The sequence below is a fragment of the Idiotropiscis lumnitzeri genome, chromosome 1, assembly GCF_059441095.1.
Source record: "Idiotropiscis lumnitzeri isolate Australia: NSW breed Sydney's pygmy pipehorse chromosome 1, RoL_Ilum_1.0, whole genome shotgun sequence".
Taxonomy (NCBI): domain Eukaryota; kingdom Metazoa; phylum Chordata; class Actinopteri; order Syngnathiformes; family Syngnathidae; genus Idiotropiscis; species Idiotropiscis lumnitzeri.
This window is the reverse complement of record NC_142391.1, coordinates 40,428,414-40,500,502: the sequence shown is the minus strand read 5'-3', so window position 1 is coordinate 40,500,502 and position 72,089 is coordinate 40,428,414. Positions and strand designations below refer to the sequence as shown.

Here is a 72,089-nt window from a genome sequence, read left to right as displayed (position 1 = left end):
TACACCTACGTTGCTTCGAGCGGACTACGTTGACAATCATTTCTCTCTTTCCTAGAGTTTGAAGCGAATATTTTATGTGTGTCTATTTTCATATAAAACTTCATGGTAATGCTTTTCAGGTGATTTCAGGTTTCAAGGTCATTTTCTCTTGCAGTACATTAGGCTACATAAAGCAAGGTCCATAAAACATTATTGCCATAGTCTGCTGTCGAAAAACTTGAAATCCCTGACCTCAACACCATCAAACTCTTCATGTGCTGAACTTAAATGAAGATCTTCACTATGACTTCAGGTCAGAGGCGGGGTACACCCTGAACTGCCAGACAACCGCAGAGCACAAATAGACAAACAACCATTCACACACACACTCACACATATGGGATATTTTAAAGTTTTCAATGAAAGTGGCATGCAAGTTTTTAGAATGGGAGAGGAAACAGTCACAGGGAGTATTTTGAAACTCCACACATTTAAGTCGGAGCTTGGAGTTGAACCTACAACCTTCAAACTGTGAGGTGGATGTCCCAATAATTTTTCTACAATTTGTGTGTGAGAACTACGTTTATGGTGCTGTCATCTGTATCAGTAAGGGGGAAGATCATATTGAATCACCCAACTAAATGTTGCCTGTTTCACACTGTCATGAAGATGGCATCTTTCCACCTTTTTTCTGGGTTACTGTGTCACGCCGAAAAAGGGGACAAAGTCTTCCCACCAATATTCTGCCTCCAGAAACATTGTCTGTGTCATAACAGTGGGAAAGGGGAGTGAAACTGACCCCACACATCAAATTGGGAAAAAGAGTGGGCACTTGCGACATTCTGTGTAAACTGGAATGGTCTATTTTAATGACACTGATGCAGCTATTTTCCAATTATCTTTGATGTATGCAAAAATTTTTATAAATAAATAAATAAAAGAAAGACACCATAACAGACAAAGAGGACTGAGATGCAAAAGCATATTTTGGAAGCTACTTCATCTTTGATCTCACCTACAGCTTTGCAAAATTTCCATGACTCAAAAGTGAATGTGGATGTGTCACGTAAAGTGAATATTTCCAACACTGAAGGGATTTAACTCGGATTTGAAATGGACTAAAAGCCCATACATTCATGAATCCCTGTCAGACCCACCCTCGTGAGATCACCTCACCTTGATGAATAGCCTTAGTTGCAGGTGGACACACACTACCAGACGGGGATACACACATGCAACAAATAAAAGTAAATATGGGCTTGGATGTGCCTTTACAAATATCAGTCTGTTGCAGTATTAGCACTTTGTTTGACTTAAATGGGAACTCGACCCCAGATGTGCAGATTTTCTTTTTCTGATGCCGCTTCCCTAAACGCTACAAAGTAGTCATGTAGTCATTCTAAGAATATGTTTAAAACACTGCATCTACTCGTCCATGCGGGGACTGCCCTAATTCGGATAGTGATGTCTATCCGCCCATTTCTTTTACATATATAATATATTATAGACCAGGAGTGGGCAAACTTTTTGATTGGCGGGGGCCACAATGGCTTCTAAAATTTGACAGAGGGGCCGGACCAGGAGCAGATGGATGGAGTGTTTTGGTAGCCTCACCTCATCAGAGAAAAAAAAACATTTTATTGAAATGAAAATGAACAAAAGCATTACAACAAAATATCTGTCTTTGACACGCCACAATATTATGAAAATAAAACATTAACCAGGTTTATTCATTTAATTCTTTTCAAGTTTGGCGGGCCGGATTAAAACGTTAAACGGGCCGTATGTGGCCCCCGGGCCGTAGTTTGCCCACACCTTCCATAGACCGATGATTTTTCTCACAATAGTAAACATTTGATTGTTCACCTGCAATGACTACAAACACACCCGTTGGCTGATCATTGCAAGTTTCTCCTCACATCTAATGTGGGCGTGTCAATGGGTGGTGCATCCTTGTTTGTGATCCACTTTTTGCCTTTCTATATGCTTTGAGTGTCACTGAAGAAGTAGCCCTGGATTTTCTAAACATGGGGATATTTTGCCTTCTGCAGCCACATCTGTTCTTGCTGCCCTGAGTACTGATGCGTTGTGTGCCCTGAAGGCAGCATTCATAGCTTCCATTAGTGCTCTCACCTGTGCATTCAGGCAGGGCTTCAAGTTTATCGACAGTGATGGTCATCAACACATTTTGAGATGAAACATATTCCGCCAAACCCACTCCTGCTTCCTGAGTAGCTTCTTCACAGAACGTTTGATGCAACTCCTGACTGTGGGCTTGGATTGTTTCCAGATTTTGCTGTATTAGTCTGACAATGTGGTCAGGGGATCTTCCCACATTGATATGGCGACATGCCGGTGAAAACTTAAGAGAGTGTCTGTCAATTTTACTTTATTAAAATCGATTGACCATGTAAAATGCCTCTGGGTGCTTGGATTGAAAAGACCTAATGGTGTTGTGAAGCTCCTGTAGTACATCTGTAGCGTTAGTCGTCAATTTTGATGTACCCAGCCTGGTTGGCATCTAATATTAAAATGCTTTATTCCCTCGGAGCCATGGCTCACTATCATGCCATGTTCAGACCGAACATGGAATAGCTAGCGAGAAATGCTCAATTTGCATTCAGCGCATCGATCTCGAAAGCTGAGGCTGGTATGGTGTCATTTAGGAACATTTCCATAAAACAAAGCACGGAGCAATTCCTCTTCCCGTTGAAACCACCCAGACTCCAATGAAGTCCATGTTATTGTCCAATATGTTTACATTGGCAAGGAAGGTGGAAGATGGTATCAGAGTCTTGTTCGCCGTCAGCTGAGTTACCCAACCAACCCCACTTTTGGATTCAAAATGATGTTTTATATCTCTTAGACTTTTTATTATTTTATATTATCACTATGTAGTGGTTCATTATCATTACTGCTATTATTTTTATGATATTTTATGTTATTCTTACCATGGACAAAGACAAGTTATATAAATGAAGACACTGTCAAGTAGGGGTGGGATTTAATAATTCTGGACATCTTCCTACTTCAATTTGAGCAAGGAAAACTGGTGTTAGGTGTTCATTTTTTTTCCTTTTACCAGCATCTTCCCATGCTGTGTATGCAACCTGCCGATATAGTTTCTCTCTAAAGTGATTTAGATCACGCGTAATTGGCATTGAAATGGCATCAAAATTGTCTTTGAAGTTAATGTTAAGCGGTCTAATACTGGGATCTTGAAAAGTTGATGTACCACTGGGCGACGCCATCTTTTAGACTTTCATCTTTAATGAATAAATCTATTTAATTCTTATTCCACTAAAGTAATATTAATCAGTCATGTTTTTAGACAAGTTGGGGCATGTACAACATATTACTACAAAGAAAATGGTTGATACTTTTTCCACTTTAATGCTATTGTGGCTCTGTCAGAGGCAGCTAACGTTGCCATAAATGTCAAACCAAAAGTGTTGCTGACATGAAGCACATACTAATCCCTCCGAAAAACACATTATTTGAGCTTCCCCACTAGGTTCTTCTGTCCAGAAAATCTTTGAGACTCAGTGAATGGAACCCTGATTTTATGACCAGTTCACTCTCTTGAGCAATGCAAAAAAATGTTTTTCTTTCATTGCACGTGAAAGTAAGAACAACACCACCACTCTATCAAATCCAGTTTGGGCTTCCATGCATGAGCAATTGGGGCCAGTCCAGCCTTGTCATGTTTGTGTGTGTCATATCTGTGTGTGTGTGTGCGTGTGTGCGTGCGTGTTTTTGCATCCTGCCCCTGCCCACTGTCTTGTGTTCACCTACTCCTGCCTTTGTCTTCCCTCACCTGTCTCATTATCCCCGATTACCTCATAGAGTTAACCTTCTTGTCACTGTTTCTTGTACCTCACGTTCCAGCACTTTTCTTCATACCACGGAGCGTCCACAATCCATTCACAAATTGTGGTGTAACTCACTGATGTCCAATGGTGGGAGTTTCTTCTTCAAGCTTCCTGAAATGATGGCAAGCTCCGAGTGCATTTGGTGCACTAGAGTTCCTAATGGGCCGGGCCTTTAGCGTCCTCTTTCACGTTTGCATGCAGTCTTACGTCACGTTTGCCTTTGCTCTATATAAGCAGTGTGTGACGATCCCAATCAGTCAAGCGTAGTGCTCAAGAAAGTCACAACAACTTTTACAGATTTTTGAACTCGGTGCATGCATTATTAGACGGCCCGTCCACTCGGAGAAAATTGAAGACTTTTCAGAGTGCCTTATGGTCATGAAAATACGGTCATTGCTATGTTCTCGTGTTTATTTTTCAGACGCAATGACGCAATCGCTATTATCTATTATTATTTGTGCATCAATGTATGTTCACTTGCATGACGTCAGCCCAGTAAAGAATATTAAATCACACGTTGGAGTCCTTTCTCTTCCTGCCTGACCGACAGAGCATCTTGTCTACAGTTTGGGGGAGTAATATCTTATTGTACAGTGAGACATTAACCAAATGAAATTGTTTTGCATGAAGTGTCCTAAATGTTTATTCAAGTCTGTAAAGTCCTGTTGAGTTTTTTTTTATTTTTTTTATCATATTTATAGTGTTTGTTGGTGACTTTTCCGTTTCTGTAGTAAATCTGCATTGTAGATCATGTTCCCTAGAAATTCATCGAGTCCATTAATAATGATTTTCCATCCAGTATGACATAGAAACATAAAGGACTTCAACAAGAGCAGATGAACACAGCATACAAAGTAAAGACAAGTAATTTTTAGACTTGTATTAGGGGAAAAAAATCCACTAATGGCTTCTGAAAATCCCATAGGATGAGGTTGCGAATGAGCTGATGTACGTGTGTGGGATGGTAAAGTGGCACATAATGCCTGGGAATAAGCCTGTAATCTAAGGTATCAAATTCAGTGTGCTGGTTAAAGGCCATCCACGCAGTGAATGAGCTCTTTGTTGAGGTTGTGGTGTACAGCCTCATTTGCATGAAGTGATAAACGTTGTTTACCCTGGACATACAGCTCTGTGAAGTGGTAGGTAAACGCAGTTTGAATGATCGATTTACTGCCTCACTGGCAAGCAGGCAATTCTGTAGTGAGGGTAGACACAAATAGACCAATTCATGCTTCAGGTATGCGAACACAAGCTTCATAGTTACATATATGCAAGCACACATGTTCAGATGGACTATTTCATGCAACGGGACTGTGACATAACACACAGAAACAAGATCCAGTCTCCTAGTTACTAATGTCTGATTATATAAGCATTATGTCCAATGCTCATTGTCACTGTTAACAGAACACGCTAACATTGTTCGGGCAAGTTACTTCCAAAATGTCATATATTACATATTGCATTACTTGCATGTGAAAATTCCTTACAATACTACCGTCTTTGTAGTGTAACTCGGTTACTCAAGTTTAAGTTAAGTTTGAGTTAATTTTAAACATTTTTAAATCAATATTCATTTATTTAAAACTGATGTTGACACTGTGAAAGGAAAATTACTACCATACTGTAGCTGCTAAAGTTAACTTGTCTTGAAGCTATTGAACTATATAGTGTGGGTTAAAATATTAAATGTTTCAACTCAATGGTGGGAGATCCTTACTTTGGATCAAGAATTCATAACAATGACATTTCTTTTTTTAATAAATGGATGGAAATAATAAATGAGCGTATTGGACTCTAATTTTAATGGGGCGTATTGTAGTTTGTCCAATGGGAGGTGCCGTAGCGTGACATCATCGTCCACCAGCACCTTCGGCCTAAATGCAAACGATTTGCATTTTGATTGCCAAAGGCAATCAGAATGACCACTATTTTACATGCTGCAATTGGTGACACAAAATTCATTCAAATCACATCTAAAAAGCAAAATGACAAAGGGGTTTATTCCTGCTTGTATTTTGAGTATATGTTTTGCATTTTATGAAACCATGACTCTGATTGGCGTCACACACTATAATATCTCAGCCATGTCGGAGGTTGATCATTGTGCAAATACAAAATGCTTCAAAAGAGAGTTCAAACGCACAACCCGCTCGACTTTGTTGCATTACGTTTGCATGCAGTCAAGGAACTCTTGATTGTGACATTTCCTTCACTTTGTAGCTTACTGGGTAAGTGAGGAGGTAAACTGCATTTCCTTCCTAAATATTTGAATACATTTGTCTTAAAATATCGAATATATATTTATATATAAATATCCGGATCCGGACCGCGGGATGGTTCGGACCGGACCCATGACCGCTCTACGGTGAATTTTTTTCAGGGCGCATTCGCAAACGTTGGCGCTGCAATTCTAGTAAATCCGGAAAAGGCGTCACTGATTTGAGCCAATCAAATCTTTTGTTTACGATCCACTGCGAATTGCACAGCAGACCGGAAGAGACTGCTGCTGACAGTACGCCTTGCTAAAAAGTTAGCAAGGTCAATACGTGTTGTTTTAAATGAATGGACGGAGAAATTTAGTTTCGTTCTGGCTGCAGCCAATTCAAAACCAGTGTGCATCATATGCTCCGAAACCGTTGCAACATTGCGAAGCGCCACTACGAAACAAAGCCCCGCCCTTTTGTGCACAGTTATTCGCTGACGTTTGAGGTGAGCGCACGCAAAAACATCGAACTTCGAGTGCAGTACAACAGATTTTTACATTTTCGTTTACAGCCCAGCGGCCTGCAAACGAATGTTCACTAAAAGTATCATGGATTTTGGGGAAACATAAAAAAACTTTCAAGTGATGGGAAGTTGTGAAGGAGTGCTTAAATGTGGTTGCACAAACATTATTTAAAGGAAAACACAAAGCCCAGATGTGTGAAATAATCTACAAAATCCCAATGGCCCTGACTCCGTTCCAACCCAGAATTAAGTCACTGGCAGGGCAGTCACAAACTCATTTTTCTCATTAAGAGAAGTTAAAAAAATATTCAAAAGAAAAAGTGGTGTCAAAGCTCATTTTGAATTAGTTTTTCATGAGGACAGCCATTTTTATTGATTGTGTACTGAACATGTTGACCTGGTTTACTTGGATAATTAGGCTTTCCGTTTTTTTTAGGCTGACAACTCTTTGATTAAAAAAAAAATAAATAAATAAAAGATGTTAACTCAATGCTTAGCACTTGATATATTTCTGCAGGAGATATTTTACTGTTTTTTTCTGGAAGTGGCACCCTTAAATTCCTGGAGCCACATTTTCTTGAATGTGAAATAAATGCCTTATATTTGTTTGACTAGCAAAGATGTTTAATGTGAACATTGCTAAATATTTAGTATATAAGTGCGCTCTGTTGAAAATGATTAAATATTGAAACTAAAAATGTAAACATAGGCTGGACATTAAGGGAAATTGGACTTTGGTTCGGACCTTTTAATTGCAAGAAATTTTCGTCGTGGACCTCCGTGACTTTTAATTGAATACCTCTGTTCTAAAAGAATTAGAGCAACTCGTCATATTACTTGGTTACTGCCAAAATGTAATATATTACTGTATCGTGTTACTTTTGTACCATGTTACCGCCAACTCTGTTCGCCATGCAGATTTGATAATCATTGATATAAGACACGGCTCTCGTGATTTGAGGGGGTTAGGGCAATAGTGGATGTTAACAGATGATATTGAGTAGGTCCACTGCATCATTCCCAAAATGAGAAATCCCTTCTCTAAACTGGTGGGACAGGCTAAGGGGAGGGGACCTTGGCCACCAGGGAACTTGGGCCCCCATCACAGAACAGCAGGTAATTTGTCATCCGTTTAACCGGGAACCAACAGGAGTTTTGGCGATGTGGTGAGATAAAGGCGTGGAGGTAAAACATGGCAAATGGAGTCAACGATTTAAGGCAGTAAATTTACTTCGGGTCACTGGTATCACACACTGGTCCAGTCACTCGGCTCTGAAAATGGATGGGTTAGAGGGAATGGGATTAAGAAAGCGGGGGGAGTGAATTTTTTTCCTGCTTTACAAAGTCATAACATTGCTTCGGAACCTCTGTGTCTGTGGGAATTCCATCTTGTTCCTTTTTTAAACAATACCTATTTGAATCCAGTGTGTGTGTGTGTGTTTGTGTTTTGGGGGCTGCTCTATTCCCAACAGTCTTACATTTGCTGGCGCTCAGGGGCCAACAATAGTCAAGTGCCCCCTCTTGTTGTGGTACCCTTGTGCGCACAACAACTATCTACCTTTTTTTTAATCAGTGCAATACTATTAAAATATATTTTTTAAGGAAAAAAAATATATATACATATATATACATATATATATATATATATATATATATATAAATGCACTGTTGGTTTATAAAAATAATCTTTACATATAGAGAATATTATATTAATTTTTATTTTATGTACTCTATGGTAATGTATGGAAGTTACTCTGTGTGTGAATAAAATGTTCACAATGTCCTTGGCAGTATGAACGCAGTGTATGACGTCAAACTTTGGAGGCAGTTCATACTGTAAATCCTGCTTAAAAAAAAAAAAAAAAAAACATAGACCAGCATGTTTTCTTTTGCCAAGTCTTATGTAAGAGCAAAACAGCAGCAGAAACAAAAACAAAAGAGGCAAGTTCCGAAAAGTGGAACCTGGGAAACCTTCTCTAATTGAGCCACAGCCACCCAACAAGACTAACATGCTGTTATTGCCGTGCTGGTAGCTGCTGGCACCAGCATAACCAGCTGGTCACCAGCTATCACCAGCTCCTGGCAATACCCCAGCAACATGCTGGTCCTGCTGGATTATTTACTGTATATTTGTTTTGACTCATGGGTAAACCATTTTGGGAGAGATGTGAGCTTTTGCAGGAACCATCCAGGTTATTTTTGACACAAGCACTAAGTGAATGCAAATAAACCAAAGCAATTGAGAAGGAGCTTTGTAATTTTGGTGCTACTGACTCCTTAACCACCAGTAGTAATTATATGGGTGACTTCATCGCAACCTAATTGAAGGATTAGTACATGCTTTGAAGTGATGACATGTAACACTTTATCTTTTTAATCCATTACCCCCTCCACCTATTGGTATAGTGCATTTAACACATACTTTGTTTTCAATCCCATTTAGAGTCATATCGAGTAAAATGTTCGCACAATTCCTCACTGCCTACTTGTGATGGCAGAATCACAAATTGCGCCATTTAACTGCTGCCATATTGGAAACAAAAAACACTTTTGCACAGTAACTAACATCACATGCGCTTCGCTGCCTAAAACTGCTCTTTCACAATCACACAAAGTGATATAGACGTGCATGCAACACATTAGACATGATTTAGCTGATTCTGACAGAGGTCTGATTGGTGTCTCAGCCTCTGGGTGGGCTGACCTAAAGTGTCCCCAAGGTCTCGTTCCAGGTAGAGAGACAGACAGCAGCCTGGAATCCAACTCCTCTGCATCCTCCTCCTTGACAACTCCCGACACCCTTCACACGGACACACGTGTACGCAACCTTGTTCTTCCACTCAGGAGCCGCACGTTCTCATAATAGCCGCAGTTCTCATCTTAAGGTTTGTGTGGATTTGCCCATATGATGATTTAACACACATTCCTGCCTGCTGGCTTATTATTGGAGTGAATGTGCAGAGCCTTTTTTAGCGGGATCTGTATGACATCAGCTCTGGGTGACTGCAACTAGGGCAAACTGCCGAGCCGAGTGGGCCAGGGAAAACAGAACATGGGATAAATCAACTAAGTGGGGGCGAAGGAGAAAGTAATGCCAAGGAACCAAAGAGTGAGAATTCTTTTTGAAAATAAAATTAAATTATGAGTTGCCTGACTATTGAAACAGCAGCCCCTCATCTATCTATAGTTGCATCAAAAATGTTTTAAAATGCGACTAAAGGTTAAAAGTTGTAAATTTAATGATTATTGTCTAACGTGCAGTGCATAATATGTATCATGCTGAGTCTGAATTGCAAATTGATTATTATAGTTATCTATTTTTTGGGGGGCGAGGGTTCATTTTGCTTTCAACTTAAAGCAATAATTTGAGATAGCCATCGTTGTACATTGCAAATATTTATGAAACATACGTATAAAAATAGCTATTCAACCCCAATGAAGCTCATGGAATACAAAATGACAAATTATTTGGTTTGGATAATCTAGAAACATCTGAATCTACCCTACTTATTTTTTTTTTTGCAGGCTAAAAAAAAATCATGTGGGGTCCGTTTCAAGCACACACAACTATTTAAGACACTTAGCAAATTCTCCATGGCTCCTTACCTCCTTAAATGCTTATGGAGCATTCTGAGCATTATCATATAACGAAATATGAGCTGATCCCTCACTGTACATGAACACTAACGATTCTTTTGCTGCCAAGTATTTGTCATCCAAATGACATTTTTCCACTTTTCAATTGAAATGAATATCATGGATAAGCCTTCAGAGGTAACCTGAATCCTGTTTACTTGCTCTAATGCAAACAGTCACAAATGTGAGCTCACACGCACGCACACACACACCCCCACACACACGCACACACACACTCTTTTCTAAGTGAGTGACACTCACGGCTGTTAGAAGGAAATGGGGGTGTACTGTGTCCAGTGAGGCTGGGTAACTTTGGTGCGGTAATCACAAATAATCCATGTCCACAGTAATGAGCTGCTTTCAAAACTTAAAAGTAAACTCTACCATTTGGCCACACATATTTCAACTTTAAACATTTCAGTTGGCTCTAGGGAAGCACAACACATTTTAACTCTACCAAGGAATTTATAATTTCATACCCTCCTTGGTACTGGGAAGGATTTCTACAGACCTCCCCAATAGAAATAAAAAATGTAAACAAACACAAGGACGGTCCACAATCACCCGCGGGGATTGCGTAATAGTTTTACAGCGATTGGCCTAAAATATAAAAACATTAAATCTTCACTTGTCAACACAAACATGGTGAGAAACAACAAACAACAAAGGAAAAAGAGGCAAAGTTGGAAGAAAAAAAAACAACAACAACCAACCAATCAACCTCCCCAAGGATGAACGTTTTTCTTCCTTCATGTTTTTGTTTACAGTCTGGTCATAGAAACTGAGATCTTACAAACGTTTTGCTAGAATTAAAAAAAAATTATATAAAATATCTGATTTTTTATTTCATGTCCCATAAATTGTTTTGGCAATTTCCACACAAATTAAGGAAATACCCGTTCAACTTATTTGTGTATCCAGATAAAGGGAATTATTATTGGTGATGTCATTTTCCAATTTGTCGTCCACATCGCAGCCAACTGCTTACCACAATGAACAATGCTTTTGTTGGAGAGAAACGCCACTCCACAATGTTGTGCAGATGTGCTTGCGAACCACAGCAGCTTGCTACCACATAGCAAACATGCACTGAACCCTGAGATGCTCCCGACAAGCTCCAACCACCTTGCGTGGCAGCTACGACACAGGCATTGAGCTGTCTCACATAACTGAATGTGGCTGGCCATTTTATGTGTGTCACGAAGAGGGAAATTCGGATGTGGGAGCCTCACTCACGGGCATTTCCTTTAAACGTAAAGGGCTCGCCCTCCAGTCCTTTTGGAAAAGATCATCAAATAATAGCTTTGCTAGCTCGTTTCAGACTAGCTGTCAGTGGAGATTTGAATGTGACTTTTAAATACTGGATAAAGAAGCTCCTCCCTTGGTCATTACCTTAACCTGGTGGCAGGGTTTGTGTGTCCCAATGATCTTAGGACCTAAATTGTCTGGGATTTTATGCCCCTACTAGGGTCGCCAAGTGCAAATGGATCTCGGGTGAGAGACCAGACGAAGCATGGCATGAGATTGTACCCCTAGTGGAGGAGTTCAAGTAACTTGTCGTCTTGTTCACGAGTGAGGCAAGAATGGAGCAAGAGCAGTGTCTGTATCAGTCTCTTGTGGTAACAAAGGAGCTGAGCTGAAATGGAAAGCTCTCAATTTTCGATCTCTGTTGGCTGAAATGAGTATACTCAGCAGAGTGTCTGGGCTCTCCCCCGTTGTGATAGGATGAGAAACTCAACCAGAAGGGACTCAGAGTAAGGCTGCTGCTCCTCCACCAGATGAGATGGCTCGGGTATCTGGTTGGGATGCCCCATGGTGCCTCCTGGATGATGTAAGAGGAGACGCTGGGGACGACTCAGGACAAGCTGGAGAAACAATAATTACCCAGTTGGCCATGAAAGACCTCAGGATCCCCCTGGATGAAGCTGGCTGAGGAGATGAAGATTTGGTATCTCCTCATTAAGATGCTGCCCAACCAACACAATAAGAAAGAAGGAAATAAAAAAAAAAGACGTTGACCAAAATGCCCCAAACACAACATTGTGCACATGTAACCTTGAAATATGTTAGTTTAGCAATGTTATGATGATGATCGTGGCGCCCATAACTCATAATTTCTTCTGGACTATATTGACCTTCCCCATTGCCAAACTGTTAAAAGGAGTTGAAGAAAAGGGCCAGCAATTAGTTTGTTAATTTGTCCATCAGTTTCTTAGTTAGGAGGTGACGTTTTCATGAAGCAGTTGAACGCTTTGTTTTCCATTGCGTTGTGTTAAATTATTTTTTCAAGACCCTCAGCAAAATGGAACAGATTCTTCTCTTCCCCATAAGCAACCAAAGTTTAGAGGAAATTGGTTGTATATTTGGGATTATCTGTCCTGTTCTTGACACTATGTACTAATTTCAGTCAAAAGAGGTTATTTAAAAAAAAAAAAATAATAATTGAGGTTTTTTTTCATTATTCATGACTGAAAACCTTGCTAAAAAAAAAACTAAATAATACCATTGTGAGTTGTAGGATTTTTATTGAGGATGGTTGATTGGTTGGTTGGATGGTTGGTTGGTTGGTTCAAGTGCTGCAGCAGGGAAAACTATATAACCTTTGAACACAAAATTTGTGAGATGAAGAAGACATGGACAAGGAAGGGTTACATATTCTGCCGATCCTACCTACTGCAAATGGCAAAAGTTATGGATTCACCTGTCTCACAGAAATTCTTGCAGGAAAGCACATCACAGACAGGACACAAAACTTAAGTTATTTTTCATTTATTTACATGACAATGACCTTATGTGTCTTTGTTCAAGGAATGATTTCTGTCTTTGCACTATGACTCAATATATGAAAAATGATCTCATCATCCCCAAACATCCTTTCAATTGAAGGGATAAGCAAAGCGCCCAAAATGTCAAGGCCAACTTGACTTTCATCCAGTCTTCCACAGTCCTCGACTGCTTTTCCTTAGCCTATTGGAACCTTGTTTTTTACTATTTAGGTGTAAATAATGGCTTTTGTTTTGCTTTTCTCTATTAAAAAAAAAATCCCATTTCCTTTCAGCAGTCTCTTACAATTGCTTCACAGATGTTGACTCGGGTTTTCTCCCAGTTGTTGTGCTCTGCATTTTTTGTTTTTTTTTAAGACATATTGCTTTGAGCTTTTGTTCTTGGCGCTTTGACATCCTCCTTGCTCTTCTAGTATGCGTGACTTCAACAAGCATCCCATGTTGTTTGTACTTTGTCCCGACTAACATGTTTTTCAATACTGTGTGATGATTTACCTTCTTTAAAAAGTTTAATAACCCTCTCCTTTTTTTTAAATTGTCATCTTTCTTATTGGAGCCATGACTCATGTCAGTCCATTTGGTGCAACAGCTCTCCAAGGTGTGATAACTTTGGTTTAACTGCTGAATAACTATCAGATTTTATCTAATGCGGTGGAAATTTACAAAGTGATACTGTCATTTCTCCTCCAAATAGAAGAAATCCAGCTTTTTAGTGTTTCTTAAAGCAAGAAAGATGCCATTCGAAATGGCTTTAGTTTCATGTCGTGTCTGTGATATGCTTGTTTGCTGCAAAATGTAATGACTGAATGACCATCCTCTGAGTTTGGTGATTCCTTAGTTTTTGCTGGGGATTGTAGAATGACAACATTCCAATTTGACATTTCACTAAATATTGGCCGAATTCTGGCATCATGCATTGCGGTTTTTCAGCTGATTCACACACAGACTACTAATAACTCCCCAAATTGTGTCTGTCACATATTAATTGTCGCCTTAATTTGCTTAATGGTTAAATAAAATCAAACATGCATAGGTTAATTCAACACCGATGCAAACTGACGCTGTAATAAAAAGATACTCTTACACGAACCCCACTCCGATGACAACACTGACTGAGCATTATTTTCTTTCATCATTTCGGGTAGACCTCTGATACATCAATTGCGGTGAATCTCATTTGGGAAAGTGTGCCCAATACTGTGGCCAGTATAGAAATCCATCAATGTGATTGCGTGTGTTCATGTTTCTTTAAATGCTCTACCACCCACAGAGAAATGTCAGTTAAATATTTCAAGAGAGAGGGCCGATGAAGTGTCCAGAGGGGGGCTCATGCCATCCGAAGCTCTCCATGCACTCCAAGCAAGCATTTGTTACGGACGCAGACACCTGATCCTGCGTTCGGCTGACTCTGAAGAGACGCACCATCACACTTCACCCAAAACACGAGCTTGCACTAAAGAGCCTACAGCCAAATGTTTCACTATTTAGGTGAGTCACATGTTCTCCTCTCTCTTTGTGATGTACATAATGTACATAAGTGAGGGAAGCCTGTATGCAGTTCAAGTATTTTGTAATTCTGCCGATTATAGCAGTTTGAAAAGTTAGTCCTTCCTATTAATGGGCCAGCGGGTGTGTTTTTGTGCCCTTGTGCCCCCCTCTCCCTGCTGCTTTTACACCAGCAGACCACACAGTGGAGCTACAGCTTTTTGCAAGGCTTGCAGTAGACAGGCACACACATACACACTCTTTTCAGACGCAGATTGCCACCCTAAATGTTTTGCATTTATTGAAATGCCATCCGATAATGCATATTTAGTGTCCCGTCTCTCCATTTTATCTAAATTGTCTCGCCCTATGGGTTGATTCAGATTTTTTTTAAATTATTATACATTTTTACCAGGCTGGTAATCATATAGCATTAATACATCCATGTTGAAACAATAATGAATGCAATTGAAAACCCTGTTCCTGTCTTTATACACAAATAATGTGTTGAAAATTCAGTAATTCAGGCCATAGAGTGCAATATTCTCGTAAAAAATAACACTTGCCTTCAAATTTTTCTTCCTTAATCTTGAAGCGAATTAGAGATGCGATTAAACTTTTCTATTTTTATTCACGCTGATTCCAAATGTGCCTCATTTTTCTGTAGAACATCAGGTTTTCACAATAATAATAATAATAATATAAATAATAATAATAATAAAAATAATGAGTAATGATTAATGATAATGATATGATGATATTAATAATAATAAAAATGATGATGATGATGATTATATTATTGTTATTATTATTATGATATAATATATAATATTGTAATATATGTGATTGTTAATATTTATAAATTAAGGCTTAAGTTCAACAAGGTAAGCAACAGGTGAATTGTTTTTTCAGAAATGTCATAAATTACATCGTATGGTAAAATCTGTATTGCACAAGCCTTTATAGGTCAAACAAAAACTGAAAATATCTAAATAACCTGAATGTCAATATGTTTTCACACTAAAATTGTTTAGAATTAGAATTTGCCTCCTCTCTTTGTAAGCCACACACGAGGTTGCTGTGAGTGTGAGAGTTCTGCTTGTCTGCATTGCTTGCTTCATTTCCCAGAGAATCTCCAGAAATGTTGGCGCCAGTGGAATACTTTTATGAAAAATGACTGGGGAGAAAAATAACATTTGAAGAAATACTGCATCGCAATTCTTTGCTTGTGATTGTACGTCAACAAGATCAAGTGGTTCAAAAAATATTAATAAAAGTGTTAAACATGAGCAAGAAATATAAAACATTGTGTGTGTTTTGGAAGAGAAACAGTACTGTAGCATTCAGTTTATTTCGTTAATTTCATTTTCCATTGCAAAGTTTGGTTTTGCAATAAATGCTCTGTCTGTGTAAATACGTGTTTCAGCAATAATGGATAAAAAAGATCATTCAAAATTGTTGAAATATCTGACCTTGGATTCCTTCAAATGTATATTGCAAATGCATTTTTCATCCATCACATATCACAATTATTCCAGGCCATTTTAGTTAATTCATGTGTGTAAAAGAAAAATAGGTACAACTATATATATATATATATATATATATATATATATATATATATATATATATATATATATATATATATATATTATGGCAAATGACAAAAAAACATGTAATTCAAGTATTGTAATCTTTTTTCCTGATAATTTACAATATTATTCTTAACATGAACATTCACTATACCCAAATGGATTCCTTGAATATTTTATGGAGTCAAGAGCGTGATAGGCAAGGGAATGTTTTCATTATGCAAAGGCCACATAATCTCCGGAGCCTTTGTTTTCCTTGGTTTTTCTCAAATGTTCCTCGCCACCTCGAGAGCAGGCTAATGGATGCCGGTGGAGGAAGTGTTTGACATTGCGGACACAGCAGTGCTTGTTTTAGAGTAGCTGGTCATGTGGTCTGGCCCCCGAATGTGACCCAGACCCCCCAGCCAACTCCAGAAGGTTTCAGGCACTGTCCGCTCAGGGGGAACTGAATGTCAGTTTAGTCCCCGAGTGAACACAAGTCAACATGCCTTAATCCCCGCATCACCTAGAGTTACACTTTTGGGTCTGCAATTAGCTAAGCCAAGTCTCCCCCAGCTCGCTCTCTCTCAGCCCTGACATAGAGCCGTGAGCCGGGCCGGAACCATTGTGCTTACATCCATGCTGCGACTAGCAAAGGCTCCTCGGAGTGTGTGTCTCCATGGCAGTGTGCCTTCTCGGCCACATGCTCCCTCATCTTTCACTGTCACCGAGCTGGACAGGAAGAGATCAAAACAAACATATGGTGGCAGGGAGTGACTAACATGATGAATCGCAGTAATCAGCATCAGGCAGCCCAGAAGGCACTCCGATTGGCTGAGGCTACAAAACTTACGTAGACAAATGCTGACCATAGAACGACTCTTTTGTGAACTAAAGCAGTCAAACAAGCCAATCTTAAAAAAAAATGTAAAAAAATCTTTAGCGTTTTACTAACTAAAAGGAATTAAAAGCACATTAAAGTAGGCAACCTATTGTTAAACGCATCAGACTAACAAGACCAGTCTGCACGCAGCACATTCCTACAACTCTAAATACACACTTGGAAAACTTCGACAGTGTGTGCGAATGTAGATTTGCATGTCATTTTCTTTAAACCTTTGTATATTCAGTTAAGGGAATTAAGAGCAGATTTTCTTTTTCTGATGGCACCTAAATAAAAGAAAATACAAACATGTGCAACATTACAATTGAATAGATTTGCATAATCCATTACATCATGTGTGACATCACTCTTACATAGATGCATGAGATACAAATTTGATAACAAGCTACAAACAAGTGCAGTGATCATCACAGTATACTTCACAAACTTTATATATGATGATATTGAAATTAATTACGAGTCTCATTATTTGTTACATAGTGCTCCAGTTGTGTGGGGCAAAAAAATGAAAAGAAAGAACCTCCAAAAGTAATGTGGACTAATGTGGACTTTGGACACAAAGGGCTTAATAACACTGCTGAAACGTTGCAGATGGTGGTATGCATGGTGAGTAGAGAGCAATATTATATTTTACATATATATATTTTATTCCATAAAGACACAGACAGAGGTGTGTGTGTGTGTGCGTACTTGTATGCGTACTTGTGCTGGTTTCTTTCCCCACTCTACTCTTACCAGTTCCCTTTTATTTCACATTATATTCCCTTATATTTCACTCAAAAAGTCAAAGAAACTGCAAAACATTGTAGAGCATGTCAACTTGAGAAATTCCACTGTTGGAGTATGTCGGAGAATTTTTTTCGATACAAGAATAGCAGACTGAGCCAATGCAATAAAGCATCGTCATGCATGTCAGTCCCATGTTTATTGTTCTTGATCATATGTATGCATAACTACATGCTCATGTCCATGCCTAAGGGGTGATCTAATCACTATTTCAAAAATGTTTTAGACCTCCGTGATGCTTTTGTCCATCAAACAATGCAATGTATAATTTCTTCCAAAGCAAACAGGGTGTCCTTGTACGTTATCATCAAGGGCCGAGCTCCGTATCATTATGAGGGTGTACATTCCAAAGTTTGGTTCCGACTCCATCCTGCACATTGTTTGCCTCCTCTGGGACTTCCTGCTAAGATGAGGAGCACTGAAAGGAACCAACATTGCCACCCCAGCCCCCACGCATCTGAAATCTGTACGCCAGAATAAAAAGTTGCATGATATCTCACTTTCCTGTTTCCTCTGCTTTGCGTTTTCACCCGGGATTGTGGTGTTGGCATTCCTCAAGGTCAAATCTCTGCATGCTACTGATGCCCTAATTTCACTGTCTGGCCTTGGGGGCCCAATTTAATGGGCATGTTAGCCACTTCCACCGGCACAGAAGAGACAGTAAGAACATTTTAATGTCACAACACCTTCGGTGTTTCCAACTGGAGATTTACTGGGGGAATCCTAAACCGGCATTCAAAAGAATCCAGTGAGTAGGCAAATATGGTTTGTTCTTGAAAGGCATATTTAGAGGCTGGAGTGGTTTTAAAGGAAATATTCACTCACTGGCTAAAATATTTGGAAGGAAATTTGCAGGCTCTAGCCACCTTTCTGTCTTGGCTGCATATAACATCGTCGTTAACTTCAGCCAGGGAAGGACAGCGCTTAATAGGATATGTACTCATACGTACGAGCAGTACGCCAGCCTGTCCTGGCGTTTGACCAGAGGCCTGTAGTTCAAGTTCACGAAGGGAGAGGCTGGTGAGGAGTGAACAAGCCAGGATGGCCCGGCAAGGGTAGATGGAGCGAGTGATCCGGGATGGAAGAACTTGACGGGGGTTGAGAGACATGAGGGGGAGGTGGAGAATGGGACGTTTCTCAGCCCTAAGCCCCCTCGGCCAGAAACAACAAGCGGGCCTTCTCATATTCAAATAAATACCAGGCCAGTGGGGAGCAGATAAGGAGGAGGTATAAGGGGCAAGAGCAAGAATAGAGGTTTGCTTTTTTTCCTCCAATGACGTCTATTTAGGATCACAGGCACGAGCAAGAAAGACCACAGCAGTCAGTGACATATTTATAAATGAGCAGAGACTCTGTCCTTGTATTTAAGACCGGGCTTAAGACATTTTAGGGAGACAAAGGCCTCCGGATCCTGCTGAGGCAGAAGAAAGGCCCTAATTAATTTGGGGAGATCACGGAGGCCCCAGACCCACATCATCGGTCCTTTGTGGCAGGAATGCCAGATATTTACCGGCGTTCCAAACGGGCTGCGGAAAGACGCGAGGTGATGACGTCTGGGGCGGCTGTGCGGCAGATAGGAAAAGGATACTTTTCAAAAGCTAAAAGCTTCCCAGTTTTAAAACAAAGAGGAAGAGAAGGACTGATTGTGAAAAGTGATCTCACTCGAGACACCCCACCCCCAGCACACACACACACACACACAACCTGCTGCAAAATGGGTTGTATATTCCTATGAAGATGTGCATATCTCTGTTTTATGACAAAAAAAAGATTAATTGAAATAACTCTCATAGCTCACTTGCTATAGATGGATATACGCAGAGAGTTGCAAGTTGGTAGAGAGTATGGCAGCAGCAGGGGCCAAGCTTGAAGCCTGTTGAGGGGCACAGTTGGCAGCTGTCAAGGCACGCATACATGTGGAAAGGGAACCACCCCTTACCCTCCAAAAACAAACACACAATCCCAAGCCAGGTATCTGCAAAGGGAATGTTTACATTTAGCACTTTCTTTATTGGTTTTGCTGTGTGATTAAATGGATGAAACTGTTGGCAAGTTTATATTTCATATGGGTTTTACTTACAAAACGATATTGGGTGTTGCAATTGGCTATCATTCCAGTGTGTTGTTAATCAACACAGTATGAATGACTACCTATCTTTGGAGTGGCATGTTAATTATTTTATAATGAAAGGTGTATTGTCCTGATCATATCTATAGGTGTGGGAATATATACTGGAATTTGCGTGGAACGGGCACCAGGGAATGATGATTCTCACCTTTGCTCAGCCATTGTGTTCATTTCCATTGTGTTTTTATGCACGTGTCCTTTTATGATGACCCCCCCCCCACCCTCCCAGAAATACAAAGAGAACTGAACAGGAAAGCCACCTTGATATGCCAACACGGAAATGTGTTTCAGGACATTTTCCCCGTTTCGTTTCTCTCCTCTTTTTCCACAGAAATGACGAGAAATTGCTCTCGTAAACAGGATGGGTGTGGCTTACAATTTTCCCACAACCGCTGAAATTAGAATACGCGCAGTGATTTTTATCCTTCGCGGGATTGAAAATGTTGCATTTATGGGACAATGTTTCGCTATAGTAATTATTATCATGTTATTCAGTTTCCTTCATTCATTTACTTTTTAACATTTAAAAAAAACAATCATATATCCGTGATTATTTCCTAAAATGTGACATAATCCACAAACGAGCACACCTGGGACGTGCGTTGAAAGAAACTGCAAAAATAATTACTTAGGGGAAAAAAATATATAAGGCGTCATGACGGTGTGAAACCAACAGTCACGACGTGGTTATTTTTCCGAACCTGTTGATTGTTTTTGGTTTGTTTGTTTGTTTGTTTTGTTATGGAAAACAACAATTTTCTTTCCAACTTTTTTTTTCTTTTTACTTCACTTAAATTATGAATGAGAGTGCTCCGAAAAAAATCATTTGAGAATAAACAAAATATAGCTACATATTGTAATAATAATTGTAATCATAATAATTTTAATAATAATAATAATAATAATAAGACCGTATAATGTTAGTGTTTTCATCTGAGGCAATAAAAACCGAAAATTACTTCAATTAAGCTTTATTTAAAAATATGGATTTTTTTTCTTCTAAAGATTTACATTTTGTACGCTTGCATTTAGTCGGCTGAAACGAATTGGCCTGTCACTTGAATCGATTGTTGTTTATTTAGTTCTTTTCCAAGCTGATCACCAAATGGGGGCGCCGATATTTCCACGCAGCATCCCCGTGGAGAGGAGGGGGGGACACCCCAGGACCTCTTCTGTCAGCGGTCAACTGTTCACTTCCTCTGCTGCTAATTCTGGGATGTGGACTAATATTTGGATTGGGTAGGGTTATATCAGAGGAGCACGTCGCCTAGCGTTACGTTAATGGGGTTTCATCAACGTGAAAATTAGATTTTTCTTTTTTATTATCAGACAGGCTCCAGAAGTACATATGTTAAATTAAAGCGGTGACGCATGCCGGCTATGTATGACAAGTAAAATATTCCATATATATATATATATATATATATATATATATGTGTGTGTGTTTATGTATGAGGGAAACTTATATTTGATTTGAGAGATGAATGGAAGGCCCGCCCGGTGGGTGTCTTACACATGAGACATTGCAGTTCAATATAAAAGAAATACAAAACTAGCAGCCGATGAGCCTTGACGTTTGCGAGATACGTGCCATTTAATGAGGCATGAATGGAGTCTGTCATGTTAGCACAACAATACGAACATGCCACAGGTAAAATAGAGAGAAAGAAAGAAAGAAAGGAATCTGGAAAAATAATCCAACTGTTGTTGTTGCAGATTTCATTGTAATATACTTGATTCATTATCGTGCGAAATTGCGCAAAACCAAAAAGAGGTAACGCGCGTTGTTTACGATACAACAATACTGTACTGAGCAAATGGTGTGATGTATCAGTAAATTATCACTGAAACTCCAATTGTAATAAATTTTTCGATTTAATTTGTTAAAATATAATGCGTTCTGAGATTTTGTTTAGAAATGCGTTTAGGATCCTGGCCTTTTTTTGTATTTTTGGTTTGATTTTCCTTATCTGATTTTGCTTCACCACTGAACAGTGACAAAATGTGTTTACAACGAGTGGAGTCAGCTAAACGGAAAACGTTTTCAACCTAATATTTAGGCATTCCCCTTGGTGTATTAAATACTATTTCCACGACAATCCCAAAACGTCACCAGAAGGGTGGGGGCACAAAAACAAATATAGAGAGGGTTAAAAAAAAATCACGAAATATTTGATCAAAGAAAGTATCATCTCAGTCTCGCATATACAAATAAATGCATTATTGCGTTGGCGGAGAATTTAGTGTAAACTTATTATGTTGACGACGTTGATCGCAATTAACTATAAGTCATTCAAAATTAAAATGAGCGTTCTATTAATATAGCAGAGAAACAATAACAAAATTTCTATCTATCTATCTATCTATCTATCTATCTATCTTTCTATCTATCTATCTATCTATCTATCTTCAACAGAGTGTAATAGTTTATTGATGCGCTCTGCCTATGGAGAAACATCCAAAATAAATAGAGCTAATCCTCTAACTGCTTTATCCCATTAGACCCCCGCTGTTGCATCCCCTCTTCATTCGGTGACCTCATGTGTAAATTGGACTCTATCCGGTTAATGTCCAACAAAACACATTTCGGTTTGGACAGCGAAGCCTAACACAGACAAGCCGAGAAGCCACAAGAAGACGCGAGGGGTGCAAGAGGTCAAGTCCAGCTCCCTCCAAGGTGTCAAGCGTTCAAAAAAAGTGTTTACTGATTGCCACGCGTGTTGCATGTCTATCGCAGTGGCTTTACGTAGAGCTGAGCAGAGTGCCGCTTAAATCTTGAATAAATCGTCCTTGAAGTGATAGAGAATTCTCATCATTTACAAAGACGGGAATAAAGAGACTGGGCGTCACATTGCCGCACTGTATTTATGCCATTACTTTTAGAAATACAATTTGTTATTTAAATTTGTTCAATTAAGTATACATTCTAAACCATTTGAGTCGCCAGAGAATTCTTTTAATTGTTATCATTATTATGAGTCTGTTATTAGTAAAAGATACGTTATTGATCGTGCGACATTGTGGAGAAGTGAGAAAGGATTTGACTTTATTCTTATAAATTTGATGACAAGGCATCGAAGATTGTTGAAAACCCATTTTAGTTGAATAATTTATAACAATACACCTGATAAAATTCAGGCGTATCCCTTGATAAAATTCAGTTCAGTTGTCTATTTCAAAGTCAAGGTTAATGAAGGACGCACGTTTTATATTGAGAAACGAAACGAAAATCATTACATACCGTGAAAAATACCTCTGCAACGATATAACAACTTCTGGCAGTGTCTTAAAAAGTAAGATTTTAGATGACAACGAGCATTACATTGGAATTTAAAATAAAACAAAAATAAATGTTCTTTTTGACATAGCCTACAAATCGATTCCACAAACCGCAATTAAATCGTCAAAATAATACACACCAAACCATAATTAAAAAACAAAAAAAATAAATGCAAATTGTACAATTCTGTGAATAATGTGGTTCGTCTTTGTTAAATTACAATTAAATTAAAATGTATTTCAAAGTGGTACCCAAAAGGAGTCATGCATAATTTTCGGGGAAATCAAAATAGAATGCAAAATAAACGAGAAATTCATCATTCTCCGAAGCGTTTTACTTCCTACATGAAGATACCGCTGTTACAAAAATCCGTTGCGTTGTTTCTCTTGTTAAGAAGTGGCACACAATGTACTGTAGCTAAATCGGACAATTGCAGTGACATGGACACCATCCAATTGAGTGACAAAGACTTATTAAAATAAAACACGCCGAGCTGCGCGCATGCACGCACACGCGCGCGTCTTCCTTGCGCGCTGCTCGCAAACGGGAGGCGTGGATCTGGATGTGGCTGCCTTCTGACATTCTCGTATCAGCAGCAGTTTCTACTGGAGGCAGGCGGGCAGGCAGCCTTCGCATGACAACAGCCGCCACCGCACACACCGAGCACAAACACGGAACGCGCGCTCGCTCACCCTCCTCTCGACGGACCGACTATGCTTTGACACCGGCGGGACCGCTTCCCCCTCGAGGTTCTTTAAATGAACCGACCGACCAGGGACGTTTGGGAGTCTTCACCGTAGCTGCGGGAATACTTTCCAAGCAGACTTTGGGCATGTGAGAAGGCGTTTTTTCGCGCATGTTATTCGCCTTATTGCGAAGCCTTCTCCTGCTGTCTGGAGAAGGGGGAGGCCGTGGAGGAGGTGGAGGAGGAGTAGGCACGACTTTCCCCTAACTCGAGCCCCCTGCCTATGGACGACGGTGGTCCCCTCTCTCCCAGGGCAAATGCTTTCAGTATTGCCTCTCTGATTTGTGCTGCCGAACAAGCAGGAAACGCGGCGTTTGACAAGCCGAGCACCGGCCTGGGCAAACCAGACGGGCACAACCACAGCTGCTGCACAATGCATTACAGCACTGTGACCCGGGAAATGGAAGGTAAACGAGATGTTGATGATTTGCTCTTGCACGCATGACGAAACGTGACGTTCAGATCCGCGCGTTGAGACCAAACTCGTTTTAACTCCACAACCTTTGTTGGACTACACTGTTAAATGGGCATTTGCTTTAGTTGTACTGAAAAAAAATCGATTAGCATTAAGTGCTCAAATTTGAGAACAAATATATAAAAACATCTGGTACGTTTGTTTTTTTCTCTGGGTGAAAGCTCTCCACTTCATTAAGTTTTGTGGAAATAGATTTAAGATCTTGCAGCGTCAAAAATCTGCCAAAATAAAGCATAACATTCGCAATCAATATCTTTCGAAATTTAGGCGCAGTTAAAACTCGGTCAAAGAAAAGTAAAAGTGCTGTGCGTAACGGTGAATCTCAAATATACATGTTATCTCGTTTCAATTATTTGGCCACTAAGCAACATTCCGCCAGCGCACATTTGTTTATTCATGTAAATTAGTATATGTTTACCCAGTCATTCGTTTACACTACTCATCTCCTATTGTTTTTTTTTTGTTTTTTTTTTTGTCAACGGGGGTGATGCGGGCCCCATCCCAAACAGGACTGGGTGCCGGAAAGCCCATTAAATAGAAGGGGCGCACTTTTGTGTCAATCAATCTCTTCACAAGGCGAGGAAAAGGCACATTACCTGCAGTTCCTTATCTAAATAGAAATAAGAACCGGTTTTATCGCAAAGGGGAGGCCCTCCGCGCCAGATAAGAGAAGCAGGCTGCCTTGCACTCGAACACACACACGCACACACGCTCAGCAGCAGCGCGCAACAACACCGCAGCTCACAATCGACACAAAGGAGAAAACATTGCAGGATTCCCGCAGGATTTGCTTGATTTTGGACGCGGTTTTAGCTTTTGAGCATTTGGATGTTACCTCAGGGATTTGGGACAAACCGAGAAGCACACTTTTAAAACGAGCCTGTCATTTGGAACTCATTTATTCAGTTTTTTTTTCTCTGTGTCTGTGTTACCGACTCCAAGACCTATTAGTAAATCCAGTCTTTTTGGGATGATTTCAGCCATATCCAGTCCATGGCTGACGCAGCTGTCCCATTTTTGCGATGTTGCAGCCTTCACGACCAGCAGCCTGAGCAGCCTCAACACCCCGGGGGGATACCACCTCTCCCCCTCCCCCGGGGACCCTTACACCCAACACGAGGCCCACTTTGAGCCCTGTCCGGCCGCTCAACCCAACTACAGTTACGCGAGTCAGGCCCCGCCGAGCGACCCCACCGGGACCCCTTGCTCGTCGTCCTCGTCCAGTTCCACACCGAACAACAAGAACATCGTCAAGAAGAACCCCAAAGTGGCCAACATTAACGTCCAACTGGAGATGAAGGCCTTGTGGGACGAGTTTAATCAACTGGGCACCGAGATGATCGTCACCAAAGCGGGAAGGTGAAGGCATGATACTCAATAATGGCTGACAATTATTTGATAAAATTAACCCGTAGCGTCAAATTTATTCTGTCACCATATTTCCGTTTATTTTTAAAAAGGTATTTTAATTGTTCGAACTCGAATATTATTTTACTTTCTTATAAGTGTATGATGACTAAAATTAATGTGTCAAAAGTGAGGGTTCTTAATTTGAAAAATAAAATGATCTTTTTGTTCAAATAACTTTCTTTGTTTTGACGCGCAATGTTTATTTACACGTGAGATTAGTTGGACCCCACACTTCTAATCGGTTTATTTGACTGAAATCTATGCAGACTACATGCAATCACTTGGCAAGTTTGCGCCGTGCAGCAAACGCGCGTGTGTGCGTGTGTGTACTGTATTGTGCTGTGTGTTTTGCTCCAATGCCAAACATTCCAGTAACACTGGCATGGCATCGCTCTCGCTTTTTACGCACGGTTGTAGCTCAATATTCAATACAATTTGTCATCAATAAGAAATAGTTGTTGTTTGGATTATTTGGATTTTTATGCCATACTTGGTCATTTTTAAATCGAACGTTGTCTCAGATCAAAACTGTTTTGCTTTCTTTGATTGGCCTCACAATATATGTTTTAATTTGGCTGTAGTTCCAAATTAAGTGCATGTAATTTTGTTAAGGGAGTCATTTTTTTCGGCGCATTAATATGCCATATGCGTCACCAACGTGGAGCCCGCGGGCACAATTTATCTCCATTGGGCCAAATAAATAACACTTGGGTCTGTTATTAAAAAAAAAAAAACTTTATAGCATGGGCATTGCGATTCTCTAGGAAGAGAATGTAAACACTTGAGATACGTAGAAATAAACTGTTGCATATTGATATTTATCTGTTTCCTAATTATCGTGAGAAATTATTTACATAATCAGTTTCGCATGAATCAATATGATGAATTACTCACAACAATATACAGACCATTGATAATATATACATAAATACAATTTGAGCATAGTTGTTATTTCAGAAGTGTCAAACCGGTAACCCTTTGCATGAGTAGAAGTAGAAGTAGCACTCTGTTTCAAAAAGGTTGGTAACCCTTGGTAGAGAGCGAGCGTGTTGCCCTTTAACTCCCGCACCTGAACTTTACAAGCGTTTTATTTGTATAAAGAGGAACAGCAGAATACTGCACACATAGAACGCGTGTCTATTGTAATTTGATGGTAAGAGAGAGGCATCGCCTGGTTAAAGATAATATTGAAAGTGAGGCTCATCTGGTGCAGTGTGACAAGTAGCACTTTAGAGGCTCCTCCAGCCTCAGCAAGCCTAAACACCGACGTTAATTGAGCGTTGATTTCGCCATCCCTTTCACTGACATGGACATTAGTCAGCTCATTCAACTGGTCAAGCAAAAATAGAGAAGTCGAGGAGGAGTCGGGAATGATTACATTTCAAGTTCAAAATCAACTCAATGCACGCGAGCGGTGTAATGTGCAGTTCAGGATGCTTCTTAGGTGGTTGTCATAATGTGTGGTCATGTAGTTACACTTGGTCATGCGTGGAAAGAATAAAATGTAAATTCAAGAAAGTGAAAAGTTGGCCTCTTTTGTGAGGGCCATACGTGTGTCTGGAAAATATCAAAAAAGTAAATTAAAGCTTAAGAGCATGCAGAGTAAATTTAAAGACAACAAACTATCACGTCATTCCCGCCACTGCTCGAAGTTTCAGACTTTTTCCGACTACCTTTCTTCTATAAATGCATTTCTGTCAGCACGAAAAAAAATAGTAGGATACATTTGTTGACTTCATACAAAAAATGTTTGATTCACCAGTTTACTCAAGCAAGGGAATACAGCAACCTGAGAATTTAATGTACATTTTCTGGGCTCTTTCCAGGCGAATGTTTCCAACATTCCAAGTGAAAATATTCGGGATGGATCCAATGGCGGACTACATGCTCCTAATGGACTTCTTGCCAGTAGACGACAAACGTTACAGGTAGCTATATACTTCAATACAAGCATAAATTGAAAAAAAAAAACAATGACACACGCGAATTGCATGCGATTTAATGTGACAAAAATATAAGTAATATTTATGCACAAGCAATACATGATGAATAGAAATTCATTGTCAAGCACTCACACACGCGCGCGCACACGCTTGCAGACTTAATATATGAATATACTTCAATAATAAAAGAAGTTGAGTGATAAATGACCCCAGTGATCTCCGCAGGTATGCGTTTCACAGCTCCTCGTGGCTTGTGGCTGGCAAAGCTGATCCAGCGACGCCGGGAAGAGTCCACTACCACCCGGACTCTCCGGCAAAGGGCGCCCAGTGGATGAAGCAGATTGTTTCTTTTGACAAACTCAAACTCACTAACAACCTCCTGGATGATAATGGACACGTGAGTGTAATTAATTAATTCCATGAAAGCTACAAAACAAGTTTTTGTCATGTCAAGTGACGCGCTCAGTGAGAGCAGCATCATTTAACTGAACTGTGCAATTTTGCGGAGGTATTTAATTTTTTGATTCGTGATTCCAATAACACGCTTTGAATCCGACACACTATTACAAAACTTATCATTTTACGTTTTGAAAAACTTTCAATTAACCACAAATAATTATACATTAAAACATTAACATCTGCCCATTCATTTAATTATTTCTTTATTCTCACTTCGAACCCAAAAGCGCTCTGCTGTGAGACAAGCGTGCTAAAAATTCACTGAAATAATGTTTTGTTTCAGGTCTTCAATAGATTTGAGTGGTTTTGTGTTGATAACAATCATATTAATTCCTCGTGTATTTTAGAAACTTCTGATGTCAAAAATATGTTTTGCACAATGCAATTTATCATTTTTTTTAATCTATATTATTGTTGTTATCAGTGGCTTTCTCGGTTAGATGGCTAATGTGGCTTAATTCTCCACCCCCCAGATCATTCTCAACTCTATGCACCGCTACCAGCCCAGGTTCCACGTGGTCTACGTGGATCCTCGTAAAGACAGCGAGAAGTACGCAGAAGAGAATTACAAAACGTTTGTGTTCGAGGAAACTCGCTTCACGGCGGTCACGGCGTACCAGAACCATCGGGTAAGAAAGTCACTGATCCGAATGACGCGCGTTTGTAATCCATTATTAACTTGCAGTAAACTTTACTAATTTGTGAGAGCTGTTGATAAAAACACATCACGACAGCGGACGATGATGATGATGACAAAAGACTTTCACTTTCTTGGTCTATGCTCTTGCGACTTGTTATTTGATGAGCTCCAAAAAGAGCTGTATTGAAACTGAGAGGATAATATTGCTTGGTTAGACGTGCAAATAATAATAGAATTTAAGGACGCTATTCGACTTATATATGACCTTGTTACATTGTGCGGTGTTTATTATTGTTATTATCGTATCCTATATATTACGGTTTTTTTCCACCAATGTCTGGCTTTATCTCAACTGCTGAGTGTACCTAATAGATTTTCCAGTAAGGGTAACGACTGTGCCCCAAAATGACATTCAGTAATGCATCTACTTTTGTTTGCATATTTATTGATGTATTTATTGATGTATTTATTTATGTATCCATTTTCAAATACATCTAAAATTAGGTTAAAGTACCATGGTAATTAAATCTAAACGCAAAATAAAATACAAATCAAGTTTAGCCTATGCATACAAAGTTAAGATTGAGTTATTATAGTCTTTATATATATAATCTATATCAATCTATATCTGCATGTGCTAATTATGCAAACGTTTTAGTTGTCATAGGATCCATACAATTAAATGCATCCTTCACACAATTGAAGGTAATGCCAATTGAATGTGGTCAGTCGCATCAAGTAGATTATTTTGTTTTTCTTGTCATTTTAGATCACCCAGCTGAAGATAGCCAGTAACCCCTTTGCAAAAGGCTTCAGAGATTGTGACCCGGAGGATTGGTGAGATTTTATTGACACTTAAATCCGTTTGACATGTTTGTACATGATATGAGGTGCAACAAAAGAAAGGGGGCATTTGCAAGCATTATCAAAATAGTTGAAAATAGTTTAGTAGTTTGTTTTAACTTTCATAGGTGCCAGATGGGTGGAACTTGCATGTTAAAAGTACACAATGAAGGCTGCCAGCTTTGGAAAACACTGGATATTGTTTCAAAGATTATCAGCTGCTTTACAGTCATTGATAGATTAGCAAAATTTCTCCACACACAAAAGTCCGCACATCTGGTACGGAAACAAGTGACTCAATTTCTTCCAAATGCTGCTCATTTTTCCTCTTTCAAGCTTTAACTAAACAGATTACTCAGAAGTTTAGCCTTATTAATCAAAAAATCGGACCGTCTCACTGACTTACTTTCTACTTTTATCAATCTTAATGCAAGATCAGCTGTCGTCGAAGGACTCAAAACATGCATTGCTGTTTTGACAAACTTGCATGCCATCTGAATACATGCTGAAGAAATTGTGGCCTCTGCGTTCATGAAATGATTCTTGTCTTCCTTCCCGCAGGCCCAGGAATCACAGGCCAGGCTCCCTGCCAATAATGAGTGCTTTTGCCAGAACAAGAAACCCAATGTCATCTCCTCCTCAGCAGAACGGCACAGAGAAAGGTCTGCAGCTCTCTCTTTGTTCCAATTTCAGCTTCGCCTGCCAGTCTACTGGCCCAAATCGAACCGAGTCGGCTTGTGTCTTCCTGACAACAAGCTAACCTGTCAATGTGGGCTACGTTTGGTCCAATTTCCGACTTAAAAAGTGATGCATTTGAATGATTGAGCCAACACTGGCCTTTCATTAAACAAATAATAGCCAGTTGCTGACTAGAAATATAAAAAAAATGTTACTAATGCCTTTCACATAAACATAGCGCTCTTATATATTTTTTTTTTTACAATAACTACCTTGATAAGTATTTTCAACACTTTCATCAATCTAATTTCATGTTAACTAATTTTATTTTTAGCTTTCGTCTCCAGTGGACATTTCAAGACCAAGTTTGATTGATAGTCTCCCCATTAATGTTCATCTGAAATGATGAAAAAAAAAATATTCAGACATGTTGCATGATGATAACAGTCATTGATTAGGTGCTAAATAATAATTGTACTCCATATTTGCAACTAATGCATGATTGTACCTCACGTGACAAGCTGTCCATCTTCTTTAGATGACAGCAGGCGGGAATATGAGCGAGAGCCCGGCGGCACACCCATACATGCTGACCCGGCTCACCAGCTGATGTCCCGCGTCCTCAGTCCAGCTCTGCCCGTCCCAGGAGGCCTCCACGCCGTCCCGCTCACCGGCGGCCGCCCGAGCCCGCCGCACGACCTCCGGCCAGACCCTCACACTCTACCCCCGGACACACTTCACCACCATCCCTACAAGTACCCCACCACCTACGAACACTACCTGGGAGCCAAGACCAGGCCGTCCCCCTACCCTTTACCCAGCATCAGAGGACACACATACCACCACCACATGAACCCGGCCACAGCTAACATGTACTCGGCTACCAGTGGGCCCGCAAACTATGACTATGGACCCAGATAATGACTGCTAAGAGTGCACTGCATTGTGGGAATGGAGCCAGCCTTGAAACTTTTGATGCAACCTGCAGGGTGTGTTCACCGACTGAAACTCCTTTCTGTTAAATAAACCCTGCTGTATTTATTTAAAGAATCTCTGCAGGAAGCACGGACGCCCGCGTTGAGCCCTGAAAGAGGTCTTCTGTGACCTGTGAACTCAGCGGCAATTGCTCCGCATTCGCCAACCTGAGCAGTTCAGTCACTGAGCCAGCAGGCTGAGGAGAACACGTTTGATCACAGACTGGAAGTGAATATTTTTTTTTGTGTTGAATGCACTTTTCGATTTGCCTTGTTTCTAATGCTTTCAAAAAAGCCATACGTTATATAATCCCTCAACCTTGTAGGTAGACGACATGTTTGCATGCTGAGCTCATCGGAGAGGCTGTGGAAATTTTTAATTTTTTTGATCTGAGGAGGGAAGAAAGGTTGGGTCATCAAACATGAACATTTTGAGCCGCTCTGAGAAGCTTGTACCATGGCACTGACTTGCAGCAATTCAAAGTAAATAAATGAAGCAGAATGAGTGTTCTGTGTCTGTAAAGTGAACATTAAATCCTAAGTAATCGAACCATGTTTTTGTGTGGAGCCTCCATTAAACGGTATATAGATAGAGGATAGATAGATAGATAGATAGATAGATACAAAGACCTAGAAATAAATTGATGTTGAAACACATACACCACCTCTACATACATACACACACAGTGCAAATACAGTCATTATACAATAAAATAGGTGATGAATTCAAAAGCATAATAGTGAATGCAATTGTACTACACTATATTGGTTCTTCCGGTAAAGGTATCATGTTGTGTTGTACATTCATATATGCCTTAAAATTATACTATTCCTCACGTGAAGTCAGACAGTCTGGTAGTATTTCCAGAATAGGATTCCCTCCTATCTGTGCAGCCATTTCCCATGCACATCAAGGTACATGTTTCATTTTAAAGATTGTATTTTATTTTTTTTTGGTCTTGAGACCAGCTGCCAATGCGGGCAAAGCAGGGGAAAGGATGCCTGAGGCTGCCTGACCTCTGACTGTTTAATGGCTTGTAAAGGTGTCAGAGGTTAAATAACGTTTCCACTCATTTAAACTCAGACTAATTGATTGTATCGTTTTCTGTTTTGTTTGCGGTTGCTTCCGAAGGCTGCCATGCTATTTTCCATGAATTGAATTAATGCCACCATCTATCACATCTAAGTTTAATCACTTAACATTATTATCTGAAAAAATCCACGGCTTTTAAAAAAAATATTATTTATTTATTGTAGTATTTGCTCACTCTGATTTATGATCGTCGCCAGTGTAACCATGCAGAGGCCACACGCTGCTCAATGCAACTTGTGTAACTTGTTTTGTCTGGTCAGGAAGCGGAGGTCCGGAGATGTGTTGGCCGCCTGATGCGCTCCGTCGCCGGCCTGCAGCTCACGCTGAGCCTTGCGCGGCCGGATGGTGCAGCAAACAAGTTCAATAGCGACAATGGATGGCTTTCAGGAGACGGATTTAGCAAGTAAACTACCATCTAATGGATGTCGTAATCTGTGACAATTCGATACGCACCGTAAAGGTCTTTTCATCTTGACAGTTAAGTGAGCCATGGTATCGCTTTCTTTGACATTTGTCAAAATATTTGCAAATCATGTTGCAAACGCGAGTTACAACCTAAAAAAAGCAGGGTGCCTTTCTTTTAATAATCCTGGTATAGTCTATAATTTGGCGTAGTCTGATTTGTTTTCCAAACAAGCAACAACAACAAAAGGCTAGTTATTCAGTTGATTTTTAATAGTTATATAAATAAAATGTCATAATTGAAATGCTATTATTCAGTTCGCCATACCCCCAAACGATCACATTTTGCTACATGTTTCTAAAAAAAAAAAAAACAAACAAAAAAAACCCACTAAACGCGTGTAATTAGGATGAAAGTCTGACGTAAACTCTCACACGCACGCTCACGCGCACCCTTACTTTGGCTCTTGTCCCTCACTATAATAATTGCATCATGACGTTGATATTCAACCCACTAATAATAATAATGATGATAATGGTAATGATACTAATTCTAATAATAACAGTGGAATTTTAATGCATTACATTTTAGAGAAGTTCCCCCCCCAAAAACGTTTAAAAACAAAATAAAAGGCATTCAGAAAATACAACATGCAGCTGGGTAGGTGTCAGTTTATAAAACCTTTAAATTATAATTAAAGAACAACAGTTGCATAAACACTTCAACAAGCTCAAGACAATATAACTGGCAAATGAATATCAACAATCTCAATGGGTGTCGTTCATAACCTTGAAATACCAATGCAGTCTAAAATATTAAAAAAGTAAATGATAATGAAAAACAGTTTAAGGTGTAACTGAGTGTGCCTTCTTAAAAACTCAACTTCTTTAAAAGCAAAAATAACAAATTAACACACAACAAAACAAAATAACCCCCCCCCCAAAAAAAAATATAGGCACATTAAATATGATAAGAAATCATTTACATAAACACCATTTATAGTTCGATTATTTCAAGTTTTGCATAGTATGAATCAGTCAGGGAAATATGAACTACAAAAGAGAGCTGGGATATCTGGAGTTCCTGCTGACTTGATGTGCCATTGAAATATGAGGAGATTGATGATGGATGACAATGCAACCTGAAGCATCCTGTCACACTTATCTGCATGTGGAACATCTGCTGCTCTATCAGGCACCACAATATGTGGGTAGGTACTTAAAAACCTGTCAGCTTCGTCCTCATTATATATATTATGGCACATGGGTCAAGAATACAATGGAATGCAGCATTTTTTGAGGGACATCCAAACTGCTATCTATCTAGCTATGAAATCTAAATTAACAGGTCCAAATAAACGCAACACCTCCCAAATGAGTATGTCCTACCCCAAAGTCAAGCTGAACTTTGACCCTCAGAGCCAAAGAAGACACACATTGGGTGATAAGTGAAGCACAGGGTCTATTGTAGTAGCGGGAGTCCCCGTCCATTTATTGACTTCCTAAAAGATCCATTATGAAGTGATTTACGATGTCCACCAGCCACCAGTCCGACAGACCAGCAGGTTGCTGTCTGTTCCATTTAGAAAACATCTGCGCCAATGGACCCGACATTTGATTTATCCGAAGAAGGACGGAAGCTGGCCAACGCCGCCGCTGGTGTTTGTTCAAAGCCAACATGAGCCCTAGGAAGCTATTATGAATAGGAGATGTCAGCAGAGAGGTCAGGGACAAAAGGCATAGACGGACCTCTGCGGGGTATACAAGGAAAACATATCCTGAAAACCAAGCGAGGTTTGGGGTGGAGCGGGTCACATATCCTTCAGATTTACACTTGCTGAGGTTATGAAATCCAAAAGAAGAAGTTTAGTTACCTTATTTTGCTGAATGGAAATATGAAATACATCTATCAGTTATACCACTGCACAAATTGTTTATAAACATCCCTCTGGCAGTTGTAAGTTCGTCAAAAACTCTTTTAGGTAGATTGAGACAAGTGATCACAATAGATGGTGCACAGATAAGATGGTCAAAATCATCCTTCAATCTGATCTGCTTATCCTCACGACGGTTCATAGTAAATTAAAAAAAAAAAAAGGAATGTAATGCTGCAGAACATGGCAGCTTGTCTATCAACCTAGTCCATTTTCAGCCTGGTTATGTTGCTCTGGCTCTTTTTCCTGCACAGCATGATGAGCCTCTCGTGATGAACATCACGAGCATCCCTAGGAGCCAAATCCTTCATGAAGCAGAACATCCACGGCTGTTGTCTGCTTTGTGTGATGCGCAAAAACATCAGGTCCCAAACGGCTTATTTAATCATTATCTGTTATTAGACCGTGGACAAAAAAAAAACAACACTTGCCGATCTTTGATCAATTCTTTGTGATCAATTTCCTTGAAAAAAAAATTGCCTGCTATGAAAAGGCAATGATGATTGAAACCCATAACAGCTGATATACTAAACCAAAAACTCTATACTGAGCAGGCCTGCTGTGATTGTTTGACAAATATGGCCACAAAGTCTCTGTTAAGCAAAGCCCGGCTAAAATAACAACGCAGGATTACATAGCTGCTCAGGTGCGCCGTACAACTCATATCCAAGTCCACTGTTGCAAATCACGTCATGTTAGTAAACATAACCGAATAGTTTCCTCTAGTTTGGAAAACGCGTTTGACTGATTACCAGTGATTTGCATGAATTGGTGAATTATATTGTGATTTCAAGAGGGTGTGTCAGAATTTTGCAACCAGAACAGGATCTAATCTTGGAATATGACCATGATGGCACGTTGAAAGGCCATCCATCCTCCGTCCACTAGGAGGCAGTGTTGCTGTCTCAATTGAACAGGAACAAGCTATCTCCCTTTTTTCATTTAAAAATTGAACAGAAAACAAACTTATCTAATTTTACAAATTATGTATTTACCTTACACAAGTCTAGAAAAAATAATGCCGTATTTTGTTTCACTCAATTTTGTTTTGCCTTTCTATCATTATTATAATTTTGTAATTTTTTTATTTTGGATTTGCGGCTCGATTACGCTGTTGTGACCCCGCATCATGGTTCCCTAACCTTCAAAATGCTTGCCACAGAACAAATTTAACTTTAAAACTGCTAAATGAAGAAGAAATACCAAGCTAAAGGTAGTGCGAGGAACATGATCTACAAACCTGGGAGCGGACGAATACGACAGAATATTGGACTTCCCACAAAAAAAAAAGAAGTGAAGAAGCACTGTCGCCGCAAGTAATTGTGGTTTAGCTTTTGCCTTGCACAATAACATCATCAAGGCCCTTTGGTGAAATGTAATTCGGGATTCTCATTAAAGTAAGCGGTTTTAAGAACAATCATGAACAAATACTTTAATATTTTATCTGCCAATGTTTCGTCGTATTGAGCGAGCCATGCCTGTCGGGTGGCTGAACGTGGTCCGTTAACGGCTTCTGAGCACAGCTGCCTCAACTGAACGGCACATTTGAATAACGATATTAGCTGTTTGTTTATTAACGTGCATGAGACTGGCGATTGCAGCCGGTCAGCTCAAGGGATAAATCCAGTCGTACTCTCATTGGTCAATCTCGCGTCGGGCACCAATCTCGGGCCTTCTATGAGTGCCCGTCCAAGTTAGTTAGAGTCTGATGCGGAGCTATGTACCTCCTCAACCACATGTTCCTTACAAGACCCCTCAGGCGTGTGTGCGTGCGTCGGTGGTGTGCATGTGCCTAGTGCATTTTTTTTTTACTTGTGTAAACACGAAAGTAATGAGAATAACATGGATACTAACGGCAATACAATTCTCTCTTTATTAGAAATACCTCCATTAGAAATCCCACCAAATACTTTGCCTGAGGATGAGCTTTTGTCTGCTGACGCTTCTAATTGGCCTTCAGTCTGACTGACAGAATTCACACACAGCTGGATTGTAGAGGACCAAGCGAGGTAACTGCTGACTTAGCTTGCTGTCAAATTGACAGAAATGAAATAGTCATGAAACGAAGAAAACGTTCCATTTTATAGTTGAATTTGTGTGACACGTTATCTTTTAAATTAAAGGCAATGTTAAAAAAAATAAACTTCTTCTGGAAGCGCATGTAAATGGTCAATATAGGGAGGGCGCCCAAAAAAATTTCGTCCAGGACCTCACATTGGCTAGGGCGGAGCAGGGTCACCAGCATTTTTTTAACTGACAGCTACTTCTTGGGTAGTAGTGGTTAGTGTGAAGAGCTACCAGTTTGATACACACTTCTGAAAAAAGTAATCTTCTCAAATTACTTTCAACTACCTTATATGTTCTTATTAAAAAGTCAATGATATCCATTGGTGTATCATGTTAATGATCGGTACCAACAATGATTTAATAAGATAGCAAACAGTTAAATGACAATATGCAACACTTTATTGCTATAATATCTGCAAGTGTTTACATTTCTTTCACATGCCTCAGAAATCACAATGTCCATCACTGGTGAGCTGTTTTTACAGCAGGCTACCCATTTGATCGATGCGGGCGAAATGGTGCCCACCAAGCCCTCTTCTATATTCCCCCCTTCCATTGAGCATTAGTATTGTATTCAGAGGGTCCCAAGCCAGTGTCAGCTCCCTCATTGAATATTGACCAGAGGCTGATACGTTGGTCTTTGGATCCAGCAGCCAAAAGTCTTTGCCTGGGGTCCTTGTGGTCGGAGAATGCCACACTGAGCACCATGTCCGTGTGGTACTGCAACACTGCAAGAGGTCGCAATTTCTTCAAGCCGAATATACGTACCCGATGGTCCCAGCCTGCTGATGCTAACAGTTTACCATCGCCTCTAATACTCAGCTGGGAAACGCCAGGGTTAGTTAGAGTCACGCAGTCTCGGAGCTAAAAAGAATATAGAAAGGAAGTAAATTAATCACAAGGCTTTTCAGTCCAAAAAGAGTGTTAGCAATATGAGAAAACTGGAAATAAAATGTGTGCTTGTTCTCATCAAGTATTATTATTTTTTTCTCATCATCTATCCATCCATCAATTATCTGTACCACTTTATCTACATCCAAAACAAATGTTATATTTAAGGACTGCTTTGTCATAGAGGTGAGGATGAGCTCTTTTATGTTTTTAATTTCAATTTAATTTTGACTTCATAAAAACAAACTGTTTTCAGACTTCTGTGAAAACTGATGCAATTATTACCCACCGAAAAGAGTAGTCAGGCATGGTATTTTGCCATGCCATTGTGTCACTACCAATATTAAGGTATTACTATTAAGGTACTAAGGTACTTTATTTGTCCTGCCAAGCAAAAAGGAAAGAAATGGATTAAGAGTACATCCAATAAAATGAATATATTAAATAGGTAATGATTTCATTACTGCCTATCAGCTAACCAGTGTTGGGGTAACGCATTATAAAAGAAATGTAATCTATTACTAACGTTTACATTTTTATTATTATTATTATTAATATTATTATTATTATTATTATTATATATATTGGCAGGGTACACCATGAACTGGTTGTGATGTGATTTTAATGAATTTTGAGCCATTAATTGCAGAACATAAAAGAGTGGTCGTTCTGATTGGCTGTACGCAATCAAAATACAAATTGTCTGAAGGCGTGTGGTGGCCGTTGGAGTCATGCTTTGACATCGCCAGTCGGACAAACTACAATACGCGCCATTAAATGAGTCATGTAATATCTGCTCTGTTAGAATTATCAATTATACCTCATCCAATATATAGCTAAATATCTTCATTACGAGTCAATTTTACCAGCAATAGTACGGTAGAAAATTTTACATTTTCCTTTGAAAGTGTCCAAATCATTATCAAATAAATTAATACTAGAGTTGAAAAAAAAGTAACTTAAAAGCAACGTAATCTTGAGTAACAGAGTTACTCTACAAGGGCAGTAATATTGTAAAGGAACGTATTACTTTCACATGCAAGTAATAAATCATATATTACATTTTGGTAGTAACTTGCCCAACACTTCAGCTAACTAAAAACCAACACAAACAATGACAAAGAGATTATCAGGTGCTCTGTTGACAGAGGTCCACATTTCTACTGGTCGTGGGCAGTAAACTCCTGAGTCTCAATCATCAAACGTAAAACATTACGGCATGAGGGCCATGACCAAATCTCTCTGCGTCGCTCTATTTGGTTTGGGGGGGGGGGGTGCTACAATGGAAGCACGACGGGGTTTGAGTTACCCTTGTAACAAGCAAGAAAGAAGCCTTCTTGGTGAAATGCCTGTTTGCAGACGAGTTGTTGCTTTAAGCGCCTCTGATGAATTATATTTGCACTGAAAGGACTGGTCAGTACACGAAGAGACCTGTAATGTCAGCCTGCTAAAGATTAGCCACAGCTCTTTTCCTCCATGAGCCGCAGTGTTTCAAGAAGTCTCGCTAAGGGGCACCACGTTGACATCTTATAATGAATGATCCCAATCTTTTTGGAGGTGGGCATTCCTGGGAAGAGAAACGTGCTCTTGCTGCTCGCTGCGGATCTCAGCTGGATCGCTCCATGCGGCGCTCACATCTGGATTTGGGGAGGCTGAAATCCAACTGGACAGCGTAAAATTGACTTCATGGCTTGTGTCTAAGGAGACTAATGGCCCTGCATAGAAAGATATGTTGCCGAATTTATCTGCTCCTGTTCCGGGCTGTAACTATACACATGCTGCATGTGGAAGATATAAGCCAGGTACTCGCTGCCCAAGTGGATAAAGAGGAATGCAAGTGAAAGAGAGCAGAGAGGAATGTCATTGATCAGAAAAAGTCAGCTTTGCTCACAAGTGTGATTTCAAATTTTTTTTAAATTTTTCTTTGATAATATTAATCAAGCCATCATCACTGGTACCAACAGTGTCGGTGTGTGACTGCTTAGACCAAACAAGTCAAGGCACACTGATGCAGAGAAAACTTTGGGGTGACAGATTGTTTGGAGCTTTGTTATTACCTCAAGAAGTTGGTATGCCACGACCTCTCTCCATCTGGTTTGAATTAGAGGCCTGATAATGATGGGTTAAAGTGTCTGTTTGTGTTTGTTTTCCATCCCAAAATTTGCATCAGGAAAGGGCATTTGTTTTATTAAAGAGTCAAATAGATGCAGTAAGTTCTAATGAAGCAGTAATGGACATTGAGTCAAAAGCTTCATTTTCGGGGTGAATGGAAGATTGTACTGTAATTTACAACTCGGTTCAGTGATTTGTTTTTTAATCGTTAATTTCTCCTCACCAATTTAACAGCATAACAAAAAAAGACTTTAAAGATTCATCTATCCATCCATTATCCACCGCTTATCGGGTCACGGTGGCAGCAGCTTCAGCAGGGAAAGCCCAGACTTCCCTCTCCCCAGCCACGTCTTCCAGCTCTAAAGGAGGGATCCCCAGGCATTCCCATAGACCCTCCAGCATGTCCTGGGCCTTCCTCTGGGCTTCCTGACGGTGGGACATGCCCGCAACACCTCACCGCGGAGGCGTCCAAGAGGCATCCTAATCAGATGCCCGAGCCACCTCATCTGGCTCCTCTCAACGCAGAGAAGCAGCGTCCCTCCCGGATGGCGGGGTTTCTCACCCTATCTCTAAGGCAGAGCTTGGACACCCTGCGGAGGAAATTCATTACGGCCGATTGTATCCGAGATCTTTTGGTCACGATCACGGCCCACAGCTCGTGACCATAGGTGAGGGTAGGAACATAACTTGACCGGTAAATCGAGAGCTTTGGACTTCAGTATTGTCATAAACACTCCCTTCGTAATTGCATTTCTGCATGCAGCTGAAATGTTGGCTTGCTCGCTTGTCTCGGATCTACCAGTTCCGCTCAGCGGACAGGCTCAGAGACATTCCTTTAGCACGAACACATCCAACATAAACTCACACCAAATCATGTCTTTGTAACTTCTCATGGAGATAAGAAACATTCAGGAGCATCCAGTTGGCAACCATCACTCGAACCTTGCTCCACATCTTTGCTTCAGTCTCGCCGTATCGTGCTGATCTACTGAAACATGCCATCATCGCTCGCTCACTCGAGCCTATCGACTGGAAGGCTTTTCACAGGCATTTCTGACACACCCTGGCCCTGGATCACACTCACGAAGGAGGAGATTACAGCCTTTTGTCACCTTGCCTGTCAGAGCTTGGCTGTGGCTGACATGAGAAGGATGTGTCAAACAGGTGAGCAGCTCCATTCAGAAAAAAGACAGGAGGGTTCTCAGCCAGAAGACCTGTAATTTTTATGACAGGCCTTCCCCCTCGATCCATTGTCAGTTAAATGAACTTCAACTGCACACAAGGCACTAGTTCTTGATTCCCAACTAACAATGTGCTGCAAGAGATCACAACAGGTGTGCCGTGGGAAATTATCAAGTTATGATAGAAGATCTCCTTGTGTGTTTTGATTTTCAGTAAAACAGGCCCAGATTTAGTAAGTAAGAAAATTTGGGAGGAAATTAAGACAATATGATCATTATTGCAGTAGACATACTTTTTGTTTGGTAAAGTGCTGCGAAATATATGCTTTTGGTCAATAAAGGTAGGAAAACACAACAATACAGAAACAGAATATTTTAACATTTAGGGTATGGGCTTCCGCGTGCAGAGAAGTGTCAAGTGTCAAAGAGAAGGCTTGCTGTCAGTCATGCTTGATTTATACTGCTAATCTTACCCTGTTGATTCCTGTTGACTGCGTCTAGCCGGCAACCTTTTTCTATTTCACTCTCCAGGAGGAACCTCTCACTGCTCTGTCAGTGCGTTTGAGTGACCGCCTTAATATATGTCGATAGCAACTTAACGGCTGGTAAATCCAGAAACCCACACCTGTCTAGTATAGTCCAACAAACGTAAGCTCACAGGAAATGTGGGGGAGAAAAAAAAAAGCTGAAGATGATGCTTCATTACTACAAGCATGGAGTGGCCAGGTCATACAGCAGATAAAGGCAGTTGCGAGCCATGTGTATCACATTAGCCTCAATTCCTGAAGATATCTGTCTCTATCTGGCCTTGATAAGGTTACTTAAAAAAAAAACCATTCTACTTCACTAAATCACAACTGTGCTGCGTTTTGTCTCATTAAGTTTTCCCTTCATTTCACAACTATGAACATCGATCTGCCCTGCCAGCCAACTCCACAATAGCGGCCACGTTGAAGCAGTAATTCATGGGGAGTGAGATATTGTGGCACTTACAGCCTCGTCAACCTTTATTGCAGCTTCCCACTGAGTCTACTGTTCCCTTTACTGCAGATGTGTTTTTTGTTTGGTTAAGGGGCCTCCAAGGTTTTGATATTTTTATTACCTCTCGGGGGTCGTCCGTCAGGACCTGAGGCCCGGCTGCGCCACCCAGCAGTTCCCTCGCTGCCCACCCTTCAACTACTGCCACACAAAAATACTTCTGTGGGAGGAACTGAGCATTGCTGTCTGGACTTCACACTGAGCTGCACTTAGAGGTTATTTAAAAGCCCCTGGTGGATGCTTTTGCTCGCCGTGTGCTTTTTTCCTGTCATCTTCATCCTGGATTACAGACTGAATCAATATTTTGTTGCTCAAGCAAAATAAACAAAGTAATCATTCTTTCTCCTTTTGTATAGCAAATAAAATCCACAATAGAATATTTGCCGACATATTTGAAGGGTGAAAAATGTGTTTGCAAATAAAGCAAACATTCATTTGGGAAAAGCCCTGGAAAGAAAAACACCCTACACTCTATCGGAAGGTATTCGATCAGCTCCAGGTTCCTCACCGGCTCTGATTCATGGAGGCTGGCTCTAAAAATGGAAGAATTCCCCTTTGCTCATGAAATCGAGAGAATATACGGCTTCTCATGAGCGGCTAGGTCTCTGAGGTGTTGACTGTTGCGTAAAATTAATGATCTTTGTGCGTTTGCCTCGGTCTTGCATTAGTGTAAAATTTGTGTGGCTGAGTGAAAGTATATACATGTACCCTAAAAGTGTATTTTTTTCAGGAGATATTATATTATATGGCAACCCTTTCAATCGAGTGGGTGTGTCCACATTGGCCACTATTCACAGAAGTTCACAAAAAAAACAAAGCATTCCAGATTGTAAGTGTTTTAGGCAAAAATAACTCTTGGCATGCACACAGGTGCTGTCCACCATGAAAAGAATATTTACGCAGACCTCCAGGCAAGGAAATGTAAGAGCTGGTGTGTGTAGTCGTGTTACACACAAGGGAACTTGTTTCTGGTGATTGTTTACAATAGCGAATGCAAATTCCATAAGAGAGAGCAAAATGAAGACAAAAGGTAGAGGCATAGAAAGGCAGCATTCTCAATGACACTGCACGGACCGTACTTAATTATTTATTTAACTTCGCAATTTCAGTCAAAGAGAAAACGATCGTTCAAACTACGCATTCCGATAACTCAATGCGCTACAAATAATAGCGTCAAAATAAAAGCCCCCACAAAGCCAAACAAAGCATTGATGTCCAAGTATTATTTGTTCGACTTTTCTTTCGGAGTTGGCCCATGCAGCTCACTGCCGTTAATGCACAAGCATGACAAATCATTATAGCGACTGACTTATTTTGCGTATGAAAATATGACGTGCAGCTTCCTCCTCATCCAAAGGCAGATGAGGATAAGGAATACATATGCGTGAAATTTGGTCATACTTTCAAGTTCATTGCAAAAAAAAAAAAATGAACCTGTCAGCGCAAAACATTTTTGGCTGAAAACAAACAAACACAAAAACAAAACACTTAAAACAGAGTGCTGTGCCATATAAGTTCTTATTCTTATTATTGCAAACTGATGTTTTTTTTATCCTGTTGTGTTTTTAGATTGGGTAGCATGCTGATAATATTATCAGAGGCTAATGAGTGACTATTTTAGTGAGTTTATTTGGGTGGTTGCAGTCCCAACTGGCACTTGGCCCCTGGCCTCACACAAACTGCATAACCAGCAGATGATTTACAGCTAAAGTCCCCCTAAGCATTTTAAGTTCCACTTTTTTTCTTTATACTATTTAATAACCAATCACTGAAATGTAATAACAGATCCAGAATAAACTGTGCCTGTCAACCAGTCTGGGGTCAGGGGAGCGAGTATCCCTCTCGCCTGAAGTCAGCTAGGAGAGGCCCCAGCTCACCCGAATGAGGATAATCGGTATAAAAGATGAATGGATTAAGAATCTGTGACTTTAGCATCAAGATGCATTTAGCAATCAATTCTTTCTCCAACCCCAAACATTCAGCAATGGTAATCAACTTCCATTGCCGTAACCTCATTCTGCATTTTTGAGAACTAATCTCTATTAAGGGAATATTATTATTACTGTATCACTTACCTGCAGGTTATTCTGTCCATCCAAAATCCACGAGGAGAGTTTATCATCCGAAGAAGCCGATATGCCCCTCAGCCTTTCTGGGTCGAAGGTCAGGCACATGACAGGCTCGAGGTGGACTTTGGTTTGACTCAATATGGATCTCTGGGTTGTGTCCCATAACAACAGCGATCCATCCTCATACCCGGCCAGCAAGAGGGGTCCAGGACCTGATTGTGGCTAAAGGTGAGAGAGAATGATAACAGAGCGAGAGAAAGTCCATCAAGATTCAGTCTTAAAAGAACCACATTGCCAAAATGGTCTCAACTGCCATGCGATACTGGAAGCTGAGCAGAGCAGAGGTTATCTTTCTGGAAGCTTCTGCTGACACCCAGAGAGTCGCTGTGAGCGCCATTCATCAGGCTGCTGTTCTCTCTTAAGATCACTGCATTACACCACCACTCACTTTACTCCTCGTAAATATTACTGAGACACACAGCGTGGTACTGACTAATAAATGTATTTTTTTCCCCCCAAAAGTATTGTTTTTTTTTTCCTGAAGCATTTTGTTTATTGGCCAAATAATTAGAAATAATTTATTTTAATTATCACAAAAAAAAAAATCATTTGGAAATATTATGTGAAGCGTCTCCTGTGTTGCTCTTAAACTAACAATTCCCAAAGTCCTGAAATCTTTATTAAAATTGTTGTAGCCAAATTTAATCAGATTACAAACATCAATATGATGGAAGCAATCATATTGGTTCACTATTTCCCTATACTGATGGCCAACAAGAAATATTCACAAAATTGTAAATTAATCTCCACAACATTTGGAAGAAAATTGGCAGCACCGAATGAGCAGAAACACAAACGAGACACATACTAGGAAAAGCTTGAAAGGATGATGAAGTGATGTCCCTTTGTAGTGGACAGTCAGTGATAACCTCTCAGTGTATCCTCCCTTCCTTTAATTGTGTGTGTGTGTGCGTGAGTGTGTGTGTGTATCAGAGAGGCAAAGAGCTAGTGCAAAGTTGCCAATGCACAGAGCTTGTAAATCACTTCAGTGAAAGAGAATATACGGGTGAGCTGATAAAAAGCTCAGTTTCATATCTGTTTTATGGGGGCGGACATGAAGGAGTGGAAGTAAGGAGAATTTTATTGATAGAGAAGGAGGAAGGTACAATTTTGGGTTTCACTATCAACCTATTATTTTCAGCGTGAGGTAACAGAAAAAGGGTTCACAAAGAACACCCATTTACATCAAAACATATTATCCATACTGTATGACTATACTTCACAGCACAAACATGGGCCTTTATATTATCAGCAACAAGGAAAGAAGCAAATTTTTTCCATATGTGGCAGAAAGCGAAGATATTTTCATCCATCTTCAAGTCCTCCTCTCACTTAACACAATATATTTCTCGTCTTCAAGCTTTAAACAAATTATAGACAGAGTCGTGTATTCCCTCCAAACACATCATCCAGGATGAACACTAAAGGATTAAGAAAACAAATAAAAACAAGTGAAAATCAGTGGCCCCTGCATGCCACCAGGGTCTGGGCTAAGCGTTCCAGGCTTGGGGCCCACTATTTCACTTAAATGTAGGACCTCCTTGATTGACGATGTTATGGGTCAGAGGTCAGGGAACCCTGGGTAGACACCTAATTCATTATATCCTACACAGGCTTTTCTACACGAGGGCTCTCTGCTGGAATGGGGCTGAGGCTATGGGAGAAGATTCATCAGTGGACAACAGCTGGAAAGATGGATGGATGGCGACTGGTGGGAGACACAAAACCAAGTTACATTGGACTTCTCCAACATGTCATTGGCTGACTCCATTTACATAAAAATTAATAATCCCTTTTAAAACAAAACTATTGGCAGGATTTGGGTTTTTAAAGGACATATAAATGTGTGCAAAAACACGAATAAGGCCCTTGGGTTACATCTTTTTAAAACTGAATATTTGCAAAGCAACAATTCCGTCTATTTACATCACGATGCCCGTGCGCTATTGTTCAAATCAGGTTATTCAAGTCGGTTCAATCATGTAGGTTATTTCCAATGTTTTAGTCATCGGAATATTGACAGTAACCTGAATATTGACTACATGTAAACATTGTCATTGTTTTCCAACAATAGTGCTTATTGATAGGGGTGTCCAATACACGTTATCGGATTCCGATATCAGCCCAATAACCAGTCTAGGATTTTATCGGACTACATCCAAAATGTACGATATTAGCACACATAGAGTAGTCCATTTGAGAATCCGCTCCTGTTCTTGTATCCAGCAGCGAGAACAAGCGTGCATAGCCTAAGTGATCAAAACAACCACTCCTGTAAAGGAGCCAGTGAAGACAGTCTGGGAGTCCCCATATTTCTTAAAAAATATAGAAGTTTGTCATAAAAAAAAAAAATCATGCGTGCATGCCTTGCTGTCATTCACTTGAATGAGATTCATAGCGCAAAGTGTCCCTGGGAGGTCAGCCAGTATGACGGTTGAGGCGGGTGGCTCCCAGTGTTGGTACTAGATGTGGTCGGGTCCTTTGATGGCCTGCGAAGCTTATTTTTTTTCTGCTAAACTCGTCTGCGTAGCGGCCGAAAACTAATTGCTGCCTTGAGCAGTCTGTTACTTTTAACACCATTGCAGTGGCTACTGTCAGCAGCCCGGCCACCGAATGCCACCTGAGAATTAAGAAAATTTTGCGTAGCTAAATGTCATAAAATTACAACCAGTCCCCACTGGGGTTCATGTGCGCATTCGTGCTCTTGTCCACTTCAGCCTGTGTAAGTGAAGAAGCGACTGGCACGGTGGCTTGATTTTGTGGAGACGATCATTGTTTTTGCTCCTGTAAGCTCAGGCTAGTTCCAAACTGTTGTGCAGAATGCTTTTATGTTTTCGCAGGTTGAAGTGGACAAGAGTATTAATGTGCATTTGAATGTTGGTGGTGATTGGTCAACGTTTCAGACAACAGAACTGACAAAGCAAGCAATATTACAATGCTTTTAAAGCTAACAGCAAACATGGAGAGACGAATTTAGTGATAGCATATACAAATATATTTTTTTTTTATAGAAGTAGTTCATATCAGTTCTATTGGTCATTATTATATTTCATATACTGTGCTTGGCTGGCAACCAGCTGAGTGTGGAGTTTGCCTCTTACCCAAAATCAGCTAGGATGGGGTCCAGCACACCCACAATACTAGTGAGGACAAGCGGCACGGAGAATGAATGGATAGATGGATATTTTATACATTAAAATATAGAATATTTACGATGCTGAGCATCAATGACATACGGCAGAACTCGCAAAGAAATTGGATGACAATGAATATTGTCTTTGGCTCAAGGAAGGAACCTTGGGCTTACATTTGATCCAAAAGTATCTGTCAACTCCCACACCCAACCAATGCCAAGAACATTATTTTTTCATAAACTTGCATAAGGTGAAAAATAAATCCTTGCCACTCGCTCATGCTGAAAAACTAGTCCATGTTTTTGTGACCTCTAAGGCAGGATTAACATTCATTAATAATTCTGTTAACAGTCTGCTTTTGCGCTAGACTTTTAAAACGAGTCCAAAATGCTGCTGCCTCAGTTCTGACGAGAATGAGGAAAATATATATTTTTCCAGTAATGGCTTCACTGAATTAGCGGCTTGAAAAATTAAAAAGCATTAAATGGTCAGGCAATATTGTCTTCAAAGGCTGTGGTGCCCTTTCAACCCACCAAAATCTCGGCAAACAGTCTTCCACCTTCCTTCAGGGTTGATTCAGGCATATTCAAAGTCTTTGCTTAGTTGTGCACCGTTCTGATCCTCTCTTTCTGTACCTCTTTATTCATACGCTGCCTATCTATGTTTGTAATGCCTGTGTAGCTCATAGAGTCATCCCACAAATAGTTATTTTATGTTTGATGATCACTATTGTATTAGTACGACTACTTTTATGAAAGAGATTTTGAACTCCAGATATCTGCCGAGGAATTTGACTTTGGAGGTTTCACTGTAAACAATTACAAAGTAAAGGTTATAAGTAGTATCAGTACAACTATGGTAGACGAGCTTTCTCCTCACACAATCTGGTCGATGACATTGTCAAATTGCAGTGTTTCATACGTTTGGTAATCTCTGTGCAAATACGTAGTAATTTTGTAGAGCTAAAAAAATTTATGAAGTTTTTCTCACTCACATATTTTCTGATTCTGCAGTCAGAAAATGGAGCAAGTATGGAATACTGAGTGAAAAGTGTTCTAGTAAGTCTACCTGCTCCACATCGCTATCTCGAAGCCATCGTCATGGTCGCTGCAGCTCTACTGAAACCAGAGATATAGTTCATGAGTGCGCAGCCAAAACTCACTACAGCTCTCTGTCACTCAACAGAAGAAGCGCTGCATCAACACTCTTGAACTGAAAGTTACCAGTTTTGGTGCTGCTTTGGAAAAAAATAAATAAATAAAAGCAGAAAAGTGCTACAGCTCAATGTTGCCTATTGGAGGAAGCTGAAAACTTGTTTGCGTTCACTGAGGCAGAGTGAAGCAGAAGAAGGAAAAATCATTTTCCAGGATTTCAAGGACACGTGGGAACCCTGGCAAGTGTACATGGAGATGCAAATGTTCTCAGTCATCAGGTCAAAGTCTAAGCAACGTGTGTTAAATGTGACGCCATTTTATAAACGGCTGTTTTAATTCCATCCATATAATTCTCGATTTATTTATTGGGTAAATTGTTACAGTTCCATTAATTGTTAATTGATAACTGATAATTCACAATTACAATTACAATTTACAATTCTCTATGATTGACATTATCATTAATGTTGGAAAAATTGACTGACTTATGGACATCCATATTGATTACAATTTCCTGTTATAGGGGGTTTTTTTTTGTCTTCATGATTACGCCATCATGTTTTGGATATGACCTCGTGTTTCTGTGGTCTACCGTTTGGCAGATCTATGCTGGTAAAATTCATCAATATCGCCAAACTACAGATGCATCTTGGTCTCATTGTCCAGTAAGAATAAATGAATATTTGATACGTGACATTTCCACTTCAGTCAGGTCGCACCGCTGACATCATTGTGTCCTGCCGCTGCTGATTTTGTCAGGAATCATCAACAGCAAAACGACAAGCAGCCTGTTTACTGTTGTGGCCGGTTGAGGCCCAGCACGGCACAGTTCCAACATGAGGAACTAATCTGTTTCCTTGGGTTTGTATCCACAATGTTGTCCTGGCTGCAAGGCATCAAGGTGATGAGCTGAGAGTGATGGATATCTGTATAGGAACATTTCCTTTTCCTCGCAAGCCTCTGTTCTCAACAAAAGCCTTGCAGATCATACATCACTACTGTTCCCCCAAGCTGAAGTGAACCCTACATCACAAGTGAAGTCAAACCCACATGTGGAGGCACTTTCTTCCCACACTTTTCAAAGTCCTTGCTTTCACAGCAAATCAGATTTAAAGAGTACGTTCTGTCAGCTTCAGGATGAGGCCGGGAGTTTCACATTATGACTGGGAGGGTCCTTTTTGAAGGGACACAGAAGTGAGGTTTTTTTCATTATGAAATGCGTTAAAGTTGTATTGTATTGTATTGTAAAATAATAAAAAGCAAATGCAAATATTAGTTATGAGTATTATGATTGTTCAAATTAAAACAGTACTACTGACTTTTGCTCGCCTGTCTTTTTGATTAAACAAACCACATGTATCTAAAAATTATACTTAACACATTTATCTTTTGTAGATATGACGTCATCTCTGTTTCGAGGGCCTTACACACCTTCTGCATCTAAATCCACACTGCTGACAAACTGTACTTGAACAACATATGAGAATGTGTGTGGCATATTACAGTGATTTGACCTGTATGTTCAAGACTGTGAATGTTGTCAGCTGTATGAGAAACAAATCTTGCTAAACCTTGTAATCATACAGCGCAGGGGTAGCAATTAAGTCGATAGTGAGCTACCAGTAACTCGCAACGGGCGTGTCGTAACTCTCATGACATTAACTCAATCGCTGCCAACATTCGCAGTTTTCTGCTATTGATATAGATGCCTGTAAATGGCAGTGAGTGAATTAAAAAAAAAAAAAAAAGGAGACTCCCACCGATCATCCATTGTGAAATATGTCACTCGATTGACGTACAGGGCAGCCAGTCATGTGCCGGTTACGTGCCTCACTGCGTATACGGTGTATATGGAAGTATGCAAGGTACACCAATACATATTGAACATATAAAGAATTCAAAGTATCCATCCATCCATTATCTGTATTTTCAATAATTATTAATAATATATATTAGAACAGCCTTTGAATTAAAATATACTTAATATTTGGTGATTTTGTTTTAATTTGACGATATTACTCAAGTAAATGTCTGTTACAAGCTCCACAAAAAAATTGTCGTTGAAAACGTGATTAATTTCAATGAATTAAAATGAAATATTTTGAAATTAATTTGTTAAAGAATGTAATCGCTTGACAGCATTAAGATTAATATAAAGACAGACAGACAGACAGACAGTCAGATAGATAGATAGAGTGTCTGCCGCTTGTCTGAGGCAACAGAAAGAAGAAACATACCACATCTTTAGAAAGCAACAGCCTGAAATAATAATCACTAGGAGCTTTCAGCTTTTAAGTTGGATGGTGGCATGACCTTGAAGACAATGTCCTCATCTAATTTATTATGATATAATTGGTCATTATGCTTCATGGCATTCGGCATTGAACCAACTAGTAGTTTACAATCATAAATCATATGATTAACATACTGAAATCACAGGATAGATAGTCAAACTACATAGATCATACAAATTCTGTCCTTGTTGAATGTAAAAAAAAAAAAGTATTACATATCTGTTATGTTTATTCAAACACAATGCTCAAAACAACTCCCCCAAAAGCTCAAAAACAAGCACATCCATTATTAACCATGAGAATAATTACAGGGACTCGTTAATTTACAAAACAGAAAGAAAACTCATACTGGGATCAGATTGGATGTACAGCTGCAGGCTGATATATGACTGAGAACCCCCAGCCATTCCAAACACTCTAATTACAGTGTTGGGACTCGGCAGGTTGAGAATAAACGCTTGGAAAAATGGCCCAGAACGAGCTGTCGGGCTCTAAATTATGTGCCACGTCTTGCGTGTGCATTTTTGTTGACTTTCCTGTTAGTGCCCCCTGTTATGGGCTCTTAACCAATCAGAGTGAAGCATAAAAAACGGTACAGCAAGGAAATACAAAAAGGGTAGAACCTAAAATACCTCATACAGGCTGACACACGGTGAACCCCCGGAATCCAACATGCATGTAGATGTATAGACATGAAAAGGTATGGAATAAAAATCATACTTTGGACCAAAATTCTGTTCTGCTTTTTTTAAAAAAAGAGAAACACGCTTAATGACATGAAATGAAAAACACTAACCTGATCGCAGAAAATTCTCATTTGGCAAAATAAAAAAAAAAATGCATTGACTGAACACACCAATACACTCAATTCATACTTAATTTACATCTTAAAAACTGAAACTTGACATAACGACATCTTGGTGCTTACCTGCCACAGCTTGACACACATGACCATCCCCAATTTGGAGTTTGGTATCAGGCTGCACACCAAAGCCTTACTGGCCAGCTCAATAATCTTGATCTGCAGAAAACAGGAGAAAGTTGAAACGTCAAAATTAATGAGTCCACATAAAGAAAAATACATAAAAATACGTGGCAACTCAGAACAATAGCTTTGTGCGTTCTTCATTTTTTAAGAGTTGCTGGTGAAACAATAAATAACTCCCAGGCACATACAGTAATTTGTTCTCAATGAGTGTGACAAACGTGGCATTTTAAACCGTTTTCTAAAGGCTTTATAAATGTGAACATTGAATCGTGAGCATTAAAGCTCACAGTTGTCGCTCTCTTCAGGCAAGCACATGCTGAGAACAAGATTTTGGGTATGGGTGGAAATTATGCTAACATGATTTTACCCATACAGCGAGAAACAACAATTTTACACTCGTCAGTGAGTCCGAAATCTTTGCCGTGTGCATGTACATTGAAGATGTAACTGCTTAATTTGACTGAGTGAATTCCACACCCCCTCAAAAAAAAAACAAGGCTGCAATCTGAAGCTGTCAGTGGCTTCAGGACCTCGGCAGATCAAGAGTTTCTGCAACGCGCAGTGTAGCACCATCCATCACAGAACATCCATCACACTGTCAACAATAAATCCAGCTGTAGCTGACACAAGACATGCCACAAATGGTCTTTTCCTGCACATACTGGTGCTGATTCTAAATAACTCCAATGAAGCTTGTAGCAATGCAGCCGTCGCAACAAAACGTCCTTCTTACTTCATCTGTGTTGAAGATTTGCGTATTCATTCTCATTAGGCCACACAGTCAATAGCCCTTTAGGCAATCAATCTGTTTTTCTGTCCAGCATGTTTACGTATATACCTAATAAAGCGGGCCTTAAAGGACATGTCATGGCCCCAGGATATCTGCCGTTAATGCGTTTCATCACCTGGACCATAAATAAAACACCCGCGCAATCAATTCATTTCTCTCTGCCACAAGAAACCAAAGTCTGACTAATAAGTAATTTCATTGTCTTGGTTTCACACAAACACACTGAACTGCATTTTATCCGTGGCTGTGAAAAAAAAAAAAAATGCTGCTGCACACTGTGCATGTGTGTATGTATCATTGCGTCTAATCATGGGTTTCATATTTGAGCATGATAAGCATCTGTCTGCCCCGGTTATGCCTGTGTAATTGAGTGGAGAGACAAAATGGCAAAATCAACAGTGGCCTCCTTCTTGGTCTGGGATGTTGCTTGTGTGTGTGTGTCTTTCTGTCCGTGTCTATTGGGACAATGGTATTATTGAGGCGCTGCGGAGTCAAAGGCGCCCTGGTGCCTGGTCCACTAGATGGGGGTTAGCAGAGGCACATTTGGTTGGATCAGGTGACTATTCTGTCCCTTTCAAGTGTGGCTCCTCCACGGCAGAGCAAGTAACATGAATCTGAAGGCAATCAAATATGGCTGAATAGCAGGTTGCCCGGTACCCACTTTGACACTGGCCAAGCACCACATTACAGGCCAGTGGGTGTTGAGCATGACACATGACCAAACAAATGAGCAGAGAAAATGATTCTATCGAGCACTCAATCTCATTAGGACAGTGATTGACAATTCTCACAAGTCTGTGAAAAACAAACTCTCACAGAGTTCCAAAAATATTGGAACAGTGAAGCCAATTCCTGTAATAGGAAATCTTTTTTTCTTGCTGGGTCATAAGATGAAGACAAGAGGTCAGTTGACATTTCAGCTTTCATTTATACTGTGTACAGTACATGCAACTTTTGTTTGAACCCACATAATGGCTACGTTTACATGGACACATTTATTAGGATTAAAAAATTCATCGGAATAAAAATACTACATGTGCACACCCCATTCGGAATATCCGGAGCCGATCAAGCCCATTCCGATAAAGATTTAATTCAGAACTAGAGGGGTGGTTTGTGTCCATTTTTTCTTCTTCTACTACAATTTGGCCCATCTCTGCGTGTCAAAATAATTTGTTCCGAATTAAAGTGTCATGTTATGTCCCCCGGGTACTCCAGTTTCCTCCCACATTCCAAAACATGCATGGCAGGCTGATTGGACACCCTAAATTGCCCCGAGGTATGAGTGTGAGCACGGGTGGTTATTCGTCTATGTGTGCCTTGCGATTGGCTGGCAACCAGTTCAGGGTGTCCCCCGCCTACTGCCTGGAGATAGCTGGGCGAGGCTACTGCAGCCCAGCGATTCTTGTGAGGACAAGCGGCACAGATAATGGATGGATGGAAAGTGTGATGCATGAACATTTAAATCCAAATCAGCTCAATATTTTTAGTGTCCATGAAAACAGAGCATCCAATAATACCTTGAATCCAAACTCTGATCTGATGGACTACATTTTGTCCATGTAAATGTAGCGATTGTCATGTGAATAAAATATGGGACCATGCAACTGACAGGTGTGTTCTGTTACCCAATTAAGTCCCCATATATTGATTCAAAATGATGTTTAACGTCTAGAACTTTGGTTGTGCCGGTGAAAACAAACATTTATATACGGGTGGTTATTGGTGTAACCAACATGAAAAGCAGAGACCTGTCTGTGGGTAAAAATTAGACATACTGGCTGATCTTTTGCGCGTTCACACAAACGCAGCGGTCAGCTTGTGACGCTAAAATGGGAATTGAAGCAAGCTTTGATACAGTTTATCTTAAGTCTCATTCACTTGAATCTATTTTGCGTATCTTTGCACACACACACATTATCTCAATTTTATTACAAATAATTCCATTTTTTTGCAACCTACATCGGTTAAGGAGGTGAACATGGGGTTCAACATCAAGAAGTCTCACCTCCTCAGTTTGTTGTCCCGCAAAGGCGAGCAGGCAGCTCTTCTGTCCCGTCTCTAGCAAGGAGCACTGACAGAATCCAACACTTCCTGTACTCAAAGAGTCTACCAGCTCACTGCGACCTTGACTCAGATTCCATAGACAGACCCTCATGTCCCGTCCCTGACTTATCCATCCGGAGGAAAGTAAGATGGACAGATGTTTCATCGATTAATTGAAAGGAACCAGGAGCATATAAATAAGATCAGCATATTTACCTAATGAGTGTATTTGCTGAGTTAAGTGAATTGACCCAGATGACTGAACTCCCAGAATGACCTTCTATGATTCTCTCTGTCCTTCTGTTGTTCAAATTCCACAAGTGGATGGCACCCTTCCCTGACCTGCAAAAAGAATCGACCTTCGTGGAACAGCCATAGACATTTTCAGTTATCTTTCATGCATTTTGATTGCTACCTGTTATTTACTGAGGTCCAACTATAATTGGCTGAGTGAGTGTTTCCTCGTGGCATAATTAACTAACACATTATAACACCTGATGCATAGCAGAGTGGAGCTCTCTGGCAAAGTTCAAGAATGAAAAGCTTAAAACGTCACGAAAACACAAAATAAAGGTAAGGAAAAACTGCCGAGATTTAACACCACTTATGCAGCCTACAATTTTTTTTTTTCCAATTTCATCTGATGTCATCAGCTGTACTCAGTATTTATGTTACATGATAAGCCATGTATCATATTCTTTTGAGGACATACGTAAATATATTTATTGAACTGAATCTTTTAATTTGAACTCAGTTTTCATGAGTTGGTGTGACCAGGATATACCCACTTGTTCAACTTTGACTTTGTGCCTCACATCAAGTTGCGAGAACACATTACACTCTATTTTTGTGTGAACTCTTAAAGCTGAAACTGCAAGTCTATATTTCAGTAACATGTTGATGGTTTTAGTTAGTTAGGCTAGGTCACAACTTCTGGTAGATGAAATGAGTAGAATATATTACCCAGAGAAGAGGAAGGGAGTGTGGTCTCCATGGCAACTGAAGTGGAGGGTGTTGAAGGCTCCACCGGCACCCCTCAGTGTGTAGCTTGGGGACGGGGCTGGCCGAGACATCATCGCAGTTCACAAAGTCACAACAAAGCCATAGCACTGAAAAGGAAAAAGTCAAAATACAAATTGAAATATATTATTGTGAAGCTGTTTGAACAGAACTACAATGGGCCAGATTGATTTAAGGTTAACAAGTGCAAAAATAGGCACAATCTTGATGGCACGCACGAATAGATGTGGAAGCTATGAACAAGGCGCACCAAAATTGCCTTTTGCATTCTTTTGGCGATTCAGCATGTGCAATGTGATTTATCAAATCTGTACTGAATTGATTAATTCGTCATTTTGAGTCTTTAAAAAGCAGGTGCGGAAATCTGGACCTACTGTATTTTGAGGAATAAAAGTTTGTTTTTTTAACGCAAACGTCCTAGTTTCATAGTTAGACTCATAGCAACGCTCTAACAACAAAAATGCTTTTGTTGGGCAATCTCCAGTGTTCTCCGAGATCTCTGCTTCCTGAAGCATTTTTCTTACAATGACGGGTTCGCAAAAAGGTAGGTGTGATTCTAATCTATTTTGATAAGCGTGTGCTATGTTGCGTGTATTGTGACAGCTTGTGTCTGACTGACAGCTGTGATGTATGTATGCGGAGTGCGCATGCAAGGAGCCGAGGAGAACGAGCGTGCAGGTGATAAGCAGAGAGTTGAACAGCAAGTCGGTATATAGACCTAAAATACCTTATCAGTGACAACGTAGGAAACCAACCCATTATACCGTGTGGTCTTAGTACTAGCAGAATAATCTCATTTTGCGTCACTTGACAGAATTTAAAACAATAATGCAAAGCTAATAACTCCAGCCTATATATCTTACCATTCTTCCAGATGAGTCTAGTCTCCACTGACAGTTTGTGATCTCAAACACAGTTTTAAAACAAACAAAAGACACATTATGTTGTCAATGCAAGAAATTCATATTATATTGATAATTAAGGGTATCCATATCTCCGAACAAGTGCAAGTGTCATGGGTTTTGAGTGCAACTATGGGTGCTAGAGATACTTTGATGTCATGAGTTTACAGTGATTTTTATTTTTATTTTACACTACTCTGTGGTTGAAATTGATTTCAATTATTATTGTTTCAATCAAGTCATGTTCAATAATATACATGATTAATCTCTTTGCATTGGGTTCAATTCTTAATGTAAATACTCATATTTTTACTGATGTTAGAGCCAAAAGTTTCTACTATTATCAGCATTGGTTCACCTGAGAATGTCTTCCATATGAAAGGAAAATTGGTACAGCACGGAATCCTGAACTGAATTGAAAATCGAAGTGAATCAAATCGAAATCTGAAGACCCAGCCATAGTACAGACAAAACATGGATTTTGTACAGTTGCAGGCGGAGTGAAAATGATCAAATCAATAGATTTATATATTCTTTTTTTTTTCTTCCACTAGGACTTTCATTTCCATAACTTCAAACACCATTTTGCACTCACAGTCCTCACCCAAATTTTGCATGGTTTAAAAAATCATCAAAGCTGCCTACATTACTTTTGCGTGCACAATTTGTTAGTGTGAGGAACAATGTCATTTAGCAATTTGCGATCTTTGAAAATTAGGCCAAAAATGTCCTCCCATCCCATCTCCTACTCATCCCACCACTAACAACTGTGCGAATCAGCTGACTGTAGCCTGTCAAGCCCTACCCAAGATGTACTGTAGCAGTGAAACAAGTATCCATATATAAATAAAGTTGTATTGTATTATATTGTACAGAGATATGCCAAATATGCACACAGCATGGATCAGTTATGTTGGTGTTGATAAATAACCTGCACAACAAACAGGTCATTGTCTAACACTTTCGGAAGAGACAAAATGTAACGACATTTTGTCACACCAGACAGTTTCATGTACTGTCTGCAGTTTCCCTATTTGTAGTGGCTACAAACCCTGCAGCTATTTACTGCAGAGGCTCTCGTTCTTGTTGACTTCCTCCTTCCAGTCGATAGGATAACACCTCTTTGACTCAATAAGTCATAAATCACAACTTGTGACAGCTTAATTACAGTAAACAGATTCTGGCTTCTCACTCCTAGAGGCACATGTAAGAGCTGATGCTTTTATGTCATCCGTCAGCTCGGCAGCAAAGGAAACCTGCTAGAAAACTATACATTGCTGTGAGATCATATAAGCACCTTTCAATAATTAGATCAGAGCGCTAATACGGGCTGGTTTAAAAAAAAAAATTCTATATATCTATTTTAATTGATTTTCTTTTTCATAGCCCAATATCAATTCATAAAACCATATATCGATAGTCTTAAAAACATATTTTCCCCCATAAATTTATATGACTTCACGTGTCACGTCAAATCTTGTCACTACACGAAAGTAGCGTATGAAAACAAAATGACGGAAGCGGTGAAGCCAGTGCCAACAAGCCAGAAGGCAGAAGTATTTCTTGTTTTGAACAGGTCATGTTCAATAAAACGTACATGATTAATGTAACTGCATTGGCTCCATTCTTAATGTAAATATTAAGATTTTTACTGAGGCACCTTGTTACAGCAAGAAGTTTGTACAAATTGTAGCAATGCCTTCCATTGAATGTAAAATTGGTACTGCGTGAAATCCTTCAATGAATCGAAAATCAATCAAAGTGACTCGGGAATTGAAAATCTAATCTGGCCCTTGTATATCGCTTTTGAAAATTTGAATTGATACCCAGCCCTCGTATTATATTAAAATGCAATAGATAATCCTGTTCTGGTGAACTATTAACTGTGACCCTGTCATATAAGAAGTGGACGGGAATCTTCTATTTACATTTCATTCTTATTAGAAACGTCTTTCGAGCCTCAAAGCGCTTACACACTGCACTTGGTTATCGCAGCTGTGCCATGGAGAGGCTCGGCACAAGCTTGTCCTTATTTGCCGCTCGTTGCAAAACCGTCTGAATCAAAGATTAATGACATTTCACCATATTGACAGTATGTATCTGGTGGGTGTGTTAAAATCCTGGATAGGGAGGACTGATGGATTTAGAGAGGATTGAAGAAAGCTATCGATGTCAAACTAAAAAGTTTCGCTCTAAACAGAGGAGGAGTGTGCCACCACCTGCCATCTTACAAAAACATCCCATCATCTCTCCCCCCAAAAGATTGTCCCTGTTTAAGGTGCCCACAAACAAGTCGGTTGCCACCAACACTGTGAATGAGCGCTTGTTACGCAACACAGTCATTCACCGGTCACACCTGTCAACAACAACAAGCCCCATGTAACGTAACCACACCCACCGGAGGCAAAAACATTGAAATTCTACACCTAAGATTTAGAACTACCTCCACAGTTTTTAAGACAGACTGATATCAATTGGACAAAATAGGAATATTATTTTGAGATACATTTTGACCTGGCAAAGAAGCTTGGTGAGGATACAAACTTTTAAATAGCTTTTTTTTTCTCAACGCAAACACTTTATCTAGGCATTAACAGTTCCCCCTGGAGGGTCGAGGCTAAGTGTGTTTCACTACATAAGGGCAGAGGTCAGAGAAAACTGGACTTCACGAATAATTCCGGTATTCCCTCCAATGCAGATTGGACACTTGAATACATCTTTTGAGCAAACCAGACAAGAAACGCTTTCGGTCAACAACTGTACAAACGTGTTTTCGTGTGGTATGAAGAAAATGGCGAAACCCAACAACAGTGTTTTTGTGAGGGTCTATCACTTAAACTGATGGGTGGTTAAATCTACATTCTGAGCCAGAGTCTTGTGTCTGTGCGACTGTGTGACAGGGGGAGGCTCACCCTGATAACAGGTGGATTAGCCTTTAGTCATTGTCCCCCTTGCAGAAGGGCAGTGTGGAGCTGTGACTCATGGACAGATTTGCTTGTTTTCTCTGTCTTAAAGACATTGGGTGGGTGGGTAGGTGTTAGGGTTTAACTTTCCACTAGCAATTCCTGCTCTCTTTCACATAAAAACAACAGCAGGGGACAGCGGTGGAGGTGTCAGCGTGCCGGAGCCGTGAGCTGCCAAACTAAACTATGTTCATAAGATGAGTACAATGGCCACTTTCCCCCGCCATGACTTCCCGGCGGACTGCGTCTTCTGTTTAACCAGGCGTCAGCATTTCCATTTGCTGAGCATCGCTGAACAATGACCCTGTTGTGGTGCCAGCTCCAGTCACCCACAAACCCAAATACAAACAGCTCTGGCAGCGAGCTATAAAAGGTCAACAAAACGGCACAAGAATGTCACTCAGATCTATTTGCAAGAACCCAGACAAATAATGCCAGATGCCTTTTTTTTTTTAAACAAAAAAACTTTGCTGGTATAACTGTAAGCAAGTGATAGACCGATTATCGGCCGTGCCGCTTTTCGGTGCCGATATTTGGCATTTTGCCGATTATCGGCGTCTGCATTTTTTTTTAATTTCAAGGCCGATAAAGTGAAAGCTGGTTTATTTTGGCTTGCCGCAACGCACGTCTCTCAGATTGACCAAGCAATCAGGAGTAAGCTTCCTGTTTGCTTTTTACCTCGAGTCACACACACTACAGAAGAGGTCCCGTGAGCAGAGGAAGGTATAGCGGCAGACTTTGCTGAAATTTTATTAAATGTAGTCTACTACAACAAAGTTGTCTACTTTCTAAGCTTTAACATGTTCAGTTTCTGAGTTTTTATTTTTCAAAAATCTTGACACCATTTTACCCATTTTTTTCTAGAAATGAATATCGGTTTTAAATATCGTTTATCGGCCTCCATGATGACTAATAACCGGCATCGGTATCGGTCCTGAAAAAAGCATATCACTACTGTAAGCAGTAATTACTTTATTGATTCCCATCATTTTGCATTTTCCAATATAAGTCATTGTCTGTCTGCTTATCTCATTAAAGATGTCCACATAATAACATGTCAGAGAGGGGCAGAATGCAGTAGAGGAGTTTTGAAGCTTCTGCTGCAACTTACAGATAAGACAGCTCTGGGTAATCTGAGTCAAAGTCTGTGGATAAAGGCAGTTTGTCTCTTCTTGGGTTGTCTGTCCACACCTAGTGTGTAATTAGGCCTAATTATGAGAAAAAGGTCTGCTTCCCCTTCATGTTATTAAATAAGAACCTGCCTCATCTGCCAAGAATCTCTCAACGCCAGCAAGGGGCTGGTGACCTTCACATCAAACATTGCCACTATCTGTGCGCCTGACCCACCCTTTCTGGAGGTGGCGTTATGATGCCAGGAACTCAAGTTTGGGGATTTTGGAGGTAGAAGTAATGTGGTGGGAGTCATGTCCGCATTCCTTGTTTGACTCTGGCGCTGGTATCGCAGTAATCAGCAGCTCCCCACATGAGCTGCTGCCTTGTCAAAATCTGCCATTCATAAATAACTGCCGGCAGGAGGGCGATGCTGATCACAAAGGTTTGTAAGAGAAGCTTCATTATGGTCCTGCTTCACAGGCATCATTATGAAGGCTTTGGATGCCAAGATCCTCCGCTCTGATATCAGTTCAATCAAACAGATCCGGGCTTCATGATGAACAAATGAAAGTGGATTGTAGATGATTTGGAAAAAATGCATTCTAGATAGACGTTCAAATGAAAAGGCAGGGCGGGAAAAATAAATCACTTATCACGTACAAATTTCGATTTCGATTAGTAATAAGTGGGGGGGAATTTTTTTTGCAATTCATACACTGAATGCAGTTGGCTCTTCACCCAATTTGCTAGTCAACAAGTCATGTGGTTTAAGGTATAAATTTACAGCTCTGTACAACCGTTACATGAGTGAGGGTGTTTTATTTTTGCACAAATATCTACATGGGATATTTTGGTTATTATAACACTCAAAAGCAAAGAAAAAAATTGCCCCAATGCGCTAGGAATTTGTCAACTTTTGAACAAAACTACAGAGGTCCTCGTAATTGCTGGATGCCAATCAACAAACACTGAGTGATGACAAAATGAGTCGAGTAAATATATTCTCGTTTGCTTTCATTTATTGAAAACAAACCGGCCATTCCCTTAAAAGTTTTATTGATTATGATGTCCATGACATTGTCTAATTGTTGCGTTTGTGCCTTTTTACACTACTTTTGGGTGCACGATTAAAATGTAGTCAACTGATTTTCAACTCTTGTCTGCAAAAATATTCAAATTATTATTATTATTATTATGTTACTTTAGCACATGTACAAGCGACATAGATGTCAGTAAAATTTCTTTTTCAATGTCCTATTGAATAACATTTCATTTAAGTTTTGTTTTCTTCCAACCATTGTCAATGCAAAAAATGCGGTTCATAATTGAATAGTCTATTAAAAAGTGGCATGCTGTCCGATTCTGATGTTTACATGCATTTTAAAAGTCTGGTTTCAATTGATTGAATGACTTTTTTTCCATGCATGTAAATGCTCAGATTGTCTCGACCAGGGAGCACTTCTGCACTGGTTGATCTGTTGTTGGACAGCTTTTTCAGCCCTGACCTCCCACCATAGATAGTTCTGAAGAGGAAACCAAGGAGAGGCAGGTTCATTATTAAAGTCCAGTTAGACAAACAACATGGGAAGTGGTTAGGAAGCCACACACCCATTATTGTGTCTTGGTGGGGAGATCAGGACTGGATAAACAGCCCTGCGTGAGATAGATGCTGAAGTCAGACACAAGTGCACCAACACCCACTGTCAGTCACAGATGCACTGAACGGGAAGAGGTGGCATTGTTTGCGTGAATAGCGTGAATGCTAAGCAGGGGCCATAACAGATAAGGCCGCAATGCCTTGTGGGTGTCATTGAGGCAAGCATTGATGGAGCACCGTGTCATAGGGTCCCGATTTAGCAGGTCCCATCTGTGGTCAACAGGTACCAGAGTGCTTATCTGTTTGCATTATCACCCATTTCCTCCATCAAGTCATTTACCTGGACACTATGGGGTAGAGGAACACAAGAGGGTCAATAGCTTAAGTGTCATACATCAACACTTATTTTATTATTGTGATGGCCTGAAGATCAGCATGGATGTGCAAGTAAAAAAAGCATGGGTTGAACCAAATTGTCGAATATTTGACTAGTGTATTTCATACGGACGGACCCATTTGCAAATATTGCTTTAAATTGATTGCTCACCACGTGATTGTTTAGATGTGGACATTGCAGAAAGAGGTGGGCGTTGATAAATGTGTCAAGGATATCAGACGTTCTTCAACTTGCTTGTAGCTGGTCACACAATGCGGCCCTATTTGTGACAGGCACAAGTCTAGCTTGAAGCGCAGCCTAATTGTGCGCATAATTGTTTTTCATCGTTTCTGAATTTTGCAAGACTTTCCACCAGTAGAATCGAGTCTAATGGGCGTTTGCAGCTTTTTGCGCCATTGTGGGATGGAACGCAGTGTTTTACAGGCCAATTCTCGAGGCATTTGCATCAAATTCAGGTATGGAGCACACGACCTAGTACGCCAGGCTTAGATTCGGGAAACAGAAATTAGATTCACTGGAGTTCATGCATGTCAATAGTACGAAACTGCAATCTCTCCCCTTTGCAGTGATATAGTGTGTGAGACGTGCAATTCTAAATCGCCTTGCACCCTCCGATCATGCGTCTGTGTCTGAACCACCACTCCCCTCCAGTCCCTCGAATGGTGACGAGGATACTATAAAAATATTTTTAAGAGGCTTATTATAATTTGATGAATTAATTGATTTCTACAGTGATTCAGAGGGATTGTCCCACTCGGGTATATTTATGAAGGAAATACCAATCGTGAAAGACCACTTGCCATGCAGTCTAAAATTCAGTCTAGATTTTTTGTTTCCAAACGAGATGCAGAGGTAGGCGCTGGAGGACGCTGAACTAGACCGCTACCCCGGCACGAAAACTACGATGTGGCCGTTTTTACACCGAGCGCAGACTACTTTCTGTCAACAGATTATCAGGTGCGCCGGGGATGAAGCGGCTTCATGCGCAAGGCCTCAAACACCTTAGCCTAGACTTATGGCGCAGCGACCAAACTTCAATGTGTGGTACAAGTCCATCCTGAACCTGTTTGCCTCGATCGAAGGTTTCAAACTGCACTGAGCGGCGGGCGACGAAGCAGGATGCTAATGCTAGTGCAGCTAAATCTAGATGCAAGCAGCAAGCTCCAATCCAAGCAAAGGTAATGCAGGTGCAGTGAAAATAAACCATAGCTTGTTCAAAAACGATTTTCCTGAGGATAGCATTTGTGTCAACACTAAGACTTCTGCTATTAATATGGAAAATATGTTTGTGATTTTGGGGGTGTTTTGTGATGCCAATGAACATAGAACACTTTGTTATGTTGCAGTAAGCAAACTGCACAGCTCGCGACTCGGCTGTGTGAAATTTAACGCACATATTTATCGCAGTTTTTTTTGTTTTTTTTAAACAAACCGTGGCTTTAGAATGTGTGGCATCCGGGCCAATTTCATATTTGTGAAATATGCTGAGTGTTGCTGGTGAAAGTTATTTATACCAAAACCTATCTGTTGTATTTGTAATTGTATGTATGGTATAATTAAATGTTACGGAAAGGAAAGGTTCTCTGTAATCAAATGCGATCTTAATTGTTTGCGATTTCTGTAAAAAGTATATGTTCGTTTGGAACAATTGCTCATTCAGGGTGATCGAGGCATAAAAGGCTTTGTTTGGCGTCTACGATGACCGATCACATCATTTTCCGGGCACGGGAAGAACATGCCTACTCCACACAGGAAGGCCGGAATCAAACCCACAACCTCTGCAGGGTGATTTGTGCCACATGCGTCAACCTGAAATACAGGTGTGCAAATGGTGGACGTTTCTTAAGACAGACGGTAAGATAAATACAGAATCCAGTGCTCGTATTACATAGACGACTGGAGTGACAACCAATTCAGCCGATCCTTAATAGTAGGTTAATTTAACACTGTAAAATGTTCATAGGTGTGAATGGTGGTTTGTCAAATTGTGCCTTGCACTCAGCTGGCAACAAATTCAGGTGTACTGCTTGTGGAATTCTGCTCACTTGAACATTTCCACTAGAAAATGTATTACTTCTACAAGCTGCAAGAGATGATTAGTCAAATGCCAGCATTTTTGCACATTATAAACATATTTCTGTTTTTGCACTGACTATTACTACTGCTGAACTCAAATACATTCAAAACAATGTTAGGAACATTGCTACGCATTTTGTTCTCCTCAGTATTTATCTTTTATTATTTAGAATAGCTCATTAAAAATATATTTAATTCTCTACACAAGTAGAGGGAGATGAATTGAGTAAGAATTTCATTGCTCACTGTTCCCATTGTGTTTTTACTGTGCATATGACAAATAAACATCTTGAATGTTATCACAGAATCATCCAAACTGATGCTCGTTTGCTTCTTGGCTACAATCGAGGTGCCCTTGAAAAAGGCACCATCCCTCAGCTAAAGAAGTGCAAGTGCAAGTGTGCACTGTTGGTGCGCTCCTTTCACTCTGACCTCACGTTGCATTCTGCATGTGTGTTCAGGATTTCATCATATACACTTGTGACAAAGAAAAGCAACATTGCATACATTTCAAACACAATATAAGCTTTGGTGAAGACAGAGGTAAATATGTCTTGATGAGAGCATCTGGAAGTGTAAAACCTAATAGCAAACGTGTGCGTCTGCACGTGATTCTCCTTTTTTACAAACGTATTATATTACTCACCATTCTGTTAGAAGATTAGAATTCTAATCTATTTGTAATGTGACTTAAGCGTTACAAAGCTACAAAAAGCCATACACGTATATAGGAAACACCGAACGAGCTTGCAAGATAATTAGCAGAAGAAGCTAACAACAAAAACGCACAGACAGCAAGGCATAGCCTTTAGATGATATAAATATATAACGGGAGAAAAGAAACTTAGCACACTACCATTTCTGGACGACAAAGTTGTTTTGACAGTTGTCAGGTCCCGGTTAGCGGAGCTTGACTGGGATACAAAACATGCGCCGGTTTCCGAAGGACCCTTGTTTACATCGCGTGAGCTGTCCTTTACAATGCCTGTACAAAAAACTCTCGGGCTTCTCTCGTCCCGCCTCTTCGCTTTCGTGTCAGAACGTCTACGAGTGGAAAAGAGAGAGAGAGAGAGAGAGAGAGAGAGAGAGAGAGAGAGAGAGAGAGGGAGAGATAGAGAGAGAGAGAGAGAGAGAGAGAGCGAGAAATACAATATTTGAGTTACATTCGAATGTATGAAAAGCACTAAATGCATTTGATTGATTGATTCATATGAAGACTGTGTGAAAGTGAGTGTGAATTAAGAATATGTGTGTGGCTAGTGACCAATCTAGAGTTTACCCAACTCTTGGACAGAGTTGGGTTAAGCTCCAGCAGACCTGTGAAGGATGGAAAATAAGAATGAAATCTATAATATCAGCCTGAATTGCATTTTCTGTTTATTTAATTTTCCCCATTGCCTTAATAAATGACCACTGCCCCCTTAGAACATTTTGGCACATTCTAGCCTGTCATTTATTAATACTACCGAAGCTCTTGAAATGAGCTGAGTGGTAACTGTCACACTCCATGAACAGGTGAGTCATTTTGCATTCTTTTCAGTCTAATTGAGAAAGAGAGACAGAGAAAACACGCACAGCCTTAATCCAGAGAGCACACAGGCCCCTTTCACAAGAGTTCTGGGAGAGACCTTTATTTGTCCATTCCAATCACAGAGAAAGGAGGGTTTCAAGGTTGGATTGGTTTGAGCTGGAAGATTAGATGAAACCAGAGTGTTTTAAACCTCTTCTGTGCCCATGGATTAGAGTCAGTCGGTCCCCTGTACTCCAAAATGAAACAATAAAGGGTATTGGTGGATCAGTTGCAGATGATGCAAGGCATGGACAGCTTGAAACCTGAAGCATTAACAAGAAATCAAAAGGGGTGTCATAACTTTAATAATCAAGAGACGTGAAGTTGAAGAAAATGTAAATGTCCAAGTTGATCATTTCAGAGATGACGACTATTTGGATATTCATTTGAATGGTTGCCAGTGTAATTCATGCAACACACACTTTCGGAGCTAGGGGGGGGGGCACAAAATAAAATGCGATTCTGATTTTGAGCACGAGTCTATTAGTGCAAATGAAGTTATCAGGACCATCACTCGAGGAGGAAGTGTTGGCATCCCTGCCATGAGAACAGATAGCCTAGCTGAGATCATCATCAATTATTCCTGGCATCTCAGTTTACTAGAGTCCAAAGATGATACTTGGGACAGTGCTGGTGTGCGCTTGAGAGACAGAGCCCCCTTGAAGGCCTTGAGGAGCCAGTGACGTTCAGGTTTAAGGACTGAGGTGTGTATAAATATTCACCCAAGGGAATGTGTGTAAGGAAATCCCCGCAATGGCACTCTCCCTCACAAAGTCACACAGTCTGACACGCAGGTCACTTTACAGCTCATCGCCGAATTAGAAGGCTGAGTAAGAGTGTGAGATACATATAGATGGGCAAGCGACATTTCAACCATTGGCATTGGCAATTTGGCATGAAAGCATCAAACGCCAATTCCGAGGAAAAATACCAGATTGTGCTTGTCGACCTCAGGCATTTTATAATTTCATGGAAGTGTGGGTGTGGTTCAGATTAGGATCAAGCTTTTTTTTTTTTTTTTTTTTTGTAATTAGATCAATTTAAATGAAAACGAACTTCTGTATTTTGTACCGCTTTTCAATAATCCTTCTTAAATTGCAATGTTACACCATAAGTGACACATCAGAGAAACGAGTGGCATTCCTCTCCATGAGTAATTATTTGGAATATAGCACGCATCGTGTGAGCAGAAAAGCACCGCGTTGTGCTATCAGAACATAAAGCGAGGATAGCGTGCGTCGGAGTGTGTGTTGGATGAGCATTGTACCATCTCATGATTTTCAAACACTCCCTTTCCTGTTTTCCTTGGGGAATGTTTCAGGTGTGACTGAAGAGAGTGAGGAGTGACCGGCCAGTCCATCGCGTTGAGGAGGATGAGATAATCACACAACTTCCATAAATACATATGCAAGGAAGCAGACGGCTGATGCGCAGCACTATCAGCATGGCTCAACCATCCTCCCTTGGAATGTTAACGAGGGAGGCAACCGAGAGAATTAAGTTAATATTCTTATCAGCTTTTTTTTTTTTTTTTTTTGGTTTCTAACCCTCCCCTTGAAAGATGAAGCATTCTTTCACGGTCAGATGATTTGATTGTGTTCCTGTGAAATTGGCTGAGACAGCTCGGAGCATTTCTCAGCAATGAGGGCAGTTGATTAGAGTGTGCTGAATTACTTTTCTGTCATTATATATTTTGTTGCACATTATATGAGCCAATATGTTTTATTCAGGCCCTGACCAGTACATGCTGTGAACCGCATTTGGAGGGCAATATTTAAACAAATTAGTTTGTCAAAGAAATGGCATTCCCGTGATTATTTGGAGGCACGAGGAACTTGAGCATGCTCGCAAGTGAGGTTGGCTCGTCTAGCTCTTGGGTTGGGGTCGCACAGGTGGTGCAAAACGTCCTCGGTGACAGGTGCTCCAGGGATGGACAGGTTTTGTCTGGAGTTTCTTGAGGCGTTGGAGGTTGTGGGGCTGTCTTGGTTGACAGGCCTCTGCTATGTTGAGTGGACATCTGGGATTTGGACTTGGAGAACGCATTCACTCATGTCTCTCGGGGGCTTGTGTGGGTGGGGTGTTTGGGGTACTCAGGGGTACCCTTTATATGGGCTGTCCACATGCTGTACAACAGCGACAGAGTTTTGTCCACATGTAGTGACTTGATTTTTTTCCCAGAGAGGGTTGTAGTAGTTTGGGATTTTTAATCCTAGTTGCACTTTATTTCGTGTTGACTTTTTCCCCCATAAATTCAGTTAGTTTTAATACATTTTGAGAGCAGGATTGTTCACTTGTGTTTTTTAAATACGTTTTTTTACTTAGCTTTTTTTAATCGCTCTAGTATAACTTTTTTTTAATAGATGGAGTGTTTCTCAAGTGAAAGATAAAAAAAAGAAGAGTTACTAAGTGTTGTGTAATAAATTAATCTACGGTACAATTCTCAAATGATTCATCTTTCTTCTGTATGGACTATGGTTATACTTTTGGAATTTTTAGAGTTAGTTTTTATTTCATGTTGCTCAGTTTTTTTTTAATTTAGTTAGTTTTAATTCATTTTCAAAGCAGCTTTGTTAGTTTGTAGTATTCTTTGTTTTAGAATTAGTTTTTGTTTTAAAACTGTTTCATTTGTGTGCAAGAGTAAAAATCTGACAAAAATATTCTTTTAAAACATTTTCAGCCTTTGAATTAAATAAAGTTAGGATGCCTTGTTTGCCAAGTTTTCACCTTCTAAAGTGGATTAAACCCAGTTCTACACTGTACTGTTTTTTTCATATACTGTATATATCATTTTTTCTTATATATATGAACACAAAAAGGATCACACTTTTTACCCAGCCTTGATTTTTGGGCTGAGTTATATGTCAAGAACAGGTGAGCCATTTGAGCCAAAGCCATACGAAAACTTGTCTCATAGGCGTGACATCGTCTGCTCTTTTTTATTGGTTGCTGCTTGATGACGTTGCTGACGTGTGACAAACATTTTGAGGATTATAAATCCCAGATTGTTCGACCTTCTCTTTTTATGGCTAATGGAAATGCAGTGATATCAAAATAAATACATTTAAAATCAACACCAAAGGCTCATGTATTAAATTAAGGAGGACATTTTCGTTCTAATTATACTTTTACTTAGTTTTATAAACATAAAATGTATTTTGTCAGTTCATGTATTTTTGAAAGCATTATCCTTTTTTATTTTTTTATTTTATGAAATTAAGATGTTTTTGTCTCGCCCGCTTATACCGATCAAATGGATGTTAGCATGCGTTCATGCATTTTGATTGGCTATAATTTGCCAGATTGCGCGACTGAGATTCAAATTTTGAATGGCTAAAATGGCAGATGCAGTCTTGGAGTTCGGCTAGCAGCTCCGTTTTTGCACGTGCAAACTTTTTGTGAAGCACCAAAGTGTTGTTTTGTCCTTTATATCTCACAAGTAGAAGAAAACAGATTCATAAAAGTCGATTTTTCTGAACACGACCTGCAGTCTCATTAATACTAAACATTGAGCTGCCACGTAATGACAAAAATATTTGCTCACATTCAAGACAAAAAATTGATTATTTCACCATATTTACCATCTTGTCCCGGTTCATTTCCATCACACTAACTTTAATCTGAAAAGGAAAATTGTGAAAAAATTCCCAGATTCTGTGTATGCTCTACTTTCGCACTCGCATGCCTATTGCCATGTCTCACACTCACAATCACAACAAACACCACACAAGCAGTCTCTCAACAAATAAGTGAATAAACACAGGCATGCCTAGCTGTGAGCCACAGACATTGATCCTCGTTGCAGTGTGTGTGAATGTGATTTATTTACAAGGCACTTGTCCCACCACATAGATTGTATTGCCTAAACAGGAGAGACGGAATCAATCAGGGCGGCATCGACAGCAGCCAGGGGGCGAATCTTGCGTGCAGTCCACCCGCATCACATAACACAACTCTGCAGCTCGGTCTCTTCTTACAATGTACATGTTCACAAACACACAAGCAGCAATGGCAATAGCCAGCATATGGATGGGATAGGAGAGGATCAATCCTCATCACATTTATTCTTTTCTTAGAGACCAAGTATGTAAGCAAGTGTAATGATTATCCCTCAATAGGCAGTTGAGTGACAATTTGCACTTAATCCTCATCACAACAGGTCTGAGCAAGTGATATATGCTTTTCATACTTAATACCAACCATACATAGTTGCAGTCATGTATACTAAACGCTGTGAATATGTTCTCTTAAATTGTAAGAAACTGTATCATGTAATTCTCATTGAGGCTTGGAAGGGCCATGCATTAGTTTGGGATCTCGTTCTGCCTGCTGATGACAATGATGGATGACAAGTTAGGAGATCCCCAACAATGCATGCTCCTAATGTCATCTATCCAACAGTTGTTGAAGCATTCCATGGAAAGCTACCATGATAAACCCAACCAGACTTTACCCAAATTTCCGGCAGCCCACGTACTTAAATTGCTCCCTCGTATCAAGATTAATGTTGACATTTTTGTCTGCACAACTAAAAAGAAGTCAGCTGAGCTTGAGAAAGTTCCAAGAAATTCCACAAAAGGTATTAGTGTAGCGTGTGTCATTGTATTTCAAAATTTGTAGTGGCATCAAATCTTTGTGCTCAAATAATGCCTTGCACAGAAAAACCAGGCTTGACATACGATAGGAAAATCCCTCGAGCAGTGGTTTTCAAACTTTCTACAATAAGTATCACCTGAAAAATATCATTTGCTCTCCAAATATCGTCAACTTTAAAATGGAGTAAGCCCTAAGTGTTCATTAAAAAACGAAAAAAATATTTATTATTGTACTGTAAGCAAGTGCAACATCATTATTCACAATTTGAACAGTAACACTGCACATTAATATAAAGGATTAAATTAAAAACATATTGCACTTAAAAGTAAAAAAAGAAATTGTACATCCTACAGATTTCTACAGCAGAAAATTATTGTATTGTACTTAAAAGTGAAATACTTAAAGAAATGACTCCTTAAAAAGTAAAATATGTGCTGTGCATGAATGTAAAATACTGGATTTTAAAAATGTATATGCATGCAGACTGCATAGGTAGAAGCTTCACTCGAATATTTCACGTTATTATATGTTAATTTTCTTTTTCACTTATTAGGTGTAACAAAAAACAAACTCCACCCATGCGCAGAGTTAGTATGCGCTTTGCACCAGACTTACGGCCAGAACAAAAATATGGTCCTCAGTGTTCAGAAATAATAAAACAACCTCCCAAGTGGGAAAGCACCTCTGGTTGAGGCTGGCGGCATAATTACTTGTTCAGAGATGTCTGAGGATCAAAGCCACAAAGTGCAACTATGACATCACATACCCTTTTTGCTGTTGGCCAGTGTGTTCTGCACAAGGCCGAGTTGCGTCTGACCCTTCTCGATAAGCGGAATCCAACCACAGAGCGACAGCAAACTTCTTTTCAAACACCCACATCCCTTCTGATACACGCCACAGTGGCAGCCATGTGTATTGAATTTTAGACCATTCCTGAGGGTATCCTGTCCTTATCAGGGGTCAGATAAGCTCATTTCATAAGCCCTCCACCACCTCCATGGGACTACCAACGGGACCTTGTGCTGACAAGAGCTGACCTTTTTTTTCGAGTGTTTGTGGTTGAAGGAGAGTCGAGAAGGCATGTTTGCGGTTGACTGAAACTTTCTAGAGGCAATCGTCTAATATACAGCCCTTAGATTAGAGAACCACAAACGAGACAACCTTCAAATTGTTTGAAGGGGAGTACTCTGTGCAGTGAGTAACAGTCCTGATAGCAAAAATGAAAAAGTGTCCTTGGACTCAGGGGACTGTGAGTTAAACTCACTATTACTTTATTGTTATTTT

At 40.0% G+C, this 72,089-nt stretch overlaps 2 protein-coding genes across 3 annotated transcripts; one reads left to right on the top strand and one right to left on the bottom strand.

The window, feature by feature from the left end:
* Positions 1-23,775: 23,775 nt before the first annotated feature.
* tbx1 (T-box transcription factor 1) lies at positions 23,776-31,809 on the top strand. 2 transcript variants are annotated; one of them, XM_088306513.1, is made up of 8 exons: positions 23,776-24,306; positions 25,406-25,733; positions 27,611-27,712; positions 27,953-28,124; positions 28,660-28,815; positions 29,596-29,663; positions 30,231-30,331; positions 30,886-31,809. In XM_088306513.1, exons 1-8 carry the CDS (start codon positions 24,123-24,125, stop codon positions 31,266-31,268), a joined length of 1,494 nt encoding a protein of 497 aa, XP_088162639.1. In that variant the 5' UTR covers positions 23,776-24,122; the 3' UTR covers positions 31,269-31,809. The 2 variants fall into 2 exon arrangements, with proteins under 2 accessions (XP_088162639.1, XP_088162629.1); XM_088306503.1 differs by having other exon boundaries at positions 25,355-25,733.
* Positions 31,810-37,340: 5,531 nt separating this feature from the next.
* Positions 37,341-65,658, bottom strand: gnb1l (guanine nucleotide binding protein (G protein), beta polypeptide 1-like). Its single transcript, XM_088306488.1, has 7 exons — positions 65,499-65,658; positions 55,538-55,683; positions 54,791-54,916; positions 54,537-54,699; positions 51,679-51,771; positions 44,115-44,330; positions 37,341-37,681 (listed from the first exon to the last, which is right to left on the bottom strand). The coding sequence occupies exons 2-7, from the start codon at positions 55,648-55,650 to the stop codon at positions 37,355-37,357; spliced, it is 1,038 nt and encodes a 345-aa protein (XP_088162614.1). The 5' UTR covers positions 55,651-55,683; positions 65,499-65,658; the 3' UTR covers positions 37,341-37,354.
* Between the last annotated feature and the right edge of the window lie 6,431 nt (positions 65,659-72,089).

Excerpts from the sequence above, each read along its gene's own strand:
- tbx1 (XM_088306503.1), top strand. The coding sequence starts at position 24,123 with ATGGACGACGGTGGTCCCCTCTCTCCCAGGGCAAATGCTTTCAGTATT. Across the intron at positions 25,734-27,610 it reads ATCGTCACCAAAGCGGGAAG|GCGAATGTTTCCAACATTCC; the intron begins GTGAAGGCATGA and ends GGCTCTTTCCAG. Across the intron at positions 28,125-28,659 it reads TCCTGGATGATAATGGACAC|ATCATTCTCAACTCTATGCA; the intron begins GTGAGTGTAATT and ends TCCACCCCCCAG.
- gnb1l (XM_088306488.1), bottom strand. The coding sequence starts at position 55,650 with ATGATGTCTCGGCCAGCCCCGTCCCCAAGCTACACACTGAGGGGTGCC. Across the intron at positions 54,917-55,537 it reads ACTCCCTTCCTCTTCTCTGG|GTCAGGGAAGGGTGCCATCC; the intron begins GTAATATATTCT and ends TTCTTTTTGCAG. Across the intron at positions 54,700-54,790 it reads TCAGCAAATACACTCATTAG|TCAGGGACGGGACATGAGGG; the intron begins GTAAATATGCTG and ends CGGATGGATAAG.